General features: G+C 43.0%; 3 protein-coding genes across 3 annotated transcripts in view; 2 read left to right on the top strand and 1 right to left on the bottom strand.

Moving 5' to 3' along the window:
• Window positions 1-11,530, top strand: part of LOC311226279 (cytoplasmic dynein 1 intermediate chain 2-like) — a 42,593-nt gene extending 31,063 nt beyond the window's left edge. Inside the window, exons 10-16 of the mRNA XM_084311682.1 lie at window positions 2,040-2,186; window positions 2,499-2,612; window positions 3,465-3,598; window positions 4,885-5,029; window positions 6,267-6,407; window positions 8,662-8,787; window positions 10,525-11,530. Of these exons, the coding sequence (XP_084167808.1) occupies window positions 2,040-2,186; window positions 2,499-2,612; window positions 3,465-3,598; window positions 4,885-5,029; window positions 6,267-6,407; window positions 8,662-8,787; window positions 10,525-10,638 (921 nt within the window). The 3' untranslated portion in view covers window positions 10,639-11,530. The remainder of the gene's footprint in view (window positions 1-2,039; window positions 2,187-2,498; window positions 2,613-3,464; window positions 3,599-4,884; window positions 5,030-6,266; window positions 6,408-8,661; window positions 8,788-10,524) is intronic.
• Window positions 11,531-14,448: 2,918 nt separating this feature from the next.
• Window positions 14,449-52,023, bottom strand: LOC311226307 (electrogenic aspartate/glutamate antiporter SLC25A12, mitochondrial-like). Its single transcript, XM_084311725.1, has 18 exons — window positions 51,970-52,023; window positions 50,768-50,821; window positions 46,596-46,738; window positions 43,008-43,123; window positions 41,980-42,119; window positions 40,750-40,896; window positions 32,286-32,424; window positions 30,419-30,512; window positions 27,292-27,376; window positions 25,804-25,891; window positions 25,163-25,321; window positions 22,255-22,307; window positions 21,831-21,911; window positions 20,859-20,999; window positions 19,008-19,146; window positions 18,708-18,866; window positions 17,724-17,814; window positions 14,449-15,774 (listed from the first exon to the last, which is right to left on the bottom strand). The coding sequence occupies exons 1-18, from the start codon at window positions 51,979-51,981 to the stop codon at window positions 15,540-15,542; spliced, it is 2,076 nt and encodes a 691-aa protein (XP_084167851.1). The 5' UTR covers window positions 51,982-52,023; the 3' UTR covers window positions 14,449-15,539.
• Window positions 52,024-65,450: 13,427 nt separating this feature from the next.
• Window positions 65,451-72,089, top strand: part of metap1d (methionyl aminopeptidase type 1D (mitochondrial)) — an 18,137-nt gene continuing 11,498 nt past the window's right edge. The window contains exons 1-3 of the mRNA XM_084312846.1: window positions 65,451-65,579; window positions 68,334-68,482; window positions 70,936-70,978. Coding sequence (XP_084168972.1) covers window positions 68,340-68,482; window positions 70,936-70,978 — 186 coding nt within the window. The 5' untranslated portion in view covers window positions 65,451-65,579; window positions 68,334-68,339. The remainder of the gene's footprint in view (window positions 65,580-68,333; window positions 68,483-70,935; window positions 70,979-72,089) is intronic.

Here is a 72,089-nt window from a genome sequence, read left to right as displayed (position 1 = left end):
AGTACACCTTCCACTGCCAGGTAGGGACGCCTTCCTGACCCCTGAGTACACCTTCCACTGCCAGGTAGGGACGCCCTCCTGACCCCTGACCCCTGAGTACACCTTCCACTGCCAGGTAGGGATGCCCTCCTGACCCCTGACCCCTGAGTACACCTTCCACTGCCAGGTAGGGACGCCCTCCTGACCCCTGACCCCTGAGTACACCTTCCACTGCCAGGTAGGGACGCCCTCCTGACCCCTGACCCCTGAGTACACCTTCCACTGCCAGGTAGGGACGCCCTCCTGACCCCTGACCCCTGAGTACACCTTCCACTGCCAGGTAGGGACGCCCTCCTGACCCCTGACCCCTGAGTACACCTTCCACTGCCAGGTAGGGACGCCCTGACGCCCCCAAATATCTCCCACCAGCCGAGAGGGACGCCCCCTCTGGATGAGCGGTAGACGCAGAGACGCGTCTCAGAGATATAAATTATGATTACAGTTGTCTTTGAGCTCTCAAGTTTCAAGTTCAAGTTTGTTTTTTATTTTGTCAGAACAAAATACAGAATACTTTATAATGAAATGATTCTTTATTATGAGCCCCTGAGAGTGTGCTACATACAGTAAACAGTAAAAAAAATATTAAATTAAGAAGTAAAAAAGTAGGTAAAGTCAATAATATACATATATACAATATACAATACAGAGTAAAATGAGTACCAGTGAGGTAGGATGCAGAGGTACATAACTTGGGGTAGGGTGCAAATGAGGTATGAGTGTGGTGCAAATCTCTCTTTAATAATAGATCAATATAAAGTGTGGGCTGGTGGGCATTGTGTGAGCTGGGGGTCTCTCTCTCCTCTCTCCTCTCTCTCTCTCTCTCTCTCTGCACGCACAGAGATGAGCAGGGTACCTCTCTTGTCTGGCTCTGGTAAAGACGGCAAATAAGCAAATTTCACACACAAATTGTACAAAGTGTGGGCTGGTGGGCATTGTGTGAGCTGGGGGTCTCTCTCTCTCTCTCTCTCTCTCTCTCTCTCTCTCTCTCTCTCTCTCTCTCTCTGGTAAAGACGGCAAATAAGCAAATTTCACCCAAAGTTGCCCTGTTCTTTTAACTCATTCCCCGCCAACAACGCTTATATACGTTATTGGGCGCCATCCTTTGAACGGCAACCATGTATATATACACATCCTTTTTTTCCCTCGATATTTTCATTCATTATTCATCCGAGGACCTCGGTGTTACCATAGGGAATGAGTCTGAGATCGCCAAAGTGCAATAGCGGCCGCATCCAGCTAGACGGCGGTATCGAGCACCCTTTGAAACCTTGTATCTTGGCCTGTGCAACGGTCCAATGTCACCGGGCGCACTTTTCTTTGTCGGGCGAATGGAGCGGTTATAACGATTGGATTGAGAAGCGTCAAATGCTCCCGATGCATGATGTGTGGTGGATTATGTTGGCGACACGATCGACACCAATACTGGGACTCGCGATCAGATAATTGGAATATTCTTTTTGTGGTACATCCTAGTGAAGGTAAGGGCTATATGATATCAATCCTGCGTTGATCCAACCATGTCTTCACCTCGATCACAACGTGTGTGTGTAACGTTAGTCCAAACGTATGCCGTTGGTGACGATCAAAGCATCAAAAAACGACCCCCCCCCCCCTTTTCATGCATTCATGATGAAACATAATACCTATGATATAGATTTTATTTGGGAATAGTAGCGTGTACAGGCAAGAAACGGCAACGTTTATAGTAGAATTGACGTATAAGGCTATTACTCAGCCTTTCGGGAATTACCCCAGACCACGCTATAACTATACTTATATTCACCACGGTATAACACGGGAACATATGGATGAGAACATTTATTCTTTTTCACATATTGAACGATAGATAGGTGATGTCAAATGGGCCATAGTATTGTATCCATAGCTATAATATAGAATATAGTTATAGCTCTACAAACAGAAAATCTTTGTTTTACGTTTCAGTTAAATTACACAACGTCAGTCAGTCCTTTGTTGTGATTCGTCTCCTCTTCTGTCAGTCGGAGGTGATGTCGGTGGGATTCGCCAAGTTCCACCCCAACCTGGTGGTGGGCGGGACCTACTCCGGCCAGATCGTCCTATGGGACAACAGGAGCAACAAACGCACCCCCGTGCAGAGAACCCCGCTGTCCGCCACTGCACACACGGTAACACACACGCACAACACACACGGTAACACACACACACACACAACACACACGGTAACACACACGCACAACACACACGGTAACACACACACGGTAACACACACGCACAACACACGGTAACACACACACGGTAACACACACGGTAACACACACACGGTAACACACACGGTAACACACACGGTAACATGTGGTAACACACACACAACACACATTCACACACAAGTTCCATGCTGAAGTGACTCTGTTTAGTCCTTCTGACTGACTGTCTGACTGTCTGTCTGTCGAGCTGACTGTGTTGTGTTTTGCCTGCAGCACCCAGTGTACTGTGTGAACGTGGTGGGATCCCAGAACGCCCACAACCTGATCAGCATCTCTACCGACGGCAAGATGTGCTCCTGGAGCCTGGACATGCTCTCCCAGCCGCAGGTACAGTAAACTGACCACAGATCAGATACTAATACATGCTCTCCTCCCAGCCACAGGTACACTAAACTGACCACAGATCAGATACTAATACATGCTCTCTCCCAGCCACAGGTACACTGTTTCCTTCACCAGTGTGCTGTATGCTAGCAGTGTATAGGGAGGTGTAGTCTGACGTCACTTTGGACCGCCCGCGAGGTCCACCCGTATAGGGATTTATCATGGATAAATGGAAAATGGATTATCGGCAATTCTTTTGTGATAAAATCTATGGATTATCGGCTATTGTAACAATTCTGCCTCATGAACATTGAAAAGCTTTCCATTTTTGCACAAAACAAGTTCCCTTCTATCACTAACATTATTGTTTAAGCATTTTTGGTTGAAATAAAATTCTGCGCTTTTTTTTTTTTACAATTAATTGCGAATATTTTCATGTTGAGCTATAGATTGTGGATGAATACACACAGAAAGGTACACCATGCAAATGTTAATGCTTTATTTGTTTTAAACGAGACGATTTAGAAATGGGCAATGGGGAAATACATTGCGTTTTCAAGATGGTGGACCGGCCCGGAAACAGCAATGACGTAACATATTGTGTAAATAATTATAATCAACTCTGAATATAAAAATATGAGAAAAATTAACGGTGTAAACAAAGGTGCAGATGAGGGTCTGTATGCCCTATCGGTTATATTATATGTGACGATACACATAGGCAATAAAGAATTTGAACCTGAACGTATACTATGAGTACGAGTAAACAGTATACACAAGGTACCCTAACTGGCATGATATACAGTACGTCATACATACGTCATACATACATGTTCCGTGTTGTTGTCCCTGCAGGACAGTCTGGAGCTGGTGTTTAAGCAGAGTAAGTCGGTAGCGGTCACCTCCATGGCCTTCCCCCTGGGAGACGTCAACAACTTTGTGGTGGGGAGCGAAGACGGCTCCGTCTACACCGCCTGCCGCCATGGGAGGTATGTCCACGAGTGTGTGTGTGTGTGTGTGCTCTTATTAACCCTTTCACTACCACACTACAGAAGGTTAACCTTTCACTACCACACTAGTGGTGTAGTGTGGTTGTGAAAGGGTTAACCATTTGTCGTGTGGCAGTGAAAGGGTTAACCTTCTGTATTGTTGCAGTGAAAGGGTTAACCTTCTGTGGTGTGGTTGTGAAAGGGTTAACCTTCTGTAGTTGTGAAAGGGTTAACCATTTGGTAGTGTGGTAGTGAAAGGGTTAACCGTATGTAGTGTGGTACTGAAAGGGTTAACCATTTGGTAGTGAAAGGGTTAACCATTTGGTAGTGTGGTAGTGAAAGGGTTAACCATTTGGTAGTGTGGTAGTGAAAGGGTTAACCATTTGGTAGTGTGGTAGTGAAAGGGTTAAAGTCCTCACAAGGATAGCAAGATAAGCTAAACATCAGTATCGAGTCAAGGTGGGCGACGTGTTGTGTTCAGTCTAGTCCACATTGTAGTTTCAAAATTAAAAGATGGGGGGATTTGTAGTCCATGACACCTATTGGGAAGTGTGTGTGTATGTTTGTTTATGTGTGTATATGTTTAGGTGTGTCTGTAGCACCTCTGTGTCTTTGTTTATGTGTGTATATGTATAGGTGTGTCTGTGTCTGTAGCACCTCTGTGTCTTTGTTTATGTGTGTATATGTATAGGTGTGTCTGTGTGTGTAGCACCTCTGTGTCTTTGTTTATGTGTGTATATGTATAGGTGTGTCAGTGTGTGTAGCACCTCTGTGTCTTTGTTTATGTGTGTATATGTATAGGTGTGTCAGTGTGTGTGTAGCACATCTGTGTCTTTGTTTATGTGTGTATATGTATAGGTGTGTCAGTGTGTGTGTAATAGGTGTGTCAGTGTGTGTGTAGCACCTCTGTGTCTTTGTTTATGTGTGTATATGTATAGGTGTGTCAGTGTGTGTGTAATAGGTGTGTCAGTGTGTGTGTAGCACCTCTGTGTCTTTGTTTATGTGTGTATATGTATAGGTGTGTCAGTGTGTGTAGCGAGAGAAACCCTGCATATATCGGTATCGGTTGATATCGGAAATTAAGAGTTGGACAATATCGGTATATCGGATATCGGTAAAAAAGCCAATATCGAGCATCCCTAGTGTATATCCTTGTCTCATAATACTGGTTGTTTAACAATAAAGTAAGATGAGTCAATCAATCATTGTGTGTGTGTGTGTGTGTGTGTGTCCGTGTGTGTGTGTGCGTGTGCGTGTGCGTGTGTGTGTGTGTGTGTGCCCCACAGTAAGGCGGGCATCACGGAGGTGTTCGAGGGCCACCACGGCCCCGTGACGGGGCTGAGCTGCCACAGCGCTGGAGGAGCCGTCGACTTCTCTCACCTGTTCATCTCCTCCTCCTTCGACTGGACCGTCAAGCTGTGGAGCACCAAGGTGACACACACACACACACACACACACACACACACACACACACACACACACACACACACACACACACACACACACACACACACACACACACACACACACACACAGCACCCACTCTCCACACTTTAGAACACCAAAACACTTTATATTTATTGATAAAGGATTTGCACTACAACCCATACCTCAGTACACCTTACTGTAAATTGTACCTAAATTGTACCTCATCCCAGTTCTGCTTTGCACTATATAGTATATTGTATGGTAACTCAGTTACTTCTATTCTGCATTGAACATATGTATATACTGAACACTGTGTCTACGTACGTGACTTCTATTTTTTCTTCTATTATTACATGCTATACTATTTTATTTCATACTTATCTTGTCTAGCACAGTCTCTGGAGCGTAACAGAAAGAAGCATTTTGTATAAAAGTATTCTGTACTTCTGTATGACAACTATTAAAGAAACTTGAAACTTGAACTTGAACACGCACACATACACGCACACCTTTGATGGTCCCTAAAGATTTGAATGGTCAGGTGTTTGTTTGTTTGACACCTCTCTCTCTCTACACGATACAAGATACACTACACCACTCAGGTACCCATGTACATGTCAAAATACTTCCCAAAGGTCAGTGAATACCACGATCACAACACCAGAGGGAGCTCCACAAATCATGTTCAACCCAGATTCGGCTCAAACAAGGGACTAAACACGTTTCGCAATTATGCCACAACAATGTGGAACGCCCTACCCACAGCTGTAAAGGAATGTGAATCACTACCCACTTTCAAAAACACTCTCAAAGAACACCTACAGGAGGCTGCAATTCGAAACTGGCCCCTGTAAATGTCCAAACCCCCCAACCCCCTTTAATGTACAGTTCCCCCCCACCCCACCTACCCAACCCCCTCCAATGTACAGTTTCTTCCCCCTCGAATGTATATACTCTCTTTTTAGACTCTTTTTGTACTCACAAACAGTACTGTATATTTGTAGATCTGGTATGTCGAAATGTATAGATGTAGCAGTACTGTCTACCTGTATGTCATGTATGTTATGATGAATTGAAAATGGGGGACCCTGATGTAAACAAGACGAAAGTCTTTCTCTGGTCTGCATCCCCTTAATTGTGTGTATTGAGCTGTACTGTATTGCACCCATTCTGCAACCTGTTAATAAAGTGTTCAATTCAATCAATCAATCAATCAATCTGTCTCTCTGTCTCTCTCCAGAGTACCCGCCCCCTGTACTCATTTGAGGTCAGCTGTGACTACGTGTATGACGTGATGTGGTCTCCTACACACCCTGCTCTGTTCGCCTGCGTGGACCTGGCGGGTCACCTGGATCTGTGGAACCTCAACACAGACACAGAGGTACTACACACATAAACACAGAGGTACTACACACATAAACACAGAGGTACTACACACATAAACACAGAGGTACTACACTACTGTAAAGAAACACATAAACACAGAGGTACTACACACATAAACACAGAGGTACTACACACATAAACAACACAGAGGTACTACACACATAAACACAGAGGTACTACACACATAAACACAGAGGTACTACACACATAAACACAGAGGTACTACACTACTGTAAAGAAACACATAAACACAGAGGTACTACACACATAAACACAGAGGTACTACACACATAAACACAGAGGTACTACACTACTGTAAAGAAACACATAAACACAGAGGTATGACACATATAAAACATAAACAGAGGTACTACACACACATAAACACAGAGGTACTACACACATTCACACACAAACATATACACACATAAACAAAGACATCTACACAGAGGTACTACACACACAGAGAGAGAGACACACACATAAACACAAAGACACAGAGGTACCACACACACACCTAAACATATACACAGAGGTACTACACTCACACTTAAACATATAAACAAAGACAGAGGTACTACACACACAGGCTCACCTATACACACATAAACAAAGACAGAGGTACTACACACACAGGCTCACAAACATATACACATGTAAACAAAGACACATCTCACATCTAATTTACATCTGGCTCAACAGAATCTTCATTAAAAGAACACATTTTCATTGCATAAGCTTTCATGTTTTTTTTTTTTTTTTACAAAGATGTTCACTTTCTTTAAGACTCATCATTCAGTAGTTTGGTTAACGGGTGTGTGTGTGTGTTACTAGGTACCTACAGCCAGTGTGTGTTTGTTACTAGGTACCTACAGCCAGTGTGTGTTTGTTACTAGGTACCCACAGCCAGTGTGTGTGTGTTACTAGGTACCTACAGCCAGGGGCGTAGCTGGGGGGGGGGGGGGGGGGGGGGTAGCTTAGGATGATTCCAAGGGCCCAGCACAAAAAAAAGAAAAGAATTTACTAGACATCACTCAGTTGTATTATTGATGCTCTCATTGATACTATGTTTGTTTCTGAAGTGTGTGTGTGTGTGTGTGTGTGTGTGTGTGTGTGAGAGATATATAGAGAGAGAGGGGGGGCTTTGGTAGACTATTGCATTGGTCCATTCATTGAAGATGAACGCAATGCGACATCCTTTACTAGGCTCACCCACCAACAGTGCAGGTGCTGAACTGCTGATCCGAATGTATAGGTAAAAACCATATTATGCGTTTTCATCAATAAAAAAATTGCCAAAAAAATCTCCGCGCGCACGCTTTCACTGGGGGCCTACAAATACATTCTTTCATGGGGCCCAGAATCTGGAGCTACACCCCTGCCTACAGCCAGTGTGTGTTTGTTACTAGGTACCCACAGCCAGTGTGTGTGTGTGTGTGTTACTAGGTACCTACAGCCAGTGTGTGTGTGTGTGTGTTACTAGGTACCTACAGCCAGTGTGTGTGTGTGTGTGTGTTACTAGGTACCTACAGCCAGTGTGTGTGTGTTACTAGGTACCCACAGCCAGTGTGTGTGTGTGTTACTAGGTACCTACAGCCAGTGTGTGTGTGTGTTACTAGGTACCTACAGCCAGTGTGTGTGTGTGTGTGTGTTACTAGGTACCTACAGCCAGTGTGTGTGTGTGTTACTAGGTACCTACAGCCAGTGTGTGTGTGTGTGTGTGTTACTAGGTACCTACAGCCAGTGTGTGTGTGTGTTACTAGGTACCTACAGCCAGTGTGTGTGTGTGTTACTAGGTACCTACAGCCAGTGTGTGTGTGTGTGTTACTAGGTACCCACAGCCAGTGTGTGTGTGTTACTAGGTACCTACAGCCAGTGTGTGTGTGTGTTACTAGGTACCTACAGCCAGTGTGTGTGTGTGTGTTACTAGGTACCTACAGCCAGTGTGTGTGTGTTACTAGGTACCTACAGCCAGTGTGTGTGTGTGTGTGTTACTAGGTACCTACAGCCAGTGTGTGTGTGTGTGTGTGTGTTACTAGGTACCTACAGCCAGTGTGTGTGTGTGTGTGTTACTAGGTACCTACAGCCAGTGTGTGTGTGTGTGTTACTAGGTACCTACAGCCAGTGTGTGTGTGTGTTACTAGGTACCTACAGCCAGTGTGTGTTTGTGTTACTAGGTACCTACAGCCAGTGTGTGTGTGTGTGTGTGTTACTAGGTACCTACAGCCAGTGTGTGTGTGTGTTACTAGGTACCCACAGCCAGTGTGTGTGTGGAGGGGGCCCCAGCGCTGAACCGTGTGAGGTGGGCTCACTCCGGCAGGGAGATCGCTACTGGAGATTCAGAGGGACAGGTGCAGGTCTATGACGTCGGAGAGGTGAGCGATGATGATGTCACATGACCCTTCATGATACTAGTTCACAGCATTCACTCCTCTGTATGGCTTGCATCATCACCCCTTGCCCCACTCCCTCCCTCCGACTGCCAGGGTGCAACAAATCAAGTGCACCTTGATACGGCATTGAATGAGGACTGTGTCGAATCGACCATGTACAATTATTACATGCAATAAGCACCTAATTTAACAGTCGAGTCATCACTTTTACTACAGCCCACATTAAATGGGTCCTCATTCCGAATGATCGAAATTACTGACTGCACCTTTTTAAATGTCCCGATTCTAAACTACAGAAAAGAGCTATTAGAATAATAAACAAAGCTAGGTTACCTTGAATCGACAAATCCATTATTCATAAAGTCCTGCACATAAAAATGTGTAGATATGGTGTACATAAAAACCTTGGAGATCATTTTGCGTGCTAAGAGTAAGAACCTACCAGTTTGTAGTCAATGGGCCTCATTCATGAAGCGATATAAGAACAGATTTCGTTCTTAACTAGCATTTCCTCTTATTTTGTTCTTACCTGGGATTCAGCAATGTTTTCTTATTGTTGCTTTTCTCTCGGGCAAGACCAAATTCTAAGAGTGGTCGGGAGTACTCTTACCCAGATAAGAAACTCTTACCCAGATGAGAAACATAAAAAAAGCCTACCATTCCTAATAATAATAATACATCAGATTTATATAGCGCTTTTCCTAATGCTCAAAGACACTTTACAAAACAAACAATACAATACAATAGTTTTAGTAGATACAATAAAAATATATATATAAAAAGGTGAGAGGAAGGAGTTTATGGGTTGAAAGCAAACCATTGGTCAATTGCCCCCAAATACCAAAACCCAGAACTTTTCAATAATAATAATAATTATTATTATTATTATTATAACTTATTGCGTGCGTTCTTCTTCTGAAATGGATTATATATTGCTGTTAGAACAGTTCGATGCTGGCTGCACATATCCGGCTTGATGAATGTGGTAGTGGCTTTTCTTATTGTTCTCTTAACAGACAGGTAAGCAAGAATATAAGAAAAATAATGAGAGTATTGTTGAATGAGGCCCAATGTCTCTTTCAACCAAGAGAAGGAAAGTATAATTTAAGAGGGTTGTGTATTCTTAAAACATGTAAAAAGGTAAGAACTAATGTAAAAGCTAGATGTGTTTCAATCTTGGGAGTTAAATTGTGGAATAGTCTTAGTGACGGGTTGAAGTTGTGTACTTCTCAGGGGAGATTTAAAAAGGCCCTGAAGGATAAAATAATTCAGCAGTACAGTTGAGTAAAACAAACATTTGTTTTAGTTTTTTATTTAAAAAAAAAAGAAGAAAAAGGAATGTATATCTTGCACCATATTTTAAGTTTTTCTCTCTTATATTAAAGTACATTTAGTTTTTAAGAATTGTGGATTGAAGGATAGGCAAAAATAAGCACGTGCTTCAGCCTATTATAGTTTGGCCAGAGAAACAAATATACTAATTATAATTGTTGGACCTGCGAGATTTGTACTTTGTAGGTCTGCATTTTAAATGTAAGGAGTAAAAAGTATGTTTTTTTCCCTCTGAAATGTAATTGAGTAAAAGCACAAGTATACAAACCTAATAATACTAATAATAGTAAAGTACAAATCCCCAAAAAACAGTACTTAAGTATTGTAAGTATTGTAACCAAGTACTTTACACCCCTGCTTATCACGTTGTGTTTTATTGTTCTGTAGCAAATCTGCGTCCCCAAGGCGGACGAGTGGACGCGCTTCGTCCGGACGCTGGCGGAGATCAACGAGAACCGGGATGAAGGGGAGGAGCTGGCCGCGCAGCGCCTGATCGCATAGTCGTCGCTACAAACGCAGCACTGCAGAAGGAGCTGTCCTTCCTCTGGCTTCCAGCTCCTAGCTCCACCCCCCCCCCCCCCCCCCCCTCCCCTCCGGAACACTAACAGGTCTGAGGTCTGAAGAGGTGCATAGAGATAGAATGGCTTGAATGGACAGCTTTCCCTAAAGCCGGTTTTAGATGTGGTTTGTTGTGATGTGTTTTAAGTGTTTTATTTTTTTCAATGTTTCATCAAGTTTGTTAAACCAAGGCATGCGTTACGCCGCACCGCAATTATACTGTAATAACTTTTATAATGGAGCATTTCTTAACAGTTCAAACGGGAGAATTATTGCAGAATGATCCAACTAATAATGGGGCCCTATGGGTTTTTTTTGCGCGGCTGTCCGTTCTATTATTCTAGCTCTATGTCGTCATCCTCAGGGCTCCAGAACGACAGATGGTGCTTCTGTCCAAAATGTCACAAACCACCTCAATCTCTTTTCTAGATATGCAAACCTTTGTACTTGCACCTTTTTTATTACCATTCGAGTGTTTTTACATGTATTATTAATATTTTCCTGACACGTTGTTTGTTACACACGGTTGTGTTATACACTGTGTGTGTGTGTGTGTGTGGATGACGGCAGGGATGATACACTAACACTATAATATCCCCTTCAGCCTCAGTAGAATTTGAATACCATTTTTTGAGAGGCTAATAGGGAGGTGTAGTCTGACGTCACTTTAGTTTCCTGCGCGCTCCACCCGTATAGGGATTCATCATTGGGAAAATGTATCATCGGCTATTGTAATAATTCTGCCTCATGAACATTGGCAAGCTTTCCATTTTTGCACAAAATGAGTTCCCTTCTATCACTAACATATTATTGTTTAAAGGGGAACTCCACTTTTTTTGGAAATTAGCTTATTTAACATCTTCCCTGGAGTTAGACAAGAAGATGCATACCTTTTTTGTCTCTGTGCGTGCATTTTAGCTTTGGGAATAGACGCTCCGTTAGCATAGCTTAGCTTCATCACTGGAAGTGAGGCAGGACAGTAGCCTTACAGTGCCTTACAGTGTATTGCAAGGTCTGACATTGACCAAACTTGATATGCATGACCTTGGTGGGCTCTAGGTCAACTCCTGAAAAGGGGGTCAATGTCAGACTTTGCAATCAAAAGTTAGGGGGCTAATAACCCTTGCCATAATTTCAGTGCGCCCCCTAACTTTTGATTGCAAGGTCTGACATTGACCCCCTTTTCAGGAGTTGACCTAGAGCCCACCAAGGTCATGCATATCAAGTTTGGTCAATGTCAGACCTTGCAATACACTGTAAGGCACTGTAAGGCTACTGTCCTGCCTCACTTCCAGTGATGAAGCTAAGCTATGCTAACGGAGCGTCTATTCCCAAAGCTAAAATGCACGCACAGAGACAAAAAAGGTATGCATCTTCTTGTCTAACTCCAGGGAAGATGTTAAATAAGCTAATTTCCAAAAAAAGTGGAGTTCCCCTTTAAGCATTTTTGGTTGAAATAAAATCATACGTAATTATTTTACGATTAATTGCGAATCGTTTCATGTTGAGCTATAGATTGTGGATGAACACACAGAAAGGTGCACCGTGCCAATGTTCATGCTTTATTTGTTTTTAAACGAGACGATTTAGAAATGCGTCCGTTGGAAATACATTGCGATTTCAAGCGAGGTGGACCGGCCGTAAAACAACAATGACGTAACCACGACTACACCTCCCTATACACGACGTGTACACACATACTACACACACCCTGCTTGTGCTGAACATAGTGTCGTCCTGAAGTTTTAACCACTGCAATATTTAATATTTATCCTAGTGGTGGCACGTATTTAAACATTTCATGTACTGTTAAAAAAAAAGAACAAAAAAAGTGTTATAATTTTGCTGCTTTCTGCCTAAAACCTTTTGTTACAACATTCCCAACATTAACCCTTTCACTACCACACTACCACCGGGTTAACCCTTTCACAACCACACTACAGAAGGTTTAACCCTTTCACTACCAAAGGGTTAACCTTTTCACAACCACACTACAGACCGTTAAGTCTGTAGTGTGGTAGTGAAAGGTTAACCTTCTGTAGTGTGGTTGTGAAAGGGTTAACACTACAAGCTCCTCACTACTACAGGCAGAAACGTGTTCCTCTTTACATGCCTTGACGTTATTAAAACACTAGTGGTTAGTGTTTTTTCTTTTTGTTTGTTTGTTTTTTCTGTACCAAAGCTTATTATGATTTTGTGTCTTATATTCCGTGTGTCGAGTTGTGGGGGGAAAAAAAATCACAAGTCATTAAGAGGATCCGAAAGAAGTTGGTAGATATCTACGGGTTAGGAGTATGGTTGTCCTGTTATCTTATCCATTCCTTCATGAGACGTGTGTTCAACTGTAAATGTTTCAGACCGCACTCTTAAAAAGGTCGTAGACTTTTAGCGTTACATTAATTGGGAGTTAGTACTGTTGTAGCCATGAGTCGGACCCGAGGTGATCAGTATTCTACAGAAACCTATACTGTTGGGCGGCTAGGTGGTGTAGTGGGCAAGGCACTCGCCACCAGTGTGGAGACGCTAGGATTCGCGTGTTCGAATCCAGCTCTCCACATTGTTTTCAGTTTAGCTGGTCGTCCGCAGTAATACACATTGGCCGTATTACGGGGAGGGAAACTGAAGGGTGGGGATCGGGCGTTGTGAACAAGCGACTCCTACAAGTCGGTTGGTGCGCCTGCGCAGTAGAATCAGGAAGTGTCGGGGGCAGCGTGAGCCTCCCACGCGTTACTCCTCGACACTGAGAGATCGAGCTGCGCAGGTGAAAAGATGCGACTGCTGTTACCTCAAGTACCGGAGGGGACTTGTGCTATGTATGACTTAGTCCACATTGCAGCCGGCTTGTGGGAGGCAAGAAACAGCGTTCGTGACAGGGGAGGGTTGAATTGGATGATACAAAATTGGGATGGGAGAAAAATATAGAAAAATGGGAGAAAAAGTGGATCAAAAAAAAAAGAAACCTATACTGTTATTTAGGGGTGTAACGATGCATCGAAATTAGGGATGTCCGATATTATCGGCCTACCGATATTATCGGCCAATATTGGCATAAAAATGTAATATCGGAAAATATCTGTATTGGTTTTTTTTTTTTACATTTATTTAACCTTTACTTACCCAGGCAAGCAAGTACCGTAAGAACAAATTATTATTTTATTTATTGTCAAAGTATGCATAATGTTGTGTTAATTACACAACGAGATATGTAATGTTAATTACCTGAAATTATTCCGTTTTTTGGGGGGGGAAACCCTGCATATATCGGTATCGGTTGATATCGGTATCGGAAATTAAGAGTTGGACAATATCGGTATAGGTAAAAAAAAATAGTCAATATCGAACATCCCTAATCGAAATGCATCGATTCTAATGTGACGATTCAACTGCATCGATTTGAAAATGTTAGAATCGATTATAATCTAAATTAATCTAAATAATTTCGTGTATTGTTTTTATTGACCTATAGTCCATTCATGCTGAGTGAATCAGTTCCCCCGAGCCACATTTGTGTATTAAAAATATTTGGGGGAATTAACTGATAGAAAATGTATCGAATCGAAGTCAAATGAAGAGATTTCATGATGCATTGAATCGTTGCCTGAAGAATCGTAATCGAATCTAATCGTTGTGAGGTCGCATGGTTACACCCCTACTGTTATTGTTTCACTGCTCTCCTTTGTTGTTATTCCCAATACAGTCAAAGGTTGCACCCCCCCCCCCCCCCATCTGAAATAAAGAAACTCAAAGAATTGGTCAAATTAAAACCATTATGGATGATTTATTTCAATAAAATAACCGTTACAATACAATAAATGAATTCAAATACATTTAATTTATTAATACCTAATTCTCTGCTCATTGGATTCTTGTTTTTATCAACACTTTATTGAAAAGATCTGTACATCAGTAAGTGATTCTCAAGAGACCCGACAGGCCAAACATTATTTTTTTCTCTCTCTCAGACAACCGTCCATAACGTGTTAAACTAAACACCGTGACGTCGACTCGAGCGTTACCACGGCGGCAGCGTCGCCAACGCCATGGAACCGGAATTCAACCCGCAGCGTGGCTTTCCTATTGCCACATCTCCCAACGTCGGCCGTGTAACAACCACCACCACCACCACCTTCATCTGTGCCTCTGTACAACCTGACCTACAATATGTACAGTAACTAACTCCCTGCGAGTCAGCGTTCAGCCCCTGATCACACCCCCGCCCCCCCTATATGCAACACTGTCCAATCACACTGTGCGTCAAGACGGAAAAACTAAACAAAACAAAAAGAAAAGAAGAAAAAAGCTCATATCGGCTACTGATGAGAAGCGAGGAGGAGGAGGAGGAGGGGGGGCGGCCCGTGGCTCCGTTCCTTAGACGAATGCTGGGGGAGAGGAACACAAAGAGAGTGGAGAGGAGACACGGGAGCATGCAGCCCAGTGGAGCAGGAGCAGGGGCTCTGGCCTGGGTCCGTCTGCACCTCCTCCACCACCACCACCACCACCCAGGCGGAGCCAGCCCTCCACGCCCCAGGGGGGCAGCCTGGAGCACCGTGGGAACAGACCCTCACCCAGGGGAGAGTGCTGGGCCTGCCTGCGCGCGCGTGTGTGTTTGTGTGTCCCAGGGGAGAGTGCATGCGCATCCGTTTCTATCTTAATGGCCCCTAGTTGTGGAGTGTGTATAAATTAGTGTGTAGGTGTGTACAGTAGGATTGTATGTATGCGTACAGTATGTTTATTATTATGATGATGATGTTGGTGTGTGTGCGTGCGTGTATCTATATATAAGTGCCTGGCCCCTGGTGGAGGAAGAGAGGGATGGCATGTAGCGTGTGGAGAGGCCGGGGTCTCTAGGGCGCCGCCGGGGTCTCGGGGGCGGGGCTGGGGGGGAGGGGGAGGGGCTCCGGGGCCGGCTGGATGGACACGACGCCGGACGACTTGAACTTGGGCAGGTGGAGACCGAACTTGTTCTCCACGCCGGCGAAGGTGGCGGCGGCCAGGCGGTAGCCTCCCACGTGCTCCGAGTTGATGGGCGGGAGCTCCGAGATGCGGGACTTGGGAGTGGGCTCGGAGCCCGTCGGGCGGCTGTTGAGAGGGAAAGAAAAAACATTGGACCTCATTCTTTTTTATTTTTTTGTATTATCTTTTTCCCCCTTCTTTTTCCGTTTTTCTTCCCTCCCAATGTTAGTCGTTATGCCAATTCCCAATCCCCTTCCTGGTCGTTGCGCACTCTACCCCCTACCGTCGGTCTGGGAGGGCGGAGACTATCACACGCTTCCTCCGACACATGTGTAGCCAGCCCACCGCTTCTTTTCACCTGGCAGCGCGGACTCTCACTGGGGGAGTGTAACGTGTGGAAGGTTACACTACCTCCCCCCAGATCCTTCCCTCGCTGTGCAGGCGCCCCGACCGAACTGTAGGAGTCGCTGTTTACAACGACCCGGACCCACCCTACCGGCTTCCCTCCCGCTGACTCTGCCAATCGAGCCAGTATGACGGCCGGCCAAGCCGGAAGCAACGCTGACAGCTGGATTCGATACCAGTGTCTCTTGCGTTGGTGACGAGCACCTTGTCCGCTGCGCCACCCAGCCGCCCATTGGACCTCATTCTTAAAAAAATTCTTAAAGGGGAACTATTTTGTTATTTCTTTCACTATTTGGGCAATTTTACACAATTCCTGTGAGTCTATGGAACACATCTGTAAGTTTTTTTTAAATGCATTGTTTTCTATTTATTTAATCTAGTACTGTAGAGCACCAGTTTGTGCAAGCTGTTTTTGGCTGGGCTCCGCCCCCATACTCGCAATGCGCTTTGAGTGACAGTCACCCATCAGACTGTCTGACATAACTATCGTTTTATTTTACAAACGTATTCAAGAATAAACATAACCATGTCACAACAGCAGTTATATAATGTATATTTTCATCAATACGTTTGTTTACCAATAGGTTAAAAGTGTTATTATTAGTGAGATTTTAGTTTTTGAAAATGTAGCTTTTGTGTCGCGGAGATCGGCAAATTTGGAATTACCGGCCGTTTTGGGAAATGTAGTCATTTTGAGTCATTCTGAGAAGAGGACATCCAGAGCTTTCAATGAGCGTTGGCATTTTTTTTAAACTACACTTCCCAAAAGGCTCTAGCTTTCTTGACAGAAGGTGCGGCCGCGGAGGTAGGTATACGCAGATCATTATGCAAATAATTCTCACATCGTCACAGGAGGACCTAAATTCAGAATGGCTTAGTTCAGTGGGGGAGGATCTCGTGACATCTGAACTGGAGGAATGCGCAAATATGAGAATTTGAGACCTGGACAGCGTTGGTACAACCCCACATTGCTAGAAAACAATGCAAACCCCCGGAAAAAGGCCATTTATAAGATAGTTCCCCTTTAAGTTTCTTCTTAAATGTCTTCTTACAGACTTTGCAAGAACAAACTTAAGAAAGATCCCCGCCGGATATGAACGTATGTTCTCAGCTACCCCGAATGAGGAATGCCACCGATTCTTAAATTGAATGCACGTTCTCGTACACCTGAATTAGCGTTACAGAAACGTCGCCCCGCCAGCTCCTTATAAGAACCTGCAACCACAGGGCTGTATGCACACAGAATCCACAGGCAAACGCTAAAGCAATTTGCGACTGATCAAAATTTGATTAGATTCAAACGTATTGTCATCATACAGCACAAGTACAGTACAACGTAAAGACGTTTGGCATCCAACCAGAGAGCAAATGTAACAGTAAAGTGCAATAGTAATATACAATGTACAGGAGATTAAACTGAGTCTAAAATATATACATTAGTACTACTGAGTAATAGTGCTAATCAGATGTATGTACAGAGTTGTTTAATTAATATGTACAGTGATACAGGTATGAAGACACTATGGTTAGTAGCAGCGTAACTAGTAAGAGTGACTGATTACAATGCCATGAGAGTTACATGATGCAGTTGTAAACTTAAAAAAAGGTCACGTCTAAATCCCCATTAGCATGAGATGAAACAGCTGGACATGATGATGGAAGTTACTCACTGTCCCCCGAAGTCGACGTAGAACCACCTCTGCAGCAGCTCGTAGGTCAGTAGGGTCACACCGAACTGCGGGGAGGATCGACACACACGGGCTGGAGAGGAGAAGAAGGGACAACATCAGCTGCCGTCTGGCTGCGATGCAGGCTTCAGTCGCCAGGTAATGAAACATCAGCTGCCGTCTGGCTGCGATGCAGGCTTCAGTCGCCAGGTAATGAAACATCAGCTGCCGTCTGGCCACGACGCAGCAGGCTTCAGTCACCAGGTCACGCAGCAGGCTTCAGTCACCAGGTCACGCAGTAGGCTTCAGTCACCAGGTCACGCAGCAGGCTTCAGTCACCAGGTCACGCAGTAGGCTTCAGTCGCCAGGTCACGCAGAAGGCTTCAGTAGCCAGGTAATGGTCACGTTATTCCAGGCGGAACATCCGTCTCAGTCACATTTTACATATTAAAATGTAATAAAAAAAGAACTACAGGGAATCTGCAGGTTTCAACAAGTTCAATTTAAGACTTCTTAATACTACTTAGAGCAAAATCATATATACAGATTTCACTACCATACTAGAAAAAAAAAACACATAGCGACACTGATGGCTGCACTTATTTTAAATTTAAATTCTTATGTGTTCCATATAAGCTCTTGCCAGATGCACCAAGCCCCTGGTAGCCCTGCAAAAAATAATAATAAACTCCACTACAAAAACATTTCATATATTTAATATTATTTAATCTCCCGACAATCAGGCTGCCCCCCCCCCCCCCCCCCCCCCCCCCGGAAATGTAATACCTGTGCAGATGAAATTGAAGATATTTTAATACCTTAAATTGAGAATTATGATTATAATTATTTTCTGTCTGTTGGTGATTCTGCCTAAAGCCAGGACAGTCACTCCCATTAGCGACAAAAATAGATGCGTATGTGAATTTTTTTTTTCCAAAAAAAAAAAAAAAAAAAAAATTTATAAAAAAAACACTACTCTCCACCCACCTCCAGCTCCCTTCCACAGAGCCTTGAATCCCTCCTCCTTCATGATCTTCCTGAAGCAGTCGATGACTCCCGTGTAGGAGGTCTGTCCCGCCCTCGCTGCCACCTGGAGGCGGGTCTTGATGACATCGGCGGGCGTCACCAGGGAGGCCGCGGGGATACCTGAGGAGAGGGAGGCAGGACACGGCGTCAGAGGAGGAGGCGGCTCAGCCTCCAGACGTCTGGAGAACAGCGTGGTGTCGTTAAAGAGACTGAGTCAGAAGCTCCGTCCTATTCTGAATGCAATGAGCTCTACCCGGTTACCTGCGATGGCCCCGGCGGTGAGGAGCTGCAGGGCTCCCAGCCTGCCCTGCTCGTCCGCAAACTCGGCCTTGGTGTGGGCGTACACTGGGAAGTAGATGGCCGAGAAGGGGATGTCTCTCAGGAAACACGCTTTAGCACCCTGCGTGTGTGTGTACACACACACACACACACACACACACACACACACACACACACACACACACACACACACACACACACACACACACACACACACACACACACACACACACACACACACACACACACACACACACACACACACACACACACACACACACACACACACACACACACACGCGCGCAGGGAATGAGTGAGCATGTGGTTCCGAGTGGACAGTAGATACAGTGTTTCTCAGGAAGCATGTGAACGCTACTAGGGCTGGGAGGTATATTGAATACAGTCATGGATCCATGCAAAGGTATGGATATACATATATCAGGGTTCGCACAAGGTCCTTGAAGTGCTTGATTTTTTTTTATACAAAAGTCAAGGCATGGAATTCCTTGAAAACAGCTAAAAATTTAACAAGGTGCTTAAAAAGTCCTTGAAATATTGAATGTTTTGTTCATCCATGATCAAATTGTTCTGAATCAAGAAATACGTTTTTTTTGTTGTTTAAAAAATAAAATCTGACGAGTCGCTGTCTCGCGAGCTGGCAAGCAGGTCAAGAAGATGCTTAAAAAAAACAACAGCATTTAAAAGTGAATTGTATCCTTCGAGTGACAACATTGAAAATGAAAAATAGTGCTTGGAAAATTACTTAAAAGTCCTTGAATTTCATTTTCCAATGTCTGTGGGAACCCTGTATGTATGCATGTATGTATGTGTATATATATATATATATATATATATATATATATATATATATATATATACACACACTGTACACACTGCATATACTATATATATACCTACTCTTTAGTTAGTTATACCACTGGCTAGTATGGCTTAGGCTTACTACCATAGTGTATTCGTACCACTGTATATAATAACACTGTATATTATACATATTTAGCATGTTTAGTCATTATGCACATGTTACACTGTATACTGCTACATCATGCACTTTACTGTTACTTTGCAATCTGGTTAGATGCCGACTTAATCGTTTTGTACTGTACTTGTGCTGTGCAGTGACAATAACATGTAATCTAATCCAATACCATCGTCCAAAATGTATTACACACATCATATTACGTTAATCGTCATTTTGTTCCCCCCTTACGATAAGATATATTTGTATGCATACAAGGTCAAACAAGCATCATACAGATCGCGACATCATAGACGTCAGAATGCGTCGGTGTTTACACCATGAGCTGGCAGGAGCTAGTTTAGGCACCACAGACTTCATTATGTTTTCATCACCTCCACTAAGCCAGTATTAAAAGTGTAAAAGGCAATAGACCATTCTGAATTAAATGGCACTATGACAATTGTATTACAAGATAAAGACATACAAGGATGTCATATCACATTGTAATTTGTACTGGAAAACTAAATAAGTTAGTAAATATAAATGTATTAAATTAAATGAATGTAATTAAATAATATACATTTTGAGATATATCATCAAAACGAAGACAAACATTGTGATAGGATATTTTCCCCAGGCGTCATATGGACCCCCCCCTCCCCCCCCTGAGGGAGCTTCCTCCAGCCAGGAGAGAGATGGACCCCCCCTCTCCCCCCTGAGAGCTTCCTCCAGCCAGGAGAGAGATGGACCCCCCTCCCCCCTGAGGGAGCTCCTCTCTCCAGCCAGGAGAGAGGAGATGGACCCCCCCCCCTCCAGGAGAGAGGAGACGCGGCTCAGCAGACACACGGCATACCTTGTAGAGGCCGAAGAAGCCCAGGTCTCGGACCACACTGAGCGCGCTGACCCTGGGCCCGGTGGTGATCTCCCCCGCCACCTGCAGACGGATCTTCACGATCTCCAGAGGGTTGGTGAAGATGACCTGGGAGCCTCCGGCCTGGATGACAGAGGAGGTGGAGGAGTTAAACCCTTGCACTTCCAACAGGCACCTTTATTATTATTGTAGGCCGGGTGTAACACTTCTCTCTATTCAAGAGTGGATGAAGAACTTAGTGACAGCTGCCTCCTCTTTGTTCATTCTGTTGACCAATTGGTAAATAGTAGGGATGTTCGATATTGGCTTTTTTACCGATATAGTCCAACTCTTAATTTCCGATACCGATATCAACCGATAGCGATATATGCGGGCTTCCCCCCCCAAAAAAACTTAATAATTTCAGGTAATTAACATTACATATCTCTTGTCGTGTAATTAACACAACATTATGCATACTTTTCACAATAAATAAAACAAGAATTTGTTCTTACTTGCTTGCCTGGGTAAATAAATGTAAAAAAAAATTAAAAAAATGTAAAAGACTTTTTTTTTTTTTTTTAAACAGATACAGATCATTTCCGATATTACATTTTAATGCCAATATCGGCCGATAATATCGGTAGGCCGATAATAACGGACATCCCTAGTCATTAGGATATTAATCAACCATTTTCAGAGCATACATAACATTCTTATATGTTATATCTCAAGATCAAGACCAAACATGTTTATATGGTAAAAAAAAAACTATTAATCCTTGAGTATTTTCGGGCAGTGTTACAGCAGAAAATACAAACAGAAAAGCGTCTTAGTGTTTTAAACATGCACGCTGCTGCACACTCTGGCCACGCCCCCAATTCCTGACACTAAAGGGGTGGGGCCAGAGAGCTCAGCCTCAATTGGACAGATATTTGATTGAAGTAATTATACAGGGATGGTGTTAAAACTTACACAGGCTCCAGACATTATCTCAGCATACAGTGGGATGGTGTCATCTTTCCTCCTGAACTTGTCTCTCATAAGGTCATTCACCTACGGGACATACGACACACTTAAAGACTGTTGGAGCCATTTAAATAGACAAAAGGTTAATTGACTAATTTCATTGATGTTGTTAATGTCATTGATGATAAATATATATATTTCTAATTCATATTTGAATACGTCTCAGCGAGGCAGGTATGAACATAACAAACATTCCAAATCATTTTATACATTTTTAATATTTCATACATTATAATTGACCCCATCTCAAACCCCCGTCCTTTCTCGCAACCGATTGGAGAATCAAGAAAAGAGGGCGGGGTTTTGAGATAAGGTCAATTGAGCAACCGCGTCCAGTTCGTTTTGGGCGCGGGTGGTGGGCGGGGCTCACCGTGAGTTTGATGGCTTTCTCCGGAGCTACACCTATCAGCTGGGGAACCAGACCTGTGAAGCATCATGGGGGGGATTGAGTCCAACATTACAGGCGTCATGGGGGGGATTGAGTCCAACATTAGAGGACAGTGTCTGGGGAGGGAGGGAGCGAGGAGGGAGGAAGCAAGAGAAATGTGCTGTCGGTAGAGGAGGAGGTGGTAATAAACATAGACACATATAAAGGCTAGATGACTCACCCGCGCTACTGGCCAATGGAGACAGACGTTGCCACATGGCGGCCATCTTGCCACAGGCAGCACGCCCACTCATAACATGAATGTCTATGGTGCATTTACTATTGAAACAACCATAGCTTGCAAACGATTTTCAAACGGTCTGATTTGTTATAAACGTCAGAGATGTAGTTATCATACTGCACACTTAATTTCATGTGAAAATAATTTCAACATGTCCAAGCATCCTGAATCATAGCCACGTTAATAACGTTTGTAATAAACCAAACCGTTTGTAAATCAGTTGAAAATTTTGCACGCTACGGTTATTTCAATAGTACATGCACCATAGACATTCATGTTATGAGTGGGCGTGCTGCCTGTGACAAGATGGCCGCCAGTGAACTACGCTGGAGACTCCCCGCCTTGCACCATCTAGTTATATATATATATCTATGGTAATAAAGACAAGGTTTAGGAGAAGAGGGTAGGACTTGCAGGTAAAGAGTTGATTGAAAGATGACAGGAGTGAACAAAGCAGAGACAGTTTAATGGGACGGACGCTGCTGGGTGAAAAGAGGCAGAATTAGATGGAATTATTGCTTGGAGACAATGTCTTGCAAGGGACAGTGGAGGAGGCAAGAGGATCGCAACACAAAATGAATGGAAAGATGAGAAGAAATGAGGCCTGGAGCATCGGATGAAAGAGGAGAGGTTACGTAATAAAGAGGCCGATCAATACCATCTCATCACCCATCGCTGTCTCGTCACCGATACATTGGTTTCAAGTTCAAGTTTGTTTTTATTTGTCAGAACAAAATACAGGATACTTTATAATGAAATGCTTGTTTCTTATGAGACCCTGAGAGTGTGCTACATACAGTAAAGAGAAAGTAAGTAAAAAATTAAGAAGTAATAAGTAGGTAAAGTCAATATACAATATAAAATACAGAGTAAAATGAGTAACAGTGAGGTAGAATGCAGAGGTACAACACCTAGGGTAAGGTGCATATGAGGTATGAATGTGGTGCAAATCTCTTTAATAATAGATCAATATAAAGTGTGTTAAAGTGTCTAAAGTGAGTAAAGTGAGTGGTAAGGTAAGTATTTATTTAAAGTGAGTGTGTGCGTGTGGATGTGTGTGTGCAGTGAGTGTATTTGATGGTTTGTTACATGGTGTCATTGAGCATCCTGATGGCCTGGGGATAGAAGCTCCTTCCGAGTCTCTCTGTACTGGCCATGAGACTCCGGTAGCGCTTGCCTGACCGCAGCAGTTCAAAGAGGCAGTTGTTGGGGTGACTAGAGTCTCGTGTGTATGTTACAGATACCACGCTGCCATCTTTTAACGGCTATAGCGCTACTGGAATCATATCAAACTAGAGATCTTCAGGAATTCAAAGATGGCAGCCACGTCACACTAGTTAGTAGCCCGCTAGTTCAACAGCAAAGGGGGGTAGATATGGCTCCAAAGTTCTGACTATGTTAAGCCTATTTTCCACTTTCAAAATGGGTCCTTTGACCTCCTCCCACCTCAAGAGATCTGAATGAAAAGGAACTCATTGGAGCACAAGGCTCCTCTTTACAACCGTGCCCAATGTATGCCAGGCCCATATGGGACATTTTCTTTTTAACTCCCAAATATCCATCTAAAATAATCCAGTGTCGATCGGGCTCTCTTACGTAACATTGGATGAAGAGAGACAGAAAGAGACAGAGAGATAGAGAGAGAGAGACACACACAGAGAGACAGAGAGACAGAGACACAGGACAGAGAAAGAGACACAGAGAGACAGACACACAGAGGACAGAGAGACAGAAACACAGAGACACAGAGAGAGAGACAGATACAGAGGACAGAGAGACAGACACACAGACACAGAGAGAGACACAGAGAGAGAGACCGAGAGAGAGACAGAGACACAGAGAGAGAGACAGAGGACAGAGAGAGACAGAGAGAGCGAGAGAGAGACAGAGAGAAAAACAGAGGACAGAGAGACACACAGGACAGAGAGAGAAAGACAGAGGACAGAGACACAGACACAGAGAGAGACACACAGGACAGAGAGAGAAAGACAGACAGAGACACAGACACAGAGAGAGACACAGAGAGAGAGACAGAGGACAGAGAGAGACAGAGAGAGCGAGAGAGAGACAGAGAGAGAAAGACAGAGCACAGAGAGACACAGAGGACAGAGAGAAAAAGACAGAGGACAGAGAGACACAGAGAGAGAGGACAGAGAGAGAGACACAGCGAGACAGAGAGAAAGACAGACAGAGAGAGAGACACAGAGAGAGAGAGAGACACAGGACAGAGAGAGACACACAGAGAGAGGACAGAGAGACAGAGACAGGACAGAGAGAGACACAGGACGGAGAGAGAGAGACACACAGAGAGAGGACAGATAGACACAGAGACAGGACAGAGACAGGACAGAGACAGGACAGAGAGAGAGACACACAGAGAGAGGACAGAGAGACAGGACAGACGGAGAGAGAGAGAGAGAGAGAGAGAGAGAGAGAGAGAGAGAGAGAGAGAAACAGACGGACATCCTCTGCCGGGCCGGGCAGCGTACCTCTGTAGAAGAGAGAGACAGAGAGACGGAGACACACAGAGAGAGAGACAGAGACACAGAGAGAGAGAGACAGAGACAGGACAGAGAGACACAGAGGGACGTCCTCTGCCGGGCAGCGTACCTCTGTAGAAGCCGAAGGCGCCCTCGTAGCGCAGCACCTTCTTGGCGCAGTCGAAGCTGTTCTTGTACATCAGCTCGCCCACGAAGGAGCCCGTGGACCTCTGGTTCTGCATGCGGGTCTTCACCAGGTCTATGGGGTACACTGCTGTCGCTCCAGTGGCTACACACACACACACACACACACACACGTTTATGTTTTATTAGGATCCACATTAGCCATCAAACTTAACTTGTTCTGTATTTTACTGTTAATTTTATCCTATCTTTTAGAAAAGCCTCAATGGACTAGTGTTGAAAACTATAGCACTTGTTGCTATAAACACGCAAAACAACACATCATCTGGTCTGTCCACTGTAACTGGTCCAATGTAGCTGTGGTGTCCATTTTAAATAAACGTTTTCATTCATTCATTCCTTCCTGGGGTCCGACCTCATGAGAAAATAATAGCCTTGAGAATTGTGAATGTAAGACTTTGTAAAGACTTTTTTAATGAACCCCCGCAGATACCCTGTTTATTTGAAATGTATTTATTGAAAGGATAAAACCCCTTGAGACGAACCATCTCGTTTTCGAGGGGGGGTCCTAATACCATTGGAAATGGTGGGAATTTATCGGGGAACCCCCCCTGGAAATTAACTCACCTCCAGCAATGGATCCCAGGGAGAACCTGTAGGCAGACTCCGCAGCCTGGAGCCATATGGGCCTGGAGGCGTCCCCTGGTCCCTGGACCTGCAGGGGACAGTCATGGGGAGAGGAGGTGAGAGGACAGACTCACAGCCAACTGCTGACCCGACGTTGTGCCAAAACAACAATGTGCCACGTGTGAGACAGAAGACACACAGAAGACGGAGTCCTAACGGCAGGGATTAAAGCAAAAAAAAATCTCCTGACTGAACTTTTTTTCAGGCCAAGTCATATTCTTATTTTAACCTCCACTGTATTCTTTTTTTTTTAAATAGCGTTAGCGTTTTAAGGGAGCCTACTTGTAGAGCCTACTGTCCTGACTGTGACTATAGACCCTACTGTTGTGGTTGTTGTGCCAGGCAGGGCGGCTGTGTGCTGGAGAGCGTGAATGCAAGTCTTGTGGCTAGCTTCTGATTGATGGCGAGCTAGCACCCTTTTCCCATTACTTTGAACCATGAACTAAAAGGCTTGTTATCATACAAACAAGGGACTAAACACGTTTTGCACTTATGCCACAACAATGTGGAACGCCCTACCCACAGCCGTAAAAAGATGTGAATCCTCAAGTGTTTCCCACAGGATTTAGTGAGACTGTGGTGGTGGGAGAACCTCGGCCCCTCTAGGGGGGTCCGGTGGGCATGACCCCCGTAAGTTTTTTTTGTTTTAAAGTTAAATGCATCAATCTGGTGCACTTTGAGAGCAAAATTAAGAGGCTAGATCTATGATGAACGTTGTGCTCAAAACACAAAATCGACTAGACACTAGAGCATACATTTGAGCCTTCAAAGAAATAAAGCAAAAGTGGTTACCTGTGTTGAACTAGTTTATTTTTTTAGAAGAAAAAAAATATAGACTGGATTACTATTACGACTACTACCAATACTACTGATACATCCCTATTGGCAAACTTTATATTAAAAAGTTTAAATTATTATTATTTATTTTTTATATAAATCAAAATATTATATAAATATAATCAAATTGACGGAAATCCGTCTCAAGACGGAACACTTTAATGCCTGTAATGGTCTTTTATCTGGTTTTAATAAAAAGGAGAGTGAGCAGTTGACTACTCAGTAGGGCTGACCTTTGAATTTTCTTTTTGGAACTACTTTTTCTGCGGATGGTTGTCAATAAATCTTCAATTAATGTGTGTTTATTGTATAGCAATAAGGTTGGATGAAATCAGCCATTGTATAAAAGCATTACATCACACGACAGAGTGTGTTATAGAAATTAGATCACGCTTATGGGGGTCTAACGACCCTCGGCTGCGCCTCGGCCCTCGGGCCTAACAACCACCCATAGGCGTGATCTAATTTCTATAACCCACTCTGTCTTGTGGGGGATTCAAACCCAGACCAGCGGAGGTACATGCAGTTCCAGGGGAGGGAGAGAGGGAGGGAGGGGTTAATCACTACACCATCTCTGGGCATGAGTCCTACCTGTTTCTGTGCCTCAACGAGGTGGTGGGGCAGAGATCCCTCCTCTAGTGGGGCTATCCTCTCAATGTCAGACAGGTTCAGACGCCTGACACACACACACACACACACACACACACACCATTATCAATGTTACCGTTATAATCCTTAAAATGTACATTAACTATAGCTTTCAAGTTAAATAACACAGTGAGTAGGGCTGGGCGATTAATCGATTGTATCGATTCATTCGAATGAATGATTTAGGACGATTTTCAAAAATGAAAATAGATTTTCAAAAATGAAAATAGATTTTCAAAAAAAGAACTTTTATTTTATCTTTAATTTCTTTTTTAAGATTGACCATTTTTATATATTTTTTTTTACAAAAAGCGATGTTTGGTGAAAGTTAGATTTGCACTTTATTAATACCAATAGGGAAATTCATTCTTGTTTGATCATCAAGATGCACCTTTTATTTGTTTTAAGTGAAGTTTGGTGAAAAAGCTAGTTATTAATCCCAATAATAGGGACATTCATCTTTGTTTGATCAAGAGTAACCTTATATATATATATATTATATATATTTTTTTTAAGTGAAGATTGGTGAAAGTTAGGTTTGCACTTCAATCCCAATAGGGAAATTCATCTTGGTTTAATAATTTGTGTCAAATAAAAACAAAGCTTATTTGAATGATTTCCTTGGCATTTCTAGTTTTTAAGAGAAAAAAATCGATTAAAATCGTAAATCGGATGTGGTGTGAAAAAAGAGATTTTATTTTTAGGCCATATCGCCCAGCCCTAACAGTGAGATATCTGAAAATAGTGTGTCAGACTGTGTTTGAGTGGTGGATTGATACTAGCTTATCTGAGGATGAGTGACAGTTTACCCAGAGGAGGAGTGACAGTTTACCCAGAGGATGAGTGACAGTTTACCCAGAGGATGAGTGACAGTTTACCCAGAGGATGAGTGACAGTTTACCCAGAGGATGGATGAGTGACAGTTTACCCAGAGGGAGAGTGACAGTTTACCCAGAGGATGAGTGACAGTTTACCCAGAGGATGAGTGACAGTTTACCCAGAGGGAGAGTGACAGTTTACCCAGAGGAGGAGTGACAGTTTACCCAGAGGGAGAGTGACAGTTTACCCAGAGGATGAGTGACATTTACCCAGAGGATGAGTGACAGTTTACCCAGAGGGAGAGTGACAGTTTACCCAGAGGATGAGAGACAGTTTACCCAGAGGGAGAGACAGTTTACCCAGAGGATGAGTGACAGTTTACCCAGAGGGAGAGTGACAGTTTACCCAGAGGATGAGTGACAGTTTACCCAGAGGATGAGTGACAGTTTACCCAGAGGATGGATGAGTGACAGTTTACCCAGAGGATGGATGAGTGACAGTTTACCCAGAGGAGGAGTGACAGTTTACCCAGAGGATGAGTGACAGTTTACCCAGAGGATGAGTGACAGTTTACCCAGAGGATGAGTGACAGTTTACCCAGAGGGAGAGTGACAGTTTACCCAGAGGGAGAGTGACAGTTTACCCAGAGGATGGATGAGTGACAGTTTACCCAGAGGATGAGTGACAGTTTACCCAGAGGATGAGTGACAGTTTACCCAGAGGATGAGTGACAGTTTACCCAGAGGATGAGTGAGTTTACCCAGAGGATGAGTGACAGTTTACCTAGAGGGAGAGTGACAGTTTACCCAGAGGATGAGTGACAGTTTACCCAGAGGATGAGTGACAGTTTACCCAGAGGATGAGTGACAGTTTACCCAGAGGGAGAGTGACAGTTTACCCAGAGGAGAGACAGTTTACCCAGAGGAGGAGAGACAGTTTACCCAGAGGAGGAGAGACAGTTTACCCAGAGGATGAGTGACAGTTTACCCAGAGGGAGAGTGACAGTTTACCCAGAGGATGAGTGACAGTTTACCCAGAAGATGAGTGACAGTTTACCCAGAGGATGAGTGACAGTTTACCCAGAGGGAGAGTGACAGTTTACCCAGAGGATGGGCGACAGTTTACCCAGAGGATGAGTGACAGTTTACCCAGAGGGAGAGTGACAGTTTACCCAGAGGATGAGTGACAGTTTACCCAGAGGGAGAGTGACAGTTTACCCAGAGGAGGAGTGACAGTTTACCCAGAGGGAGAGTGACAGTTTACCCAGAGGATGGGTGAGTTTACCCAGAGGGAGAGTAATAATAATAATAATAATACATTTCATTTGTAACGCACACCCTACCTTCCTGAGAATCTCAGCATGCTACAGAGTTAAAAAGAATCAAATTAAAATATATATATAAAAAAAGAAGAACACATAGCAGAACAACATATGATAAGACATAATTAAAAACTAATAAAAGGCCTTGCTAAAAAGGTAGGTCTTGAGTCCACGTTAAAAAGTGTCAACAGTTTGTGGTGATCTCAGGTGGTTGGGGAGAGCAATCCACAGTCTGGGTGTGGCCGAGCAGAAGGCAGCTTAGTCCTGGGGGCTTTAAAGTGACAGTTTACCCAGAGGGAGGAGAGACAGTTTACCCAGAGGAGGAGAGACAGTTTACCCAGAGGAGGAGAGACAGTTTACCCAGAGGATGAGTGACAGTTTACCCAGAGGATGAGTGACAGTTTACCCAGAGGATGAGTGACAGTTTACCCAGAGGAGGAGAGACAGTTTACCCAGAGGATGAGTGACAGTTTACCCAGAGGATGAGTGACAGTTTACCCAGAGGATGAGTGACAGTTTACCCAGAGGGAGAGTGGATGAGTGATAGCTTACCCAGAGGGAGAGTGACAGTTTACCCAGAGGGAGAGTGGATGGGTGATAGCTTACCCAGAGGGAGAGTGACAGTTTACCCAGAGGGAGAGTAGATGAGTGATAGCTTACCCAGAGGGAGAGTGACAGTTTACCCAGAGGGAGAGTAGATGAGTGATAGCTTACCCAGAGGGAGAGTGACAGTTTACCCAGAGGGAGAGTGGATGGGTGATAGCTTACCCAGAGGGAGAGTGACAGTTTACCCAGAGGGAGAGTGGATGAGTGATAGCTTACCCAGAGGGAGAGTGACAGTTTACCCAGAGGGAGAGTGGATGAGTGATAGCTTACCCAGAGGGAGAGTGACAGTTTACCCAGAGGGAGAGTGGATGAGTGATAGCTTACCCAGAAGGAGAGTGGAGGCCCGAGAGCTGGTAGAGGATGTCGATCTCCATGGGAGTGATCTGTCCAAACTTGTTAGCAGCGTGAATAAACTCCTCTACAGAGAGAGAAAGAGTGAGAGTGAGAGGGGGGGGGGGGGGGGGGGGGGGTGAATGGTTCACACATACATAACATTCTTATATGTTATATATCTCAAGTTCAAGTTTTATTTGTCTAATATATCTGTGGCTAATGGTTGTGATATTTGGACGTCTCAGACATGTTCATGAACGAGCCGTCAGTGGCTCAATAATGGTAAATAATAATATTAGCCCATCATAGAAAATTGCAGAATAACCAGCAGGATTTTGTTCAGTCTCTGCCGTAATTGAAACGTTCAAATAATTTAATCCTATGTATGTACAGTCAGGTTCATAAATATTTGGACATTGGCTGACCCCTATTATTCGAATAGTCGACTAATCGATCGAAAGGAGCCGTAGTCGACTGCCAACCTCTTAGTCGAATGCAAAAAAAATCAAAATATTATAAAAAAAAAAAATTTATCATTCTTTCCAAAAGAAAAAGAGGCCTAGAAGCGTGACTAACGCTAATGGCACGCATACCAGAGGCTAACTGCCGACGACAACAGGCACAGAGGCACTGAAAGAGGATTTCACCCGTCTAATGAACACACTAATCAGTGGACCAATTGCATGCTTTCGCAGGACAAGAAGCCTTCCGTCGACTCCTTCAGACATTAATCACCCCCAAAGCCCAAATGGAATGATATAAAAAAAAAATTAAGATATATATATTATACTTTTTTTTCTTCTTTCTTCGGCTAATTTCGTCGACTACAAGTCGACTATACAAATCCGTAGTCGGGGACAGGCCTAGGACATTGACACTGAATTTTGTCTCTGTACACCACCGCAATGGACTTGAAATTAAGCAATCAAGATGTGCTTTAAGTGCAGACTTTCAGCTTTAATTTGAGGGTAAGGTACATCCAAATCTGGTGAACAGTGTAGGAATTACAACTTGAACAGTTTCAACATGTGCCCCCCCCCCCCTTTTTTTTTAAGGGACCAAAAGTAACTGGACAAACTAACGATCCATAAATCAAATTGTCACTTTTAACACTTGGTTGCAAATCCTTTGCAGTCAATGACAGCCTGAAGTCTGGAACCAGACGCTGTCAACGTCCAAATATTTATATTTTTGTACCCATCTTTTTTTTTTATCCACTTTTTCTCCCATTTTCTATATTTTCTCCCATCCCAATTTCGTATCATCCAATTCAACCCTCCCCTGTCACGAACGCTGTTTCTTGCCTCCCACAAGCCGGCTGCAATGTGGACTAAGTCATACATAGCACAAGTCCCCTCCGGTACTTGAGGTAACAGCAGTCGCATCTTTTCACCTGCGCAGCTCGATCTCTCAGTGTCGAGGAGTAACGCGTGGGAGGCTCACGCTGCCCCCGACACTTCCTGATTCTACTGCGCAGGCGCACCAACCGACTTGTAGGAGTCGCTTGTTCACAACGTTCGATCCCCACCCTTCAGTTTCCCTCCCCGTAATACGGCCAATGTGTATTACTGCGGACGACCAGCTAAACTGAAAACAATGTGGAGAGCTGGATTCGAACACGCGAATCCTAGCGTCTCCACACTGGTGGCGAGTGCCTTGCCCACTACACCACCTAGCCGCCCATTTTTGTACCCATCTTTAGTGGTTCTGAGCGAGTGATGAGCCGTCCAGTTTTGGGGTTACAGTGGATCTCTTGCAGTCTGTAGCCACGTATGTGCGTGTGTACGTGTATGTACGTGCGTGTGTGTGTGTACGTGTATGTACGTGCGTGTGTGTGTGTGTGTAGGTGCGCGAGTACCTTTGGTGACCAGCGTGTCCTTGCGCGTGCCGGCCAGCGTGCTGTAGATCTTGCGGATGAGCTCCATGTTGTTAAGGAGGGCGTTGAAGGCATTGAAGTAGGAGAAGCTGACCATGTGAGCAATGGTGCCCCCTGCAGCCTGGGAGAAGAACAACAACAGCGTTCATCACTGACGGCACCATTGATCTCACTGTAAAGAAGGTCACTTGCTTGTTTGTTTTTAATATTTCTTATACACCTCTCAGCCTGGGGCACCAGTCGGGCTCATATCAGATTACTGCCAACAGATTCAATTGGCATGGTCCAAATTGTCTTATGCAATTTTAAAATTGTACAGTGTTTATTTCTCCAAAGCAAGTCTGCATATAAGCATAGAATCTGTTGAACAACAACGCAGCTTTGTTACAGTAATTACAGGGTGCAGCCTTCCGTTAGGAGCATAGCGTTCCTTACCCTTTGATGTCTGCCAAGAAATGTCTGCAGCTTTTGTGAGTGCAAGTGAGGAAACATTTAATATGAAAACATACAACGCTTGAAGTTTGAGGAGTTACATGCTAGCTTGAAGTTTGAATAGTTACATGCTAGCCTGAAGTTTGAATAGTTACATGCTAGCCTGAAGTTTGAGGAGTTACATGCTAGCTTGAAGTTTTAAGAGCTACATGCTAGCCTGACATTTGAAGTTACATGCTAGCCTGAAGTTTGAAGAGTTACATGCTAGCTTGAAGTTTGAAGAGTTACATGCTAGCTTGAAGTTTGAAGAGTTACATGCTAGCTTGAAGTTTGAAGAGTTACATGCTAGCTTGGTGTTTGAAGAGTTACATGCTAGCTTGAAGTTTGAAGAGTTACATGCTAGCCTGATGTTTGAAGAGTTACATGCTAGCCTGGAGTTACATGCTAGCCTGACGTTTGAAGAGTTACATGCTAGCCTGAAGTTTGAGGAGTTACATGCTAGCTTGAAGTTTGAAGAGTTACATGTTAGGCTGAAGTTTGAAGAGTTACATGCTAGCTTGAAGTTTGAAGAGATACATGCTAGCCTGAAGTTTGAAGAGTTAAATGCTAGCCTGAAGTTTGAGGAGTTACATGCTAGCTTGAAGTTTTAAGAGCTACATGCTAGCCTGAAGTTTGAAGTTACATGCTAGCCTGACATTTGAAGTTACATGCTAGCCTGATGTTTGAGGAGTTGCATGCTAGCCTGATGTTTGAGGAGTTACATGCTAGCTTGAAGTTTGAAGAGTTACATGCTAGCCTGAAGTTTGAAGAGTTACATGCTAGCCTGACATTTGAAGTTACATGCTAGCCTGAAGTTTGAGGAGTTACATGCTAGCCTGAAGTTTGAGGAGTTACATGCTAGCCTGAAGTTTGAAGAGTTACATGCTAGCCTGACGTTTGAAGAGTTACATGCTAGCCTGAAGTTTGAAGAGTTACATGCTAGCCTGAAGTTTGAAGATACATGCTAGCCTGATGCTTGAAGAGTTACATGCTAGCTTGAAGTTTGAAGAGTTACATGCTAGCTTGAAGTTTGAAGAGTTACATGCTAGCCTGATGCTTGAAGAGTTACATGCTAGCCTGAAGTTTGAAGATACATGCTAGCCTGATGCTTGAAGAGTTACATGCTAGCTTGAAGTTTGAAGAGTTACATGCTAGCTTGAAGTTTGAAGAGTTACATGCTAGCCTGATGCTTGAAGAGTTACATGCTAGCCTGAAGTTTGAAGTTACATGCTAGCTTCAAGTTTGAAGAGTTACATGCTAGCTTCAAGTTTGAAGAGTTACATGCTAGCTTCAAGTTTGAAGAGTTACATGCTAGCCTGAAGTTTGAAGTTACATGCTAGACTGATGCTTGAAAAGTTACATGCTAGCCTGAAGTTTGAAGTTACATGCTAGCCTGAAGTTTGAAGTTACATGCTAGCTTCAAGTTTGAAGAGTTACATGCTAGCTTGAAGTTTGAAGAGTTACATGCTAGCTTCAAGTTTGAAGAGTTACATGCTAGCTTGAAGTTTGAAGAGTTACATGCTAGCCTGATGCTTGAAGAGTTACATGCTAGCCTGAAGTTTGAAGTTACATGCTAGCTTCAAGTTTGAAGAGTTACATGCTAGCTTCAAGTTTGAAGAGTTACATGCTAGCTTCAAGTTTGAAGAGTTACATGCTAGCTTCAAGTTTGAAGAGTTACATGCTAGGGAAAGATACGACTGGTTTTTGTTATGATTTTAACAGGATAAGTACTATGTAAACACCTTTAATTCAGGCAAAGTGGTGTTTTACACCGAAGGTGTCTGGACAAGCCCATTTCACATGCATTTATACCGTGGTAGGTGTAAAATGATTGACAGCTCAGGCGTTATCTACTATCCGAGGACAGGCCTGTTCTGGGGGGGGGGGGGGGGGGGAGAACTGTTCGATATGGATCAAAGGGGGTCGCTATGGTGACCAGAGACAGGTGCCAGGCAACAGCTTTGATAACGACAGAGAGACGAAGTGAGTTGCACAGAGCTCAAGGTCGGATAGCATTCCTGAAATTAATAACAACCACACTCAGTAGACAGACAGTGCCCCCCCGGGGGAGGGGCGAGGCTGGACAGACAGAGGAGAGAGAGACGGGGAGCGACCATTTAAGATAACGAACCGACAGAAAGCTGTGGGCTCTTCCGGTCGAAGTCAGTTGGGTCTGGACAGCGAGACAGAACAATCGGATAGAGAGAAAGGCAGCCCTCCTGAGGGAGGGTTGGGGGGAGGGGAGAGAGCGAGCTAGAGAGAGAATGAGACAGATATAGATATTTTCTTAAGACTTGTTTTTCCTCCTTCATTTCATTCTGTATTAGACCTGTTTTTTTATGTAAATAAACATCCTTTTTGATATAACAGTCAGAGTCAGTGTACGATTGTTCCAAATGCACCGGGGGAATAGATAGTGGTGTCTTAGCCACAAATTCCACCACAAACGATTGCCTCGATGGAAAAAAATTCAAAACACAACGCAGACGGCAGATATGGCATGGACAAAGGCTGATAACGATCGACGACCCGGCTGAAACACCGTTTTCTAACATTAGCTTGCCTTGAAGCTTGAAGAGTTACATGCTAGTTTGAAGAGTTACATGTTAGCTTGAAGTTTGAAGTGTTACATGTTAGCTTGAAGTTCGAAGAGTTACATGTTAGCTTGCCTTGAAGTTCGAAGAGTTACATGTTAGCTTGAAGTTCGAAGAGTTACATGTTAGCTTGAAGTGTTACATGTTAGCTTGAAGTGTTACATGTTAGCTTGAAGTTTGAAGAGTTACATGTTAGCTTGAAGTGTTACATGTTAGCTTGAAGTGTTACATGTTAGCTTGAAGTGTTACATGTTAGCTTGAAGTGTTACATGTTAGCTTGAAGTTCGAAGAGTTACATGTTAGCTTGAAGAGTTACATGTTAGCTTGAAGTGTTACATGTTAGCTTGAAGTGTTACATGTTAGCTTGAAGTGTTACATGTTAGCTTGAAGTTCGAAGAGTTACATGTTAGCTTGAAGTGTTACATGTTAGTTTGAAGTGTTACATGTTAGCTTGAAGAGTTACATGTTAGCTTGAAGTTCGAAGAGTTACATGTTAGCTTGAAGTGTTACATGTTAGCTTGGAGTGTTACATGTTAGCTTGAAGAGTTACACGTTAGCTTGAAGTTCGAAGAGTTACATGTTAGCTTGAAGTGTTACATGTTAGCTTGAAGAGTTACATGTTAGCTTGAAGTTTGAAGTGTTACATGTTAGCTTGAAGTGTTACATGTTAGCTTGAAGTGTTACATGTTAGCTTGAAGTGTTACATGTTAGCTTGAAGAGTTACATGTTAGCTTGAAGTTTGAAGTGTTACATGTTTGCTTGAAGTTTGAAGTGTTACATGTTAGCTTGAAGTGTTACATGCTAGCTTATTCCAGTACAAGCAGAGCGTTAGGTTATACAAGTTTCTTGTGTCAGAAGATGTGTGCAGACATCTTTATCTTGCATTGCAGTATAGTAGGTTTGTCTAGGGCTGGGCGATATGGCCTAAATATGATATCATGATATTTTCAGACCTTTCGGCGATACACATCACGATGTTTTTCCTTTTTCCCCCAAACAATTCATTATGAGGCTTACCAAGACAGTATTTGAGTTTGCAAGCTAACATTAAAGACAAAAGACACATGCATTTAGCATTTTTATATTATATATTAGATTTAGATTATATATTGCATATATTTAGCATTTTTATGAACCCTTATGTAAAAAATCCGAAAGTCTTTTTCTGGTCTTCATCCTCCAGTCCACTGTTGTTGTATTGAGCTGTACTGTATTGTACCCATTCTGCAATCTGTTAATAAAGTTATCAATCAGACAAATGTATAGAAAAGCTTTTATTATAACCATATAACAAATTATATTATTGTTTATGAAAATGTTTTAGCCCTATGCCTGACTTTATTATTTTAGGCATGGCAACAAATAAAAATAAATAAAATATTAAATAAATAAATAGGCTACACGTCTCTCTTTTTGTGTTACAAATTGTGCTCACCGATATGTACAGTACATAGGCCTCTTTACTTACTTAAAAAAGGAAACATCAAGAAATATGTTTATGGTATTCCACCATGCCATGTGTGTGTTTTTATTTTATAATGCTCATGAGTCATGATTATTGCTGAAGTCTGAGTCATACAATACTCACTGGCTTTCATAACCTAACAGACTAACTTGTCTTGCTCAAGACTTGTTTATGAGTTTTAACCCATTCTCTGCCACGCTTATATCCATCTCTGCCAGCACTGTAAGTCTATGGAGATGTTCACCTTCTTTGCAAGGCTATAACTTTTTAAATTGTATTGCTAAATTGACATTACTATGGCCCATTCAACATCGATTATCTATCGTTCAGGATGTAGGAACGTTTTACTTTTTCATTCACACATTCATACGAAAATACCGTCTAGAGTATAAATATGTTTTTATCGTTTTCTGCAGTATTTCCCAGAACGTGAGATATAGGCACAAATGCTGCATATATTAGATCATCAAATGCAGTTTGATACCGATCGACGCTATATAAAAAATGTCAACTGTACATGGTCCTACACGTTATGACTGATCATGCGCGGGTGAACGGGGGGGGGGGGGGGGGTCGTTTATAATTCTGTGATAGTCGTTAGATGCTTCATGTAGTATGGGTGATTATTGATCAGAGCAGTTTGTATCGAAAATGATAAACAAAAACGCTGAAACTCACGTCAGTCTCCTCGTACCGTTGGGCGATGAGAGTGGAGCAAACAGATCCCAGTTATGTGGTGGGGATCGAGGCGATCCATTTCCGGTTTGTATATTACTAATACACGCCCAAATCATGTAGATTATTGAGTTATGGCAAAGATCCATATCCACGGTGTGTGTATCGAGTCCCGCGACAATAAACGAGTGGCCGGACGGAATAGGGAGACGCACCGGGATCACAAGAGATCCACTTCCGGTTGCAACTCGCCGATCAGCCACCAGGTGGCAGTATTGAAGCGTTGCAGAGTTGTGCTGGCTCACACAGCATCCGACAAGGCTCCGTGAGTGAAATATGAATACCATGGCGAAAATATGAAATTATGATCAGAATCACGTCGTACGCCGTTATTGGCAGAATTCGCATGAACTTGAAACCTGTTGTACGACGTTATTGGCGGGGAAAGGGTTAATAAGAGAGCACTATGTCTCTCAACCAAAGCAATGCATGGTAGACGGCAACAGAACAATTTTGATTTCATTTCATTGTAGGTATGATGAATTATCAATAATCCACTTGATATTGGCATAGCGGAGATTGTGCTCGTCACCAATGCAAGAGGCTGCGGTCTCGACTTCCGGAGAGTCAGCATTGCCTTGGCTCGGGCTGATCGCTATACTAACTCGTTTGGCTGAGTTAGGGGGAGGGGAGCCGTGGGTGGGTCCTGGGCATTGTAGACAGCGACCCCTACAGTTCGGTCGGGGCGCCTGCTCAGCGAAGGTAGGGTCTGGTGAGAGGTAGTGCGGCCTCCCACACGTTACACTCTCCCGGTGGGAATCTGCGCGGCCAGGCTGGCTGCCGGTTGGCTGCACATGTGTCGGAGGAAAGCGGACCAACAGTAGGGGAAAGTGCGCAACAACCAGGAAGGGGGTTGGGAATTGGCATAACGACTAACAGTGGGATGGGAGAAAAATCGGAAAAAGAAGGAGGGGGAAAAAGATAATAAAAAAAAAAATAATAATAATAATCCACTTGATAAAGTAAAATTGGATGCAACCTAATAACACCACAGCTTGAGTCGAGTGGAAACGGGTGAGTGAGTGACAAGCTTCTAAAAGTGAAAGTAAATAAAAACACAAGGTACAACTGAAGGCTAAATATTGGGTCCTCCTCTGATGGTCCACAGGAGCAGATTGATGCATTTTTATTGAATAAAAACACTATGCAGGTGCAGATGATGCTCTGTGAGTTTGCTTTAAAAGTCAAAACATTTGTATTGCTGCACGCAGATGAGGCGCGCTCGATTTCAATCACAGGCCAGCTGTTGTGCTTGGTATCCGAGTGTTGTGGGGAGTTTTGTTCCGCGTCACGCTCCTCCGTGTTTGTTTGTTATTCCAGCACATGTGCGCAGGGTCAGGGGTTACAGGGTCAAGGGGTTACAGGGTCAGGAATGAAGTAAAATACCGACATAAAGCAATTCCGCAGCTTTTTTGCGACAATAGCGAGAGAAACGGTAAGAGGGAAAATATCTCGTCCCACGATGTCCCTCGTCATATTGAACTGCCCAACTCCCAGAGGCATCAGCAGCTTTAAGCTGAATGTTTCAACAACAAAGAAATGATAGATAAATAATCATGTAAATAATAATGTGTGCGTGTGCTTGAAAAGTGATGCAGAGCTTACTCTATTTCTGCCGAGCAGGTGAACTCACTCTTGCAGTAGGCAACTCAGAAGTTGCCTACTGCAGCTTTAACCCTTTCACTACCACACTACCAACGGGTTAACCCTTTCACTGTGACAATACAGAAGGTTAACCCTTCTCACTGCCACACGACAAAGGATTAACCCTTTCCCCACCACACTACAGAAGGTTAACCCTTTTCACTAGTGAAAGGGTTAACCTTCTGTAGTGTGGTGGTGAAAGGGTTAAGTCAACGAAAACGAAATAGCCATGAGACTGAGAAGACAGAAATGTATGTTAGCCTACCCTCCCTAGGCCTCTAGGTCTGACAACTTACAACTTAATTGAAAGATTAGATCAGTCGATAGCTCCAACAGTAGCCCTGCTGTATGACCCTCCAGCAGGGCTACACACGTCACACACACCTCTCCTGATCCATCACACAATGCAGACCCCCCCCCCCCCCCCCCCGAGCGGGTTTACAACCATTTCTGGAAATTGTGGATCATCTCTGAATGTTTGTCATACAACAGTGTGATGTGAGGTAGCATCACAACTGTTTATAGATAAAACATGGATCTACCTACAGATCTACCCATGTTTGAGTTATAGTTGTACTTTGAACTTATAATTTACAAAGGCAATCCCAGCAGCAAGGACTTAGGTCGCTTTCACACAGGGGCTGTTTGGTCCGGACTTTCGGACCAGAATTCGATAGTCCGGTTTTTCGGGTCTGTGTGAATGCGCGTCGAACTCGGTCCGCGGACCAAGCAGGCGAACTCTAGTCCGCCTGAAAACGTAGGTCTCGGTTCGGCTTCAGCGGACCAAACGCGAACCAAATATAGGAAGTGATTATTATTACCACTGCTTGCAGCACTCACTGCAAAACAAGCACACTGCATCTAATCTCTCTATCTATCTATCTATCTATCTATCTATCTATCTATCTATCTATCTATCTATCTATCTCTCTCTCTATCTATATATCTAACTGTGCATCTTGGGAAGAAGGAAGAAAAACGCGGCTTATTATTATTACCGAGGCGCACGGCATTAATAATGGATCAATGCCACGTCAATACTATTATTATTATTATATTATTATTATTGGTCTACAAGTTGTTTAGCGAGAGGATGGTGGTAATGTGCTTCAATAGAACAATGGATCAATGCCATGTCAAAACTCGCTCCGCTGATCTGGAGGGCTCGCAGACAGTCCACACACACGCGCGCGCACACACGGCTTGCAGCCACACACACATTTCCACTGTCCAATAGACAAGCGCCCTTTTCGACCGCGTGACATTGTTCAGAAGGTCTTGGTCCGCCTCACAGATTTCTCTATGTGAACGCAGGCGAACCAAATGAAGAATGCAACAATGTTACAACTTCACCCCCAGAACCGCACCGAGTCCACCAAAACTATATGTGAAAGCGACCTTACTGTGACCCATTTAACCCCCCCCCCCCCCCCCTGTCCCTCTCAGTCTCCGTCTCTCTCATCTCGACCTAGACCCCTGGCAGCAACTCCTGTCTCTCTCATATCCACCCCCCCCCCCCCCAGACGCTCCCACTCACCGACACCAGGTTCTCCTCCACGAAGGGCGTGAGCATGTGGTGCCTGATGGTGGCCATGATGTCGCTGAAGTCCATGGCGGAGATGGAGCCGCTCTTGTTGTGGTCCTTCTGGGCAAACGCCTGGCGGGCATGTTCAAGCTGCAGCTCCTACAGAGACAACCAGGCTTCAGTGTGTGTGTGCATGTGTGTATATTTGTGTGTGTGTGTGTGTATATATTTGTGTGTGTGTGTGTATATATTTGTGTGTGTGCATGCGTGTGTATATTTGTGTGTATGTGTGTGTGTGTGTGTGTATATTTGTGTGCGTGGGTATTTGTCTGTGTATTTGTGTGTACATTTGTGTGTGTATATCCGTGTATATATTTGTGTGTGTGAGTCTGTGTATTTGTGTGTAATTTATCTACACACAATAATGTGATTGAGTTATTTTCAGCTTTTAATTAACAGTATTATTGATGGCCTGATATTTAAACCAAAATGAGATATATATACAGTATACTGTATATACCGTAATTCCTCTAATAGTGACCCGGGCTTGTATTTGCTTAAACTGTAGCGGGTACCAGGCTTTTATTAGGAGGAGGCATGTATAAGAGAGAGGCCTATATTTTAAACAGATCATAATGAATAAATCAACATTTTGTGTCAGTTTGAACCCAGTAAAATGTACTGGGTTAATTTATTGAAACCAAGTACTGTATGAAATAGTAAACAGTGCAATTACAGGTGGTCACTGGTCATTTCAACGTTTTCTAAGTGAAATCAAGTAACTTTACCTTAGCAGCTCAGTATGCAGCTCAGTATATTAGTAACCCGGCTTGTATTAGGAGGTCGGCTTATAATTGCTTAGCTCAAGAGCGCACCCGGCCATTAATAGAGACCCGGTTAGTAATTGAATACCGGTCACTATTAGAGGAATTACGGTATATCATGATTTATTTGCAGAAATCTTGCAATTCTGTTGAAAATCAGACATTCAGCCCAAATGGAATGTTCCTTTGTTTCATAAGTACTTTTCGACTCAGTCACTATTTGGGGTCAGCTCTAGTACACGTGCATATCTTTTGTCAGTCAAATGTGTGTACCGGTAGTTCCATGGTGTGTGTGTGTGTGTGTGTGTGTGTGTGTGTGTGTGTGTGTGTGTGTATGTGTGTGTGTGTGTGTGCATGTGCGTGTGTGTGTGTGCGTGTGCATGTGTGTGTGTGTGTGTGTGTGTGTGTGTGTGAATACCTGCAGGAACTGGGAGAACTCGAGGTAGCTGAGGCGTTTCTTGCGGTCGTGCCCAAAGTGCAGGCGGATGAACTCGCAGTCCCAGTTGAAGGGAATGTGGTGATGCACCGTGGTCTGGCTGAAGATGTCCCGCACATTTGCTGGGAGACACACAAACAACACACAACTGACAATCAATTCAATCAAACAATTTGACAATCAAATAATCAAACAATTTAATGTACAAAGCACATAAGCACTCACTTCCAAGTTGCATTCAGGACTTGTTCCAAACTAGAGAGAGCCGGTATAAACTTAGGGGAACTTGTAAGTAAAAATGTGTAGTTCGATATACATTTAAGAAATTATTCAAATATAAGGTGATACATAAATATAAAACCTTATTATCCAAATTATATTTGATTATAACATAACTGTATTAAAATCGTGACAAAGAAAAGATATATATAAAAAACAAATAAATAAATGTGTTTTGTATATAAAACTATGAAACTTTTGTAACCTTTTGTTTTTGCTAAATTATGTACTGCAGTGTTTTTTTTTTTTTTGTAAATAATGTAATGTAAAAAGGGTAGGCAATTATAAGCCTCGGCTTCAGCCTACACCTTTTTGGTAATTTTCTTTCTTTTATAAATGTTCTACTACTGTACATTGCTTTGTAAAAGAAGACGGAAATAAAATCATTCATTCAAACCAAAATTATTATCAGTTAGCCAAAAACAACACACTATATGTAGCGTTTTTTTTTTTTTTTACCAATCACTGTGAGTGAGTGAGTGAAATTATGTAAGAATGCAAGTGAGTCCATGTGTGATGTAAATCACACTTAAGTCCTACGAATAATCCGGTTAGCAATGTCACATAACTGTAAAGAATTAGGAAATCTCTCTCCACACAGCACCACAAAAAACATACAGACGTTGACGCATGCATACACACACACACATACTGTACACTGGTCTGGTCTGGTCCACTCCCACCCCCCCCCCCCCCCCCACACACACACACACACACACACAGGTCCATACCAAAGGAGATGTCTCCGGTCCCAGTCTTATCGAACAGCTGGAAGGCTACTATGAAGAGGGCATCTGGTACACACAGCACCGACTCAAACGCCAAGAACTCCTGGAAGGAGATCAGCCTGCAGTGGCGTGAGAGGAACAGTGTTAAACACGCACATCATCATCATCAACCTGCAGTGGCGTGAGAGGAACAGTGTTAAACATGCACATCATCATGACAACAATAATACAAAAGAACAATAAAACACATGGACACACCATATCAACATTCATAAAGCGGGGCCAGTCTGAGAGGCAAAAGAAAATGTCTTCCCAAATACATTCAGGTTGGGAGAAGGCCATGCAGTTGTTCCTCCAGACAGCAGCGGTCTACAGCGACATCTTTACATTTAGTCATTCAGCTGAAACGCTTTTATCCAAAGCGACTTACAAGTTCTGTACGACAAGTCATCAGGAAGGGCACAACTCTATGAGCTGAGTAACAATGTTCATCAAAGTGTTGAGTGCTACAGTGTAGGTTAGTATATTAGGACAAGTGCATGACAGTAAAGTTAGTTAGGGTTATATATATATATTTTCTTTTTTTTTCATTTCAGATTTTTTGCTGCAATGTGGCCAAAATCTGATTTAGTTTGCTCATAAATTCATAATGTGACTCAGATCAGTTTTTTTCATGTCAGCGTGAACAACGCAAATCAAATGGAATCTGATATTTTCGGATCATCATAACGTAGTCTTAAATCAGATACAGATCCGATTCTTTGCAACGCGACCTCCGTCTGAAATATGCATGTCGGAATTCATGTGACTTTTACGTCACTCTAGATTGTGATCACAATTCTGCGCTGGCGAGGGTCACTGTGAATACCGACATGGAAGAAGACAGCTGTGATGGAGGTGGTCAGTGGAGGGACAGTGAGGTGTTTTACCTCATTATTGTTGGAGTGATACTTCTGTACAAGCAAAAGCATTTGCGCATGCGGGTCAGTTCAGGAGCTGGGTTCCCACAGACATTGCTAAATGAAATTCAAGGACCTTTAAGTACTTTTCCAAGTACTATTTTTCATTTCCAAGGATGTCACTCGAAGGATACAATTCAGTTTTAATTAAATGCTGTTTTTTTTAAGCATCTTCTTGGCCTACTTGCCAGCTAGAGCATCACGCGTGAATAAATGAGGAAAAGCAGTTGGAGCTCGCGAGACAGGGACTCGTCACATTTTATTAAAACAGAAGAAAAAAAGCGATTTCTTGATTCAGAACAATTTGATTATGGATGAACAAAACATTCAATGCGAATGGTTGATTTGAATTTCAAGGACTTTTTAAGCACCTTGTTAAAAATCAAGCACTTTAAGCACTTCAATGACCTTGTGCGAACCCTGTGATATTGAATCTGATATTGGTCACATTTAAGAAATTAGGTGAAAATGTTTATCTGAGCAATAAATCAGAATTGAGCACTAAGGCTTCAATCAATCAATAAATGTTTATTTATATAGCACATTTACAACAGTTGTGACTGTACCAAAGTGCTTCACAGATAAAACATAGAGCAAAGAAGAAAATACATATACAAAACATATACTAAATATAAAAGTGCAAAAAGTGCAAATACAAATAAGTGCAGATAGAAATAAAAACTAAAGAAGAATAAAAGAAAGAAAAGTGGGGGCGGTCAGGTGGCGTAACGGAGATTGCATTCGTCACCAACACCGGAGACGCTGGATTCGCCTGTTCGAATCCAGCTCACAGCTCCGGGGTTGTCACCAGCTTGGCTGGCCGTTCACACTAATACAATTGGCAGTATTAGAGGGTGGGAGAAGCTGGCGGGGTGGGTCCGGGTCGTTGTAAACAGCGACTCCTACAGTTCGGTCGGGGCGCCTGCTCAGCGCGGATAGGATCTAAGTGGGATAGTGTGACCCTTCCACACGCTACACCCTCTCAGTGAGAGTCCGCGCTGCCAGGTGAAAAGAAGCGGTTGATTGTCTGGACGTGTGTCGGAGGAAGCACGTGATAGCCTCCACTCTCCCAGACCGACTGTGGGGGGTAAGTGCGCAGCGACCAGGAAGGGGATTGGGAATTGGCATAACGACTAACATTGGGATGGGAGAAAATCGGAGGAAAAAGGAGGGAGAAAAAAAAAAAAAAAAAAAAAAAAAAAAATAAGTGCAGTAGAATACAAAATAAGGCATAAAAGGACTAAAAGTAACGACATAGGAGGCAGGCTCAGCTCTGGGCGAAGGCCAGGGAGAATAGATACGTCTTAAGCTGGGACTTAAAGACCTCAAGGGTCTGGGCTGACCACCTGATGTGGAAGGGGAGGCTATTCCACAGTTTAGGGGCGGCTATGGAAAAAGCTTGCAGTGTGACGGTAGCCATGATGACACGTAAGCGTGTTTATGACTCAAACAAAGATGCGTCTCCTTAGCCGAGTTGTAGATTACAGATTAGAAGGAACGTGGCTGACGTGAACGATGCTGCTTTCAAGGTTAGGAGGAGTCACCTCTGAATCCACAACACACACATAAACGGGGGCGCACACTAGAATGCTTTAAGGGGTTAACAGAGCCGGTTGACGATAACGCATCAATACACAAGCCCTCTTAGCTGCCAGAGTTGTACCCCTTCCTGGTGCCTTGTTGTACAGGAGGACTTGTAAGTCGCTTTGGATAAAAGTGTCAGCTAAATGACTAAATGTAAAGGGTTAACCTTCTGTCGTGTGGCAGTGATAGGGTTAAACACACACACGCCTGGAATATAAACAAAAAGGACTGAACGTGCAGACGGTACAAACAGCATGACCCTGTAATTCAGTGCGCTACTTGTGAAGGCCCAATCTTTCCCTTTTTTTCTTTTCTTTACAGTTTAAAACATCTAGTTTGTCCTTGAAGGAATAATGTGTTCCGAGTTGCGTTAATCATTAAACCCACAACGTACAGTTAGTGCCCCATTCGAGAGTCTGGTGCATGCGCACAGGTATGTGGGCACTGCACTCATACACTAGTTACCAGTAGGAGTTATATCTTATCTCCAAATGACTATTATGGCTACTGTTTGTTCGATATCATCCTAGTTAATCATGATAAGGTGTGTGTGTGTGTGTGTGTGTGTGTCAGGGTATCTGCAAGTTAAATGCAAGACTTTTTAAGACCTTTTACAAACACATACAGTAGCGACACTGAACTGGCGGCTGCACTTGCGCACCAATTTAACCACGACTTGAATATAAAAACATTTAATATATTTAATATTATTTTATCTCCCGACAGCCCCCCCCCCTTCCCCCCAAAATGTAATATCTGTGCAAATTAAATGTAAGACTTTTTAATACCTTTTAAGGCCTTAAATTGAGAATTATGAATTTAATACTTTTGAATACCCTGCAGATACCCTGGTGCACGTGTGCGCGCGTGCGTGTGTGCGTATCTGTAATGGCAAGCTAATGGTTTTGATATGTCAAATCCAGTCTCCAACATGTCGATAAAACATACCGTCTAAGTGTATTATCTAAACCCGTGTTGAACCCGTTGTATATTTGAATCTCATGCATAACTATTAATATTGCGGTAACGTACAGTTACGAACACATACCCGTCTTTGGTGGTGTCGGCCACGCCAGCGATCAGCTGCACGGTCTTGGGGTTGTGGTGGATCTGCGTGTGGAGCCCCAGGTATCTCTGGACGAAGTCTCCGGGGGTCATGAACTTCTCCCCATCCTCCAACACACTGGCATGCTGGGAAGGAGAGAACAGAGCCGTCGAGAGAGACCATGGGTTAATAATAACCCTTTCACTACCACTCTACCAAAAGGGTTAACCGTTTCACTGTGACAATACAGAAGGTTAACCCTTCCACTGCCACACGACAAAGGGTTTCACTACCAGTACACTACACACTACAGGTTAACCGTCTGTAGTGTGGTAGTGAAAGGGTTAACAGTCTGTAGTGTGTGTGGTAGTGAAAGGTTAACCTTCTGTAGCATGGTAGTGAATGCGGGTTAACGTCACAGCCCTTTACGTACTACAATTCACTCGATAAGACTTAAAAGATCCAGTACAATGGTGTTTTAATTCAGTCATCGTATTGCTTATTTTTGGACCGCTAATGTCATGAGTATCGTTTTTTTTTTTTTTCACGTACAATGTATCAGTTGATTTGTTATAAGTGTTTTAGTGCAGCCTCTCTGAGCACAGCCAACTCTCATAGGTTGAGGCGGGGCGGGGGCGTGGCCTTCTGTTCACTAGACATTGCTTGATTGTAGGGAGAGCACAGGGTCAGCACAGGGTCAGCACAGGGAGTGTCCTTCCACCACTCAGCTAGATGGGACTGATGGGCCAATCAGAGCAGAGATGGGACTGATGGGTCAATCAGGGTAACCAGTGTATATTGTGCAATATTTCAGAGGAAGCCAATTGGATATCTGAAATGGCTTGGTTTTGTTGATATCCAGGGGCATAGACATGGCTTTAATCGTCAATAACAACAACAGTTATATATCCTTTTGGGAAATTTTACATCAGCGTAGCTTCTTTTTTTTTTATCCACTTTTTCTCCTCCTATTTTCTTGTATTTTCCTCCAATCCCAATTTAGTCGTTATGCCAATTCCCGCCTGCCCTTCCTGGTCGTTTGCGCGCATTTCCCCCCCTACTTGCCGGTCTAAGGAGCCCTGAAGTCTATCACATGCTTCCTCCGATACATAAGAGACAGCCAGCAGCCTCTTTTCACCTGACAGCGAGGACTCTCATTGGTGAAGTGTAACGCGTGGCAGGGCACACTACCTCACCCAGATCCCTTCCTCGCTGTGCAGGTGCCCTGACCGACCTGTAGGAGTCGCCGTTTACAACGACCAGATTACCACCCACCGGCTTCCCTCCCTCTGACACTGCCAATTGTGTCACTATGACCAAGCCGGAGGCACCGCTGACAGCTGGATTCTATACCAGTGTCTCTGCGGTGGTAGACAGGTGCTTAGTCTGCTGCGCTACCCGGCCACCCTCATCACCGTAGCTTCGGTTAAAAAAAGATTGAAAAGAAACCAAACTCTTTTCATTGTACTGATTCTTTATGTTTTTTTTAGGTAGGTAACTGCTGGCATCATGGGTTCATAGCCCTTTGTTTACACTCCAATCCACGTGTTATCTCCCTAACTGGTGTAGATTCAGAGGGTGCCTGAGCCTGACTGCCATACTTTTTTTGCCTATACACTATACTGACCCAGTCAACAGTGACTTCACAACACCGTCAGTCATTCATCAAACACTCAAATTGCATGCAAGGAAACATACAGAGGACCCTGGCTAATTCTGGATTATGCCCCAACAATTGAACCCTTACACTGAAGAACCATATAAATCCATATAAATCATGCAGTTGCAGTTGTGAAGTTAATCTAAATCACTTGGGAGTGTGAATGTGATATATCACAAGGTACTCAACCTCTACTGTCTTTAACTATGAATGAACACAACTGTAGGTGCCTAAATGCCTAGTCTGGTATATTACAACAACACTAACTTACCATCTTTAGATAATAAAGTACTAATCATCTACCGTCTTTAACTATGAAAGAACACAACACTCTAAAACTTACCATCTTTAGATAATACAGTTTGAAAACACTGTTCCTCTGAAAACTTCAAACTGACTTATATGGTTCTTCATCCGAGGTACTCAATTATTGACTCAACAGCACTTGTACACGAGCACTTCTAGTAACCTCAGTCGGTAGTAGTAGTGAAACCATTTGCATTTAGTCATTTAGCTGACACTTTTATCCAAAGCGACTTACAAGTTCTGTACAACAAGTCAGCAGGAAGGGGTACAACTCTGGCAGCTAAGAGGGCTTGTGTATCAGATGTGTTATCGTCAACAGCTCTGTTAACCCCTTAACTGCCGCACTACCAAAACGGTTAACCCTTTCACTGCGACAATACACAGAAGGTTAACCCTTTCAATGCCACACGACAGCCGGTTAACCGTTTCACTGCCACACGACAGAAGGTTAACCCTTTACTACGGCGACCGTCGGTTGTGTGATAGTAAAGGGTTAACCTTCTGTCGTGTGGCAGTGAAAGGGTTAAAGACCCTGGCCAGTGACCCTGACCCATGTGATCAACATACAATTTCCTGAAGCACAACAACTGACCTACTACTACAATGACTTTAACAGTGTCACCATGCATGCATAGCATGACATTGTTCTACCTCCGGTCACAGTTTGGTCACAGTGTTGTTGTGTTGTGACTTGTGACCCCCATCTATGAGCTTCACACACCCCTATATTTAACACTTGCTTCTCAAATTAACATTATTACCACTTCTCACCGAGAGCTTGTCATATTAGTGTCTGACTGAGACATTAGTTCCAACATTATGCCTTTGATTAATTGATTGAAAACTTTATTAACAGATTGCAGAATGGGTACAATACAGTACGGCTCAATACACACAATTGTTAAGGGGATGCAGACCAGAGAAAGACTTTCGTCTTGTTTACATGATCAGGGTCCCCCATTTTCAATTCATAATGACATTTATGACATCATCATGACATACAGGTATACAGTACTGTTACATTTGCCTAATATGCATTACAACTATCGTCGATATGTGACAAGTTCTCGCTCGTCTGACACAGGTTTTTATTAATCAAATCAACATGTGGGCCCCCGCCTTACATGTTCGGCGCGCCACAGACACAAAATAAAGAGGCTACCGGGTATATTTAGAAGCTAAGACAAGGAGAGCACACAGAGAAACACGGCCCATACATTCATAGGGTGACATAGCAGAAAATACAATGTGGGCAACCCTCACACACACAAGCTAAACACTTTTGGAACACGACGACACACACACTCACACACACTCACACACACACACACACACACACACACACACACACACACACACACCTAACATATTCAGCTTGTGCAGGTAAGCTATTCAACCTATGTATACCCTACACATTGACAACTGCTGACCTGGCTGCACACATGTCAGCTTGTCACAAACACACACACCGAGCATGAAGCAGTATGTTGTATGACTATGTGAAGGCAGGGTACCTACTAGCTAGCTGCTAAAGTCACCCTCACACAGTCTCACAGCATGTCATGGTCATACTCACTCAAAAACAGTCTGCCCTTGAATGCTGTAGCGAAGTGTGACCCTGCGGAAAGCTTCCGTTCCTCCCCGTTATTCAAAACTGCTCAAAGAGGACGGACAAATTCAACCTTTACAGAGATGATTCAGTCTTCGTTTTGTTGCCTTTAGCTCAGCTGTCATTGGTGACTTTATGGTATGGAGTCGGATGAGGGAGATCGGAGTTGAAGCAACCAACCAACCAACCAAACCCCATCACTTCTGGTCACTCCACACAACCACTAGTAGCCTAAGCGGAGTAAGCGTGACCTCTAATCTTTAACCCCTGACCTCAGACATATATATAAAAAAAATTAAAAAAAAGGTCCACACAGCAGTGGGAATAGATCAAGATGTCAAATATCCGCTCTACACAGTCGTAGTTTGTTCTCCGGTAATGTCAACAACGACAGACTAACTGGTCCTAGGTCCGTGTCTGATATTCTAATGAAAACCACATGATGTCTGACTCAGTCCCTCTTGTGAAAACAGTTCCGACTCAGCTCAACTCTGCATCAAATCAGAAACACACAGACACGCACCACAAGTCACACATCCCATACAAACCATTCAATTCCGATTCTAGATCAGAGTTTGTGTGGCATCCATCCATCCTTACCTTTTGGAAGATTGCCTTCAGCTCGGCGGGGTCCGCACGTTTGGTGGATTGCACCTGCAGCAGAAGCACACGATAAAGTAACTTCAGGATTTTGTTTCAACCGTGCACACAAAAATGCACGTCTTTCTTCTTCGTAACAACAACACTGACAGTACTGTACCAAGCAAGACGTTGTTGCAACACAAGAACACAAAGGGAGTTGATTTGGGTTGTTGACGTACAGTATATCCTTGACAGCCCATCGCGTTGAGGGAGCGAGTATTGATTGATTGATTGACATTTGTATTAACAGATTGCAGAATTGCAGATTGGGGGACCCTGATGTAAACAAGACGAAAGTCTTTCTCTGGTCTGCATCCCCTTAACAAGTGTGTATTGAGCTGTACTGTACTGTACCCATTCTGCAATCTGTTAATAACATTTTCAATCAATCAATCAGAGTGGGTACAATACAGTACAGCTCAATACACACAATTGTTAAGGGCATGCAGACCAGAGAAAGACCTTCGTCTTGTTTACATCAGGGTCCCCCATTTTCAATTCATCTTAACATAGTACAACCCAATGCAACTAATGCTAGTAGAAGCTATCACAAAACCACAACTACCAAGGTACACACTGACTGGTGGTAAACGTGGTCAACCTGTTAGTTACCTGTGTGCCAACCATCAACCATCACGCAAACTACAGCTATCAATCAATCAATCAATCACCTGGCTAACCGGCTAGCTAACATTGCCTAGCAAAGCTTAATAATAACTAATGCAAATGAAGAGGACACAAACCGTAGCAGCAATGACATGTACGTTTTAAATCAGCAAGAGAGAGAGATGACAACAACAGCGTGTTAACAAGAAAGACATCCGTTGCAACAAAAGATAACTAGTTATTTGACAGACTGGCAGCTGGTTAGTTAGCAGCATTAAGGTTATGATCGCGGCTAGCTTCGAGGTTGTGTTTGTTGCATCAAGGCCAGATGCCGGGCGTTAGCCCCAGAGATGCTACACTAACAGCCGCAGTGTTACAGTTTACAGTACAGTACAGTATCTATCTATCTGTCAGGACTATCCGCGAAACAACAAGCCGGTTGAAACCACGACATGTTAACCTTAGCGTCCCCGAGCAGTAGAATGAACAGAACGTGTAGATATCATGAGAAAATGTGGATAAAGGGTAAAGACACACAACGATGCCGAAGTCACCTTGACCGCCATGCTGGTTTGACGTCACGTACAGTAACAGCGAGGAGGACGGGCTTTGAATAGAGAAGAGGAGGAGGAGGAGGAAGAAGAAGAGAGAAGGGAGAGGAGGAGGAGGAAGAGAAGAGGAGAAGGAGGAAGAAGAGAGAAGGGGGAGGAGGAGGAGGAGGACGGGCTTTGAATAGAGAAGAGGAGGAGGAGGAAGAGAGAAGGGGGAGGAGGAGAGAGAAGAGGAGGAGGAGAGAAGGGGAGGAGGAGGAAGAGAGGAGGGGGAGGAGGAAGAGAGAAGAGGAGGAGGAAGAGAGAAGAGGAGGAGGAGGAAGAGAGGAGGGGGAGGAGGAGGAGGAGGAAGAGAGAAGGGGGAGGAGGAGAGAAGAGGAGGAGGAGGAGGAAGAGAGAAGGGGGGAGGAGGAAGAGGAGGAAGAGAGAAGGGGGAGGAGGAGGAAGAAGAGAGAAGGGGGAGGAGGAGGAAGAGGATGAGGAGGAAGAGGAGGAGGAGGAAGAGAGAAGGGGGAGGAGGAAGAGGAGGAGGGGGAGAAGGAGGAGGAAGAGGAGGAGGAGGAAGAGAGAAGGGGGAGGAGGAGGAGGAAGAAGAGGAGGGGGGAGGAGGAGGAGGAAGAGAGAAGGGGGAGGAGGAGGAAGAGAGAAGGGGAAGGAGGAGGAAGAGGAGGAGGAGGAAGAGAGAAGGGGGAGGAGGAAGAGGAGGAGAAGTAAGAGAGAAGGGGGAGGAGGAGGAAGAGGAGGAGGAGGAGAGAAGGGGGAGGAGGAGGAAGAGGAGGAAGAGAGAAGGGGGAGAAGGAGGAAGAGGAGGAGGAGGAAGAGAGAAGGGGGAGGAGGAGGAGGAGGAAGAGAGAAGGGGGAGGAGGAGGAAGAGAGAAGGAGGAGAGAAGGGGGAAGAGGAGGAGGAGGAGAGAATGGGGAGGAGGAGGAGGAAGAGAGAAGGGGGAGGAGGAGGAAGGGGATGAAGAGGAGGAGGAAGAGAGAAGGGGGAGGAGGAGGAGGAAGAAGGGGGAGGAGGAGGAGGAAGCGGAGGAGCAGGAGGAGGAGAAGAAGAGGAGGAGGAGCAGGAGGAAGAGGAGGAGGAGGAGGAGGAGAGAAGAAGTGTCAATAATTTCGCTAGGCAGTAAACAGCTGAGTAGTAGGGGTGTATCCTCGGTGGTGTCATTAAACTTCCCTGAAATCATGTGACAGACTACAGCTGAGGGGTGATGTAAGGACGCACTTTTCTTGCATGGACACACATGCACACACACACACACACACGCACACACGCACGCACACACACACACACACACACACACACACACACACACACACACACACACACACACACACACACACACACACACACACAGACACACACACACACACACACACACACACTAAGATTGATAAAATAAGACATTCCTTTATTGATCCCCTTGGGTGTCATAGCAGCATGTGGGAGAGGAGGTACAGGTATCTATGGGCAGGGTAATAGTATAGAAAGACATACATATAGGCAATAAAATTAGATCTGAATAATATATAAATATGAGAAAAATAAACCATTTATTAAACAAAGGTGCAGATGAGACAGTTACAATAAATATAGGCAATTGCATGCACCATAGGCTGGATTACAGGCTTTACAACAAATGAGGACCATTTCAATTGAGCACACATATTAACTAATCTGTAGTCCAGTTAACTGTCCACTGGCAGTGAGATCCACACATAGCTGCCAGCTGGACTGACCATTGTCCCTCCCCTCCTTTCTGTCCACTTCCCCCTGTGTGTGTGTCCCCCCTTCAGAGGAAAACCCATGAAAGAGACTAAATGTTTACTTTCCTGGTCAGTACTCTTGTCTCTTTGTAATCATTGGATCCCAGGGGACGAGCGCGGTTATCTCGTTGACCTTGGCGAGGTGTCTTGTGTGTGATATGACATACAGTATGAGCAGTGTTTGTTGTCACTGACTGATAACACGGTGGCCGATACTATATCCTCACCACGTGCAGCTTGCTGTGGCTTCAAAGTGATGTCACTCGTGTTTGAGTCGATGTTACATTAGAGAAGTAAATATTTGTCATACATTAATGAAATGGGCTAATAATCTTAACGACTTACAAGATAATGATTACCTCTATACTGTATTGATCCTGGATTAGTGTGGCCTCTACACCCCCCCCCCCCCCCTCCGGAGAATAGAGAGGTGCAATTTCAAAGACTTTTTCCTGTCCACTTTCACTATGGAAGTAAAATAGAGAAATTGCAGGGAGAACAATGACTGAAATAATAATAATAATAATAATAATAACTTGTTTTTATATAGCACCTTTCATAAAACCCAAGGTCGCTTTACATAGGGGGAAAAACAACAATAGCAAACATGGTGGACAGACACAACATTCAATGTAGGAAATTAGGGGTCAAAGGCCAAGTTGAAGAGGTGGATTTTGAGGATTTTTTTTTTAAGGAGTCCAGAGTTGGGCGTTGCAGAGTTCTGCAGGGAGGGAGTTCCAAAGGGTGGGAGCTGCCACGCTGAAAGCTCTGTCCCCAAAGGTCCGCAGTAGGCTATATGGTAGCTATAACTTTTGTGTGTAGTAAGGGCGGCTACGTGGCGTGGTGGGCAAGGCGCTCACCACGAATGACGGAGACGCTGGGCTTGCCTGTTCGAGCCCAGCGCTCCACATTGCTTTCAGTTTAGCTGGTCGTTCATACTAATACACATTGGCCGTATTAGGGGGTGGGAAACTGATGGGTGGGGATCGGGCGTTGTGGACAGCGACTCCTACAGGTCGGTTGGTGCGCCTGCGCAGTAGAATCAGGAAGTGTCTGGGGCAGCGTGAGCCTCCCACGCGTTACTCCTCGCCACTGAGAGATCGAGCTGCGCAGGTGAAAAGATGCGACTGCTGTTACCTCAAGTACCGGAGGGGACTTGTGCTATGTATGACTTAGTCCACATTGCAGCCGGCTTGTGGGAGGCAAGAAACAGCGTTCGTGACAGGGGAGGGTTGAATTGGATGATACGAAATTGGGATGGGAGAAAATATAGAAAAATGGGAGAAAAAGTGGATAAAAAAAAACTTTTGTGTGTAGTAGTGATGCCGTGGGATTCAATTCAAACCTTTATTTATTCTCGAAAAGACAATCGAGGTCACCCTCATTTTCAATGTCGTCGAGACTTTACAGACATTTCAATGCACACATTTATACAATATAACAATAATAAATATTAATACCTATCTATATTGTATTTTTTCACACATGGACTGCAGTCCAGAGTGCCCCACAGCCATTAGTATAAAATGAACATAGGCATAAAATCAGCACACAATTGAGAGAATAAAAAACAATGCATAAATTGCAGACATAAGGATAGGTATAAAAGACAATAAAAGTAGTGCAATGTAAACATGCAGATTTAAGAGTGGGCATAAAACAAGTACGATAGTACAATGTCGTGCAAAGATACAGTATTTGTATACACTACAGCAGTCGTGCCCAACCAGTCGATCGCGTGGGCGAGAAGGCTGCAACGCAGTGACCTACGCGACTTTCCTCACATGCAAGCAGAACTTCAACGTCAGGGTGAGGACACCGCACAGTTTGATTGCACACATTATGAGGAGCAAGTTCAAAGCATCTTGTCAGAGTTTGATAAGCACTTCACAGACTTTTCAATACTTGAACCTGTTGCAAGCTACATGTGTTTTCCATTTGGAACTGTAGATGTGGATGACATCACATCCAAAGTGGCCACACTGTTTAATCTGGACAGCCATGCTGTGGAGAACGAGATCCTCACACTTCAAACTGACATTGAGATTAAAGCCAGGGCAACACAAGGGATGAAGGCAGAGTTCTGGGAGCTACTGCTGCCTGAGAAGTACCCCAACCTCAGAAGATGTGCCATGAACTTAACAGCATGTTAATGGCATATAATATTTTCTGTCATGTGCATATTGAATGGGTAATACTATTACTACTAATACTAGCCTTATGCACCTTATGACACTGAATACTGTGAATATATTTTTCAGTTAGTTAGAATCTAACTAACTGAAAACTATATTCACAGTATTCAGTGTTGGGTTGGGTATTGGGTATTGGGAAAATACCAATAAATATACAGTAAAAAGATACAGTATTTGTGGCGCTGCTGTATTTTCAGTCTTTCTTTTTGCTGATCAGTAATGTGTATTTCCCCCCAAGTCTACTATGACCTTAGCAGGGAGGGGCAACTGGCGGCCCGCGGGCCGCATGCGGCCCTCACCGACGTTCCATGCGGCCCCAGGCCAATATTAAAAAAAAAAAAAAAAAAAAAAAAATTATTTATTTTTTTATTTTTTTATTTTTTTTATTTACATTTTTTTTGTATTGTATTCGACTAAGAAGAGTTGGCAGTCGACTATGGCTCCTTTCGATCGATTAGTCGACTATTTGACTAATAGGGGTCAGCCCTAGTGTGGACATATGAAACGCTGTTGAAAGTGCCGTGCAGCAATATGGGGGTTTTGTCGGCTGTTGTTACTGATGGAGCACCGGCAATGAAAGGAAAACGCACAGGATTCGCCGGGCTTCTAAGGCAGAGTGGCGTTGAGTGTCCAATGCTGCACTGCATTATACATCAGGTAAGTTCGCTAACATAATTTCCATCTATTGTGGGTCACTAATAATGACCAATGCGAGTCGAGTGTAGTAAAATTATATGCAAGAGTCGTTAAATCGTTTTTCTTTTTTTTTATCTGATATAGGAGGCTCTCTGTGCCAAGAAGCTTGACTACTACAGCCATGTTATGGATTTGGTTACCAAGGTTACCAATCTAATTCGTGGAGGCAACAGGTCACTAAACCATAGAAAGTTTGTCTCCTTTTTGGAAGAGATGGACACTGATTATGGCGACTTGCAGCTACACACAGAAATCCGATGGCTGAGCCGTCGGAAAGTACAGGAGCGACATTGAAACACTGCAAATGCAATTCAATGATCGGTTTGAAGATTTCAACGGCATGCAGTCACGGATAGCGCTGTTTGCCGGCCCCCTCACCGCTACGGTGTCAGAGCAGCCCCCACCGTTGCAGCTTGAACTGTGCAAGCTACAGTCAGATCCTTTTTTTCAAGCAAAGAGAAATGAGAGGGGAATTTCGTTTTGGAAACTGCTACCTGAGCCCCGCTTCCCACTCCTCAGGGACTTTGCCCTCTCTATGGCCAGTATGTTTGGGAGCACATACATATATGTGAGAGCAATTTCTCAAACATGAAGCACATCAAGTCAAAGGAGAGAAACAGGCTGTCGGATGAAACATTATTTCATCTGATGCAGATTGCATGCACAAACATTGAAGTTGACATTCCTGCCATTGTGCGCCAACAAGAGAGACCACAAGTGTCTCATTAAAGACAGGGGGGGAGGAGATGATGAAGAGGTGTAGAGGGGGGGGGGGAAGGAGATGATGAAGAGGTGTAGAGAGGGGGGAAGAGATGATGAAGAGGTGTAGAGAGGGGGGGGAGATGATGGAGAGGTGTAGAGAGGGGACCATTATTATTATTATTATTATTATTATTATTATTATTATTATTATTATTATTATTATTATTATTATTATTATTATTATTATTATTATTATTATAACCATTATTGACCCACTGTGGGGCGAGGGTGAATGTCATGCCAGTTTGATAAAGGGTCAATGGGAGGCATGTAGTATTGCACTTTACTTTACTTGCACTTTACTTGTTTACTTTTGTAGTGTTCAGATAACACTAATAACACAAACACAAAGCAGCATTCCTGCTGCATTTCACTACAACAGTAAATCAAAAGTGCAATAATAAATGATTTAGTTAAATGTATACACTTTTATCCTGCTACTAAACAAAACATTCCTGAGTGCGTCATATCCATAACATGCATTTCAGTGTTATAATGTTTTGTTTAGTAGCAGGATAAAAGTTTATACATTTAACAAAATCATTTATTATTGCACTTTTGATTTACTGTTGTAGTGAAATGCAGCAGGAATGCTGCTTTGTGTTTGTTGAGCAGTGGGCTTTAAGTTCATACATTTATTTTATTATTGTATATATTTGGGGTTACACAGCAATACTTTTAAATGCAGCTGTTTATAAATTCATAAAGTTGAAATTGCATTACTAAATGCATTTGAAATGGAATAAAAACAAAGTTACAACAAATTATAATTGTTTATATACCTTGTGACTATTAGGGCTATTTGAGTGATGGGGTACTACTGGCGGGACTGCCGATAAACAATGCGGCCCACCAGATTGATTGTGGACATTTTGTGGCCCTCACCATATACAAAGTTGCCCACCCCTGAACCAAAGGAACCTGTGGGAAGCTCTTGAGGCCGATCATTTACATTACATTCAACATTTACATGTAGTCATTTAGCTGAACGCTTTTATCCAAAGCGACTCACAAGCTCTGTACAACAAGTCAGCAGGAAGGGTACAACTCTGGAAGCTAAGGGTCAGTACGATTGTTCATCAGACAGTGTTGAACTTGAGTGTTACAGTCTTGAGTGCATAGTTGTATAGACATATTAGCATAGTAGGTAGTATTATTAATTAAACTGGACTTTAAAGAAGTCTTTATTCATTGTACACATTGACAATGTCGTCATGCAGTGACACACACATGCGATGGGCGGCACACACAGATACACACACACATGACATTTTTTTCTTTTTGGGTCGCTGATGAAATGTTCCTCTCTGTGTTTGACCCATCCTGTCCCCCCCCCAAGGGCAGCCAGGAGCAGACATGGGTTGCGGCGTGGGGCCGCGCCTGGGGACCAATCCAAGTGCTGCTGTCCGTCTTCGTCAGGGACGCGACAGCGTTAGCGATCTGTTGTGCATGTTTTTCCATTGGGTTTATCTTATCGGGAGGGGAAACCCTTGCGAGCATGGGGAGAACATGCAAACTCCACACAGAAAGGCCCGGGAGATACCCCACCTGGGTAACTGCAATGTGGAAACCTGGTCCCCAAGCGGTACCTCGCCGACACCCTATCTGCTCCCGGCTGCCCTTGGGGGGGAAGGACGACGGGATGGGTCAAGTGCAGAGACTCAATCGCATCGGTGACACAAAAAATAGCATCTGTGTGTTCCTGTGTGTGTGCCACCCATCGCATGTGTGTCATTTGCTCAAAGGCACTAAAAACAAGATTACAAACATCACAAAACAAACTGGTCAGACTACTGCTTGACCTTACTCCTAAAACCCACCTCACCTCTGCCCATTTTGACAACCTAGGATGGCTTAGAGTAGACGATAGAGTACAGCAACTTGCAATGGGCCTGGTCTACAAGATACACTACACCACTAAGGTACCCATGTACATGTCGAAATACTTCCCAAAGGTCAGTGAATACAGCCGCCATCACCCCAGTCATCACACACATAATAAACCTCTCCATAAAACAGGGACACGTCCCCAAGGACTTCAAAATTGCGAGAGTAACACCCCTGCACAAAAAGGGCAGCAAATTAGACCCAGGCAACTACCGCCCTAGCTGTTTCTATCCTTACATCCATCTCGAAAGTCATGGAAAAAATAGTATACGAACAGATCGAAAAGTACCTCGCGGAAAAAAATCTAATCTACGAATTCCAATCTGGCTTCAGAACATCCCACTCCACTGACACATGCCTTCTCTATTTGAACGACCACATCAAACAAGAGGTGGACGCGGGCAAATACTGCGGCATGGTCATGCTGGACCTACAAAAGGCCTTCGACACTGTCAATCACACCATTCTGATTGACAAGCTAAAAGCAATTGGTTTTGATAGTCTATCAGTGAGCTGGATACAATCCTACCTGGAGGGGAGAGAACAGATGGTGGAGGTAAACGGTACCCTATCCCCCCCCCCCCTCACAGTGAGCTGTGGTGTTACAAACATCACAAAACAAACTGGTCAGACTACTGCTTGACCTGACTCCTAGAACCCACCTCACCCCTGCCCACTTTGACAACCTAGGATGGCTTAGAGTAGACGACAGAGTACAGCAACTTGCAATGGGCCTGGTCTACAAGATACACTACGCGACCAAGGTACCCATGTACATGTCAAAATACTTCCCAAAGGTCAGTGAATACCACGATCACAACACCAGAGGGAGCTCCACAAATCATGTTAAACCCAGATTCGGCTCAAACAAGGGACTAAACACGTTTCGCAATTATGCCACATCAATGTGGAACGCCCTACCCAAAGCTGTAAAGGAATGTGAATCACTACCCACTTTCAAAAACACTCTCAAAGAACACCTACGGGAGACTGCAATTCGAAACTGGCCCTTACAAATGTCCTAACCCAGTTGTACAGTAAATGACCAAGTATGGCTTTGTCAGTATTCCAATGTACAGTGTACAGTGTCCCCCCCCCCCCCCCCCACCTCCAATGTACAGCCCCCACCCACCCACCCAACCCCACCCCACCCACCCAACCTCCTCCAATGTACAGTTTCTACGTCAAATGTATATACACTCTTTTTCTGGACACTTTTTGTATCACAAACAGTACTGTATTTGCAAATCTGATATGTCATAAATGTATAGATGTAGCAGTACTGTCTATCTGTATGTCATATATGTTATGATGAATTGAAAATGGGGGACCCTGATGTAAACAAGACGAAAGTATTTCTCTGGTCTGCATCCCCTTAACAATTGTATGTATTGAGCTGTACTGTACTGTACCCATTCTGCAATCTGTTAATACACTTTTCAATCAGCCAGTATTCATATAACTAGGGTTATAGGATAACCTTCGTTATATCATACGGAAGTGGGCGTGGCTAGGTAAGGTGCATGGAAAGTTGAATGAAGCTTTTGTTTTGTGGACTAATCAAATTAATATACAAAAGGGATTTTTTGTTCAAGTTTCAAGTTTCTTTAATAGTTGTCATACAGAAGTACAGAATACTTTTATACAAAATGCTTCTTACTGTTACGCTCCAGAGACTGTGCTAGACAAGATAAGTATGAAATAAAATAAAATAAAGTAGCATGTAAAAAGAAGTAAAAATAGAGGTCACAGTGTTCAGTATAGACATATGTACAATGTTCGATGCAGAATAGAAGTAACTGAGTTACCATACAATATACAATATACTATGCAATGTACTAATATACAATACTATATAGTGCAAAGCAGAAATGGGATGAGGTACAATTTAGGTACAATTTACAGTAAGGTGTACGAGTTGTAGTGCAAATCCTTTACCAATAAAAAGTGTGTTTAGGTGATCTAAAGTGTGGAGAGTGGGTGCTGCAGTGTGTTGTTTGTTTAAAGTGAGTGTGTGCGTGTGGATGTGTGTGCTGTGTGCATTTGATGGTTGTTGCATAGTGTTTATTGTTCGTTGAGCAGCCTGATGGCCTGGGGATAGAAGCTTCTTCTGAGTCTTTCTGTGCTCGCCTTGAGACTCCGGTATCGCTTGCCTGACCGCAGCAGTTCAAAGAGGCAGTTGTTCGGGTGGCTGGAGTCCTTGATGATTCTCTTAGCCTTACCCCTGCACCGCTTTGTTTAGTGGACTAATCAAATTAATATACAAACGTTTTTTGTTTGTTTTGTGGACTAATTAAATTAATATACAAAAGGATTCAATTACATACTTTTTATTGATTTATTAGTTTAAACGAGTAGGAAAACATTCGATTTTTAAAAATCTTTTTAATGTATTACTACTCAAATGGTGTACATGTTGTTCGTGACGGCCGGGGTTGACCAAAATAAATAAATAAAAAGGTTATTATTATTAATGAGGTAGGAAAATATGTTTTCTTGAGGGATTAACGTGTCCATGTTGTGGATTTTTTTTATATATATATTAGTGCTGTCAATAGATTAAAAAAATCTCACACATTTCTGTAATTAATCTAGATTAGATTAAAAATAGCATTTTTCTACTTAAGACCGAAGCTTGTAACAGATATTTACTTGAGTAAAATCCTGGAATTAATGTAAAATCAACACAAAGAAAGTTTCTCTCCTGTGAAATACAAATGTTCAACAAAACCATCAACATTGACTCAGCTAGCTTTTTTTTGCTCTTGATGAACATTTTGAAAATTGCAATGTGCACTTTAGTTTAGTTTAGTAGAAGGACTTTTTCTCGATATACCACGTGACCCCCATCCATAATAAACAATATGGCGGCGCCCTGTGCCGCAAGGTTTGCACCAAGAGCAGGTAAAAACAACCTTCCAGTAGACAGCATCGTATAGAACACGCTACTGAATTATATACAAACGCTATACCCATTTCATTGTATACTTGTATGCCGTGACAAATAAAACTCTTGACTTGATATGACAATCTCTTGGAAATGATCGACTTTGCCACCTAACGTGAGCTAATCGCTAGCTAACGTAAACGCTGCAATGTGAATGTGATTGATATGTCATATTGTTGCAGTCTCAATGCTACATCGGTGATATAATCACAACTTGCATTATATATGTCGACACACAATAAAATAAGTAAGACTGTCACTGTACTCACTTATATCAATGTCTAGACTTAGTCTAGACAAATCTGCAAATCTGGTATGTCATAAATGTATAGATGTAGCAGTACTGTCTATCTGTATGTCGTGTATGTTATGATGAATTGAAAATGGGGGACCCTGATGTAAACAAGACGAAAGTCTTTCTCTGGTCTGCATCCCCCTAACAATTGTTTGTATTGAGCTGTACTGTATTGTACCCATTCTGCAATCTGTTAAATAAAGTTGTCAATCATTCAATCAATCAATCAGTATATAGCAGTGATTTATTTCGGCGAATCAACCTCAGCCTGTTCAATCAACCAGACAAGTCAAAGCATATTGGTAGAGGAATGAATGAATGAAAAACGTTATTGAACAGATTGCAGAATGGGTACACAATACAGTACGGCCCAAGGCGATGCAGACCAGAGAAAGACGTTTGTCTTGTTTACATCATGGTCCCCCATTTTCAATTCATAGTGACATTTATGACATACACAACATACATGACATACAGGTATGTAGTACTGTACTGTACTGAATGGTGTTCCTGGTTACTAATATGATATTCTAACTAGGGCTGCAACGATTAGTCGACATAATCGACGACGTCGATTATAAAAAAATCGTCGACGAGAAATTGTTGCGTCGATTAGTCATTAAAAAAAAAAAAAAAAAAAAATTTATTTAATTTTTTTTTTTTTTTTTTGTGCACTACCTATCTTTGTGAGAGTGGCTTCTCAGGGTTCCAGACAACATCATAACATGATGATCCCATAGCAAATTTTGGACATTGAAAACATTGTTCCCCTGCAGGAGATGATGATCAGACTAGACACACAATACATTACACACGCACTCCTCTCACTCACACACAGCGATCAGAGTAAGACACACACATACACACTCCTCTCACTCACACACAGCGATCAGAGTAAGACACACACACATACACACTCCTCTCACTCACACACAGCGATCAGAGTAAGACACACATTCACACTCCTCTCTCTCACACACAGCGATCAGAGTAAGACACACACACATTCACACTCCTCTCACTCACACACAGCGATCAGAGTAAGACACACACACATACACAAATTACACAGTACACACCTCTCACTCACACAGCGATCAGAGTAAGACACACACACAAATTACACAGTACACACACTCCTCTCACTCACACAGCGATCAGAGTAAGACACACACACATACACACACACACACGGACTCCTCTCACACACAGCAAACAAAAGTTATTTAAAGTACACTTCCACTTTAATTTGTATTATTTAATTTATTTATCTTGTTATGAGTGATTGCTGTATTGTTCTTCAAATACATTTTCATTTAAAGTGGCTTAAAGATCCAAATTCAAATGTTTCATGAGTCATTATTTTAATTTGCTATGGGATCATCATGTTATGATGTTATTGTTTGGTCCTGACAAGAGTCTCAAAGTCTGGGGTGATGGTAGACAAGCAACTCTGAGGTCATGCTCAATGTCCAATCTGTTCCTCTGCTCTGTCTTCAGCTGGACCAGAGCTGAGAAGCCACTTTCACAAAGATAGGTAATAAAAAAAAAAAAAAAAAAAAAAAAAAAATTGTTGTTGTTTACATTGGTTTTCGATTAGTCGACTAATCGAAAAAATAATCGGCAGATTAGTCGACTACCAAATTAGTCATTAGTTGCAGCCCTAATTCTAACCTTATTGCTACTCTCTCTCTCTCTCTCTCTCTTCACACTAGCATACTAGAATAGCACAAGAGCCTCTCTCACACACAGGCCTGTCTGTCCCTCTTTGTGTATGATCTCTCTCTGTTGTCTCTCCTCCAGGGTGGCAGTGTTTCCTCCAGAGAGGTGGTCTAGGGTGCTGCGGTCTGCCCAGGGCTATCGTATGCCAGCAGCACAGAAGGTTCTTCTGGAGAAAATGGAAGAGCTCTCAGTCTCACAGTGTGGTTCGCCCAGCTACTGTCAGGCCCGCCTACTCTGTGCCCAAGGTATGGGTACACTATCCTCGAAGTCAACTTCCTGTCTGTTGTTGCTACGCAACTACGGCTTGGGGGGGGGGAAAAAATGCACCCCGGGTACATTGTGTACGGTTCATATAGTGCCGAAAACGGATCGGAAAAGCGGCAAATTAAACACAATCAATTTCTTCAGTGCATCACAATGCCAAAGAGCTGCTGTGTTACATTTTGTACTATTAATAACAAAATCAAAAATCCAAATCGAAAGTCTTATATAAGGTTATGAAATTAACAAGAATGTGATAAAAGATGTCATAAAAACGGAGTTCAACGCATACATTTGATCGTAGAAACCCGCTTGTTGTCCCCTATACGAAGATGGCGGCGGTCTCGAGACGTCCGAGTGTCTTCCCGAATACTACACTACACTACTACACTAACCTACACTACACAAGTTAAGTTTAAGTTGATTTATTACCCAGGGACAGTGCACATTAACACTTTCACTACCACACTACAGAAGGTTAACCTTCTGATTGAGATTGAGGAGATTGAATGAATGAATGATGAAAACTTTATTTAACAGATTGCAGAATGGGTACAATACAGTACAGCTCAATACACACAATTGTTACGGGGATGCAGACCAGAGAGACTTTCGTCTTGTTTACATCAGGGTCCCCCATTTTCAATTCATAGTGACATTTATGACATACACAACATACATGACATCATGACATTTATGACATAGGGACATACATGACATACTGGTATATAGTACTGTCACATTTGTGACATATACGATATGCAAATATACAGTACTGTTACCTCATTCATTCATTGGTGTTCGAGTGTCCCGGGACGGTAGATGATGCAACAATTCGGGGGAACCGGTCGCCTAGAATAGATAATACATTCTGAACGACGACGAGTCACCCTCAATACTCCTCATGTCAGGCCTCTTCTGTCTCCGTCTGTAGCACATCCTGCGGCCAGACTACGTGGGCGCTGCGAAGGTCCCCGAGTGGCCGGACTACATAGAGATCAAGGACCAGGAGCAGGTAGAAGGCCTGACCAGGGCCTGCCAGCTAGCCAGACATGTGCTGCTGCTGGCCGGACGCAGCCTGAAGGTAGACGTGTGTGTGTTTAATACGTGTGTGTGTGTGTGTGTGTGTGTGTGTGTTGGGGGGGGTGTATGTTTACAGTACGGTACAAATAATCTTATTTTAATTATGAGAATACTTCACATATGGGTCATCAGACACTTAATTGTTCCTTTGATTAAAGGGCCATTTCACCAAAAGAAACAATGCTGATTTATTTTGCACGTAAACAAATGTTATTGAGAGGTTTTATTGAGTTTGAATATGGCCACCACCACTGATGTCAGTGTTGTGTTGTGTTAATTACAGCTCAATGAAATGATAAGGTAGCAGAGTCCTTTATAAAACAAGGTATTGCTGTTTTGTAGGGCTGTCCCCGATTAAGGATTTGGATGGTCGACTATGATTGGCCAAAATTTGCCGTTAGTCGACTAATATTTTTACATTTTAATATTTTTTTTTATCATTCGGGCTGTGGGGGGTGCTTAATGTCTGAAGGAGTCGACGGAAGGCTTCTTGTCCTCTGCAAAAGCATGCAATTGGTCCACTGATGGATACATCTTGATATTTGTCTAGTATAGTGTGTTCATTAAATGGGTGAAATCCTCTTTCAGTGCCTCTGTGCCTGTTTTCTTAGGCAGTTAGCCTCTGGTATGCGTGCCATTAGTGTTAGCCACGCTTCTAGGCCTCTTTTCTTTTGGAAAGAATGATAAATTATTATTATTATTATTATTATTATTATTATTATTATTATTATTATTATTATTATTATTATTATTATTATTATTATTATTATTATCATTATTATTATTATTATTATTATTTAAAAAATATATATATTCGACTAAGAGGTTGGCCAGTCGACTACGGCTCCTTTCGACCGATTAGTCGACTAATCGACTTATAGGGGTCAGCCCTACTGTTTTGTCATCTACATTATTTCATGGAGATGTAATTAATACAAGGATTCAATCACTGGTGGCCATATTCAAACTCATTTACTAATTTTTAATAACTGTCAAACTAAATGAATGTGTGCAAAACTGTCAGCACCTAGCTTAATCAAGTCATTCTCATACTCGGAGTAAGAGCAATAGTCACATTTATTAGTTATTCTCATACTATAGAGCAGGGGTCAGCAACCTTTACTATCAAAAGAGCCACTTTTCCCCCCTCCCACAAAATAAAATGCTCAGGGAGCCGCACAACCTATTTACCCTTAAAATGAAGATAACACAGTGTATAATGTTTTATATATCCCCAAGCATACCCCACATTTAGCATAAAACGCCTGACAATTGCATACCCAAAGTAATTTGCGATTTATTATATGTTATACTTATAGCACACAGTTTGTTGCATTAATGGAATTATAAACTAACAAAAAGAAAGAAATTGACTTTTTATTGCTGTTTTTACCTGTTATAACAAAGGAAAACCTCAAACTCTTATGAAGAGGAGAAAAAATACTGGCTGTGTAGACCGACTTTGAAATAAAACCCTGAACTATTCAGGTATATTTGAGTCCTTCCCTTATTTGTGGAACATTTATAAAATAAAAAGTAGTCCACTTTGAAAAAAGACTACCGTGTGTAGACCTACTTTGAAATAAAACACAGAAAAGGAGAAAAAACACTGGCATCTGTAGACCTACTTTGAAATAAAACCCTGAACTATGCAGCTCTATTTGAGTCCTTCCCGTATTTGTGGAAAATCTATAAAATAAAAAGTAATTTTTCGTTGTTCGCAAATTTTGCACCACATATCAGGCATTAGGGATGGGTACCGAATTCGGTACTTTTAAAGGTACTTACCGAAACACGTCGGTATTACCGAGTATCGATTCACGTGAGATAATTTTTTTTTTTTTTTTAATTTTCATTTTTTTCATTTTCATGTCAACGTTCACACACACAATATACGCTTACCTAGGATTTGACTTGATTCAACAACAAAGCAGTCGGGGCAATGGCAAGCCGAAAACGGTCGAAAGTGTAGTTATTTGAAGTTTGGATTTTCTTTTTCACGACTGAGTTAGGTAGATTACATTTTTAGAGACTAAAGTACAGAAAAAAGGTACCGTTGGGTACCGGTATCGATTCACAGGTACTGGTACCGTATCGGTTCAAATGTGAAAGGTACCCATCCCTATCAGGCATACAGGTAAGCCTGCATCGTTAGTCGTGAAAGCAAATTAATCTGTCCACGCTGAATTAAACCCTCTATTTTCCTCAGACTTCCTTTTTTTTTGGATTTATCCATGGTTAGCTTACTGGGGGGTCGAAAACTCAAGATTATCCACTTGCAGACGGCAGGGAGAGGCGTGGGGTGTGACGTACTGTATATTTTAGTTGATGAAATATTTTAGTTGACTAAATATTTTTGTTGATGGTGGTACGTACCTCGGTTTTGAAGTCAAGGTTCGGTACGGGGTTTTCGGTACAGTGGGGGAAAGTTTGGCTTTCCATGTTCCACTCAGGGGTGATGTAGTGTGCAGTAACTAATTGTACTTGTAGGGCTGTCAACGAATATTCTATATTGAAATTAATAATCGACTTGTAAAAAAAAAAAAAAATTATTATTATTATATTAGATTGTGAAAAAAACAGCCCCTGGTAGGTGGTTGTTAGTGGTTAACATACCATTGTATTCGTTCGGTACACTACACAGCCGTTCGGTACGGTACACACTGAAACGGTTCGGTTCGGTACGGATACGTGTAGCTTTACACCCCTAGAACGTAGTAAACAAGCTAAACAGATTTTGCCCTGTGACTTTCAGGTTGGCATGACAACAGATGAGATCGATTTCATTGTCCACCAGGAGACGATCAGAAACAACGCCTACCCCTCCCCCCTCAGATACGGGGGCTTCCCCAAGTCTGTCTGCACGTCCGTCAACAACGTGGTCTGTCACGGCATTCCAGACAGGTAAAGGAAATCTCACACAAATCAAATCAAATTTATTTGTAAGGCCCGACAACACATGTTAATGTCCCCATGGGCCGGACACGTCTTCTTTAAAACAAGTCAAGAAGAAACATCACAATAAGTCAAGAACAAAACAAGAACACCATAAAGTCCAAACATTTTAAAATAAATGCTAAATAAATGCCACACTCCCAGACATACGCGAAGGTAAGGAAAAACTCACAAAAACCTAGCAATAGGAAAAAATGCACCACAGGCAATGTGGAGGAGAGAAACCTTAGAAGGGCCATTCAAGGGGGGATCTCCCTTCTTAGATGTTGGTGATAGTAGTGTTGCAGTAAAACAGGCGAACAGTTGGTAAGCATGCACTCATGTGTAGTGAAACACAGATAAGTGCATGCAATAGCAACTGAACATTTTTTTTTTTTTTTTTAATTTTTTTTTATTATTGCAAAACAAAACTTATTAAAAGTCAGTACTCAACACACAATGTATAATGAAACTTTCAGTAAAGGTGGTTAAAATATATGCAAGTACAGAAACAGGATAAAACAAAAATAGTCAATAATAACATTTTAACCGTATACCGTGTATATCCAGCGAAGTTACAATTATATAAATGTTAGTATATAATATACCCCTAATACCTATTTTCTAAAACCCTACACACATATGCTCCAGCTCAAATCCCCCCCTCCCGGACCCCCTCTTGGATAGTACCTCCATTATCCCTCACTGCAACTGAACATTTTGAAAGATTAAAGACCATGAAAAGTCACCAAAAAGCATACATTCAATTCAACAACGATAAAAAGTTGTTGTAGAAATGAAAAATATGTGTGTGCTCCATTATCAAAAAGACAGAGGTCATTATGTGCCCAGCTCCGCTGAACACAGATTTGAGGGTGAATAGAGTTACGAGGTTTAGACAGATGATTGGTTTAATGCTTTCCCATTGTGTAGACTTTGTAAAACCACACACACATGGAGGATGATCTACTGAGTTGATATAAAAAAAAAAAAAAAAATGGAGTTACGAGGTTTTGTTCCGCCAGCAGCGATATGTGATGTATTTTGGCCTCTGATGGTGTGCATGGTGTAGCTTACAAACATTGTTGTTTTTGGTGTTTTATAATCCCGTAAGGGATGGGTCGTCGGACATCTGCCGCTGAAGTGCCCTTGAGCAAGGCACTTAACCCCCAACTGCTCCAGTGGAGTTGCTCAGTGGCCAACGGTGTCAGACTGTGGTTGTACTGGGCAGCTCCTAGTGGTCAACGGTGTCACACTGTGGTTGTACTGGGCAGCTCCCAGGTGTGAATGGAACTGTGTGAATGTGAAGCAGGGCGTAGCTGAAAAAGAGCATCTGTGCTCAGCGAACCTACCCTGGGTAAATAAAGGTTAAACAAACAAAAACAAAACATCCTCAGCCTGTTTGAAAATACTAGAATCTGGTGAAAACGCACCTTATGTTATGGATGGATCGTCACTGTTTGTCCTCTTCATAATAATCTCCAATAATTCAATAGGCGATCGCCATTGCTGAACGTTAGTTGGCTCTAGTCTGGAGTGCTCTCAACTCTAATGTCGGCGACTACCGCGGAGCGGTGAACAGATAATGTTGCATGCTCGGCCGGTTTGACTATAGTATTTTTATAATTTACCAGAAGTGCTGAGTCCAATGTAGTCTGGTGAAAACGCACCTTATCATCCATAAGTGTGATCGTCTTGTCCTCTTCATAATAGTTTGCTTGCCATTGCTGAGGCAGTTCACAGGCTACTGGCTACTACTGTGGCCAGTGAGTGAGCAACCCCCCCCCCCCCCCAGGAAACTATCCCAGTTCAAAAGGTAGGGAGAGACTGCCACCTATCGGAATTCGATCGCCATTTCAATTCGAATTCACTCAGTTACCAGGATCACAAAACAAGGTCCGGCTGACTGTTTAGTATAATAATAATAAAATAAAAAACTTAAAACGAGTATTTATTAATGCCAATACTGGACGACAAGCGCAATTGGCTCTTGACAAGTGTAAACTATGGATTAGTCAGTCACAGTTAACATCGGACCATTTAGCTCAACGGATTAGTGCGGCTGCCTGTGGATCCTATCGTCCCCGGTTCAGCCTAGCGGCCTATTAGAGATCACCGTTTGCACCACATCATTTAAATTGGTCTGTTTTTAAGATATAATTATCATTTTGTTATAAGAGGCCACTTGAAGAACCTGCAGGCCCAGTATCTTTATGAATCATACTCATGTTACAGGAAGGTAACTGGTACCCCGCTCAGTATAAACGACTTCAAAGCAGCAAGTGTTGCAAGATGGAAGTGTGTGTCGACTAGAGCCTTTTAAAACGTTGTAATCGTCTCTCATAATGGGCCTTACAGGGTCGAACATGTAACGACATTATCCCTACATTCCAATCACACATCGTCCTGTTTGTGTCTTGCAGTCGGCAACTGCAGAGCGGTGATCTTATCAACATCGATGTGACGGTAAGTTGAAACGCCCTGACCTGCTTTTTGATATGCAGACCCACCCATACGCACAAAACACATGCAAGGTATTGTTTGTCTAAGTGCTCTAAGCTTCATCAAACACCTCGGCCACTGTAGAGCTCTGCAACAGTGCCACCTCTGGTTCCCAGAGGTAACTGCAGAGAATCCTATTCTTCTGAAATAGTCACTGCACCCAAGACTAACGGCTGCATTCCACTGAGTACAACCAGGGGTGTAAAAAGTACCCAGATATTATACTTAAGTGAAAGTATGGGTACCGTCTCAAAACCTTACTCAAGTAAAAGTCAGAGTATTTGGCTAAAAACACACTTGAGTAAAAGTCAAAAAGTTTCTACTTTTAAATGTACTTAAGTACTAAAAAGTAAAAGTAAAAACTTTTTTTCTGACTGTCAAACAAAGACACTAAATCAATATCATACACAGTTACATTATTCAGTATATATATGCAGGTCTCAATACATTTAAGATGTTTTTAATTTTTTATAGTGGTTGGTCTGCTGTTGAGACGTAGGAAGGCTGAGAGGGGTACAGATCTTTATTGAGACAGTAGGAAGGCTGAGAGGGGGGCAGATCTTTATTGAGACAGTAGGAAGGCTGAGAGGGGGGCAGATCTTTATTGAGACAGTAGGAAGGCTGAGAGGGGGGCAGATCTTTATTGAGACAGTAGGAAGGCTGAGAGGGGGGCAGATCTTTATTGAGACAGTAGGAAGGCTGAGAGGGGGGCAGATCTTTATTGAGACAGTAGGAAGGCTGAGAGGGGGGCAGATCTTTATTGAGACAGTAGGAAGGCTGAGAGGGGTACAGATCTTTATTGAGACAGTAGGAAGGCTGAGAGGGGGGCAGATCTTTATTGAGAGACGGCAGGAAGGCTGTTCATCACATAATGATGTAACGCCCAAACCAAGACGCTGCATCTTGCTAGTAACTGTTGTTGACACTAACAACATGCCACGTGATTCTTCTTTTCTGACACGGGGCGGGACACGAGCAGAACCTCCCTACTGCACAGTAGGAGCTGATCTTTTGATCTTTCTCCATCTTAACAGTAGGTTGTAAAAACATAAAAGAGCGAGTGGTAGGTTTAGTA

The sequence above is a fragment of the Notolepis coatsorum genome, assembly GCF_963971535.1.
Source record: "Notolepis coatsorum genome assembly, chromosome: 4".
In the NCBI taxonomy this organism is placed as follows: Eukaryota; Metazoa; Chordata; class Actinopteri; order Aulopiformes; family Paralepididae; genus Notolepis; species Notolepis coatsorum.
The sequence above is the reverse complement of the archived record's forward strand: the minus strand, read 5'-3'. Positions and strand labels throughout refer to the sequence as shown.

Excerpts from the sequence above, each read along its gene's own strand:
- LOC311226307 (XM_084311725.1), bottom strand. Across the intron at positions 32,425-40,749 it reads TGGAGGAGAACCTGGTGTCG|GCTGCAGGGGGCACCATTGC; the intron begins GTGAGTGGGAGC and ends TTCTTCTCCCAG. Across the intron at positions 22,308-25,162 it reads CGCCTTCGGCTTCTACAGAG|GTCTGGTTCCCCAGCTGATA; the intron begins GTACGCTGCCCG and ends GATGCTTCACAG.